The sequence below is a fragment of the Pinus tabuliformis genome, chromosome 7 (genome assembly GCF_031772625.1).
Source record: "Pinus tabuliformis cultivar Carrire ecotype Pingquan chromosome 7, CPIR1, whole genome shotgun sequence".
In the NCBI taxonomy this organism is placed as follows: Eukaryota; Viridiplantae; Streptophyta; class Pinopsida; order Pinales; family Pinaceae; genus Pinus; species Pinus tabuliformis.
Window position 1 is genome coordinate 104,759,398 of NC_142293.1, and position 72,089 is coordinate 104,831,486.

Genomic DNA, 72,089 nt, shown 5'->3' on the forward strand with positions numbered 1-72,089 from the left:
ATTTAAAGGATTGGCAGGTTTTAACGGCCATTTAATGTAATAGTAAGTCCTAAAATATTCTCATAGATTGTATCCGCGGCCACTTTAAAGTTAATCCCTCATCACGCATTGATCAACATATCTCGCTCATATTTGGTTTTCACTACCAATTCTCTGTGTTACGCTTATTTTCACTCCTGTGCAGAATTCTTCCGAAGCAGAAAACTCAAGCAGAATGGGGAATAAGTCTAAGAAAAACACAGTCGCTTCCGTTGTGCCAGCCACAGGACAAGCCGTCGCTGATCCAACAAATAAAAAGAAAGGATTGATATCTGATACTACATGTTCTGGTCTCGGCAAAACTACTTGGCAAAGTACCTATAATTTATTGAGGTCGAAGAACCTGAAGTGACAACAGTACAAGCTATTGTAGATGCGACTCGGAAATCTGATGGTACTTTAAAGGACTTAGCCGACTCCTTCCTTCATCGGATAGCAGCTCGGGAACAAATTCTCCCATATACGGATGTAGTGAGGTGGGCAATTGAGGAAATCCCAATCACAGACAGAACTTTCTGCACCAGAGATGGGAGAATCTTCGATTCATTCAAGGCTAATGATTTAAGGCAAATGTATCATTTGCCTGAGCCAGAGAAGAAGTACAACAAGGCGTTTTTGGAGAAATTCTGAAAAGAAAACGAAATTGAATCCGAACCCATCCGGGATTGGAGACAAAATCCGGCAAAACACAAGCATGAATCTTCCGGTAAGTATTCTGTTGATTCCCTATGTTCTCCTTATTGTTATGCTGGGATAATGATGTGTAGATTGTGGGGGTTGAATGATTCCGCTAATTTCACTATAGAAATGGTTCCCTTGATGGAGGTGGCGTGTAACAGTGAAATAATGGATTGGGCAACTATACTGTCAGATAAACTAGCAACAACTGTTCTTGATTTTAGAAATAAGACCCGCGTTACTGAAAGGTTAATTCCCCCATTCTACTACAGTGCCTATATTCTAGATACCCTGTGTTTTAATTCTGAATTTCATGTGCTCGGCTGGAGGTGGACATCACAAGACCCCATGCCTATTCACATATACCATCAGAAATTGTGGAAAGCTTCCTATAAGCACCATTTATACCAAGTCTGCAATGGCTTTATGTTACCCATTCATTACTCTATTTTTGATAAACCTGCTCCCAAGATTTCCTACCAAGCCGGGATTGATTTAACATCAATAGGAAGATGGTTCGGGGAGGAAAAGTTCACTTATATAAGAGTTTTCGGTAGCCAAGCCGAACCTCATGTCCTTCCTTTGTACATACCTGATAAACTGCTGGCGAGGGAAATAGCTTATCAGATCATTGCCGAGGGAGTTACACAGACTCTCAAGAAAAATAAGAAGCAGGTCTGGCCCTCTTTTCCTTTGAGATGTGGTGTCTACACGTTGCATGATTTCAAACATGCAGAGAAAGAAGCTACAAAGATAAAATCATTAACTCTAGCAACTCTCCCTAATAGGCGATTTGATCCCAACAAAGTCGCCTATAATGCACTTGAACAGGCCAAATTGACAAAGTTTGATCATAAAGAAGATATGTTCGATGACCTGTTCTCCTAAGCTGAGTCAATATTGCAGGTTAAGGCACTAGCCAGAATGAAATATCAGGATGAAGGGTTGGTTGAATTCAACAGAATTAGAGAACAGAGGTTGCAAACTCTGCCTCTAGATCTGTTAGCAACAACCCCAACAAAAACATCAAGCGAGCCTGTACGGCAACATTCAAAGGAACCTCCGGTTACAACAAAAGAACAAGAGAAAGCACAGGAGGAAACTCAGACTAAAGAGCAAGAGAAAGTGCGGGAGGAGACCCAAACTAAAGAGCAGAAGCAAAGCAACATAGAAGTAAATGTGGATACTCATATTGATTCGAAACTGCTCCAGGAATGGCAACAATTTGATTCTATTGTCAGCAGTCTAGAATGTTCAAAGGACACCGAAACTTTGAAAGCAGCAGACACACAGGAAACCACTTCACAACAGGTTCCAAGTGGAACCAGCGGCCCAACCAATTCAAAAGAAGTAGAAATAATACCAAAGGACCCCTCCGATCAAATCATTTTGCAGGTAGAAGAGATTCCTCCCTTGGATGTCTTCTATAGCCCAAGGCATAAAGTTGTATTAAAACGACAGAGGAAGAGAAGAAGGACTGATCAACCTTCCCTTTTCCCAGAACAGACGGTCACGGGCAATGTGGTTTGGAAGGAGGAATTTGACCCCTCTGATGACCTAACAAAACTATCACAATATGCTGGAGCCTATTCGGCAGCAACAATAGACAAAGCATCAGAGGTGAGTCTTTTATTGAAAACAAAAGACCAGGAAATCTTTTTATTGCAGGTACAGCTAACAGAAGCATAGCAGAAAGCGGAGCAGGCAGAACAACAATTGTTGACACAACAGCAAGTAAATAATCAATTAACTCAACAATTGTAGGCAGAGAAACAAAGGATTGATCACAGCGCAATCCAGAAGCAGAAAGAGTTGTCTGAAGCCTTGGCACAACTGAGGGCAGCAAATGAACAAATGCTGAAAACAAAAGATGAGCAGATTGCTCAACTATCAGCACAGCTTGAGAAGACAAAGGGCGTTCCACAAATAACTGAATTCAGAGTAGAAGCACTACAGATAAATACGACATTAATAGCCCAAATCAAGCTTCTATGTCAACAAATCGCCCAGGCGGAACCACTATGCGAATTGACGGCATCAATAAGTGAAAAAACAGAAAAGGCTAGAGCGGAATTGGATCAAGCTGAAGAAACGATAGCTACATTTCTTAACTGGCAAGATACTGATCAGGGACAAGCGACAAATTTACCAAGAATTTTAGAGTCACATAAAGATATATTGTTTACAGAATGGCAGTCCCAGTTAATGAAAGCAGAGAGGGCAATTTCAAGGTGCAAATCAACTACAAGCAATTTGGTTGAATTGGTTAATAATACTCTCTACTTGTCAAACATGATTTCCTAATGCACTCCAGGAAAATTGACAGCGATGAAAACATTGGAGCAGTCATGTTATCCAGATCTAGAGGAAAAGGGGAGATTAATTGCTGGAATTAACAGTTTAACATGGGACACCTATTGGTTCTTCTTGGTAAAACCACACAGTCAAAGAGCCGCCCTCAAATGCCTTACAGATGCAATCGGGTATATTATCCCCGATATCCAGGATGCCACCTATGCCGCCCAGCTTAGCTCTCGCCTCAACAGACCGCCCGAAGTGGAGCCAATGCTTGCGATAAGTCAGCTCAGGTTTAAAGGCAAACAGCCTACTTGATGATTCATGCCGCCGACTGCCAGGTTGCTGAGAAGAATATGATCAAAATCAATTGATACCAATTAAATAGGATTTCAGTTTCATAGATAGTTAACTTAATTAAGTATTTATAGACCCTTTCATGTTTTTAGAAAGGGTCGTAAAGTTTTGTACCTGACTTTAAGACTGAAGTTGCACTACTGTACTTCAGCCATATTCTTTTATAAAACTGGACCAGTAATTCTAATTTTGACAAGGAAGCTTTTATGCAAATGTGCACTACTGTCTTTGTTTGAAAGTATTTCTGCATTGGAAGAAGAATCTCAAATAGCGATTGATATTGGGAGTGACTAGCAGCTCATATGGTACTATTATCTATGTCTGAATTCATTCTTTTCATATGAATTGTTATTTGATTGCCTTTGCTATTATCGAATATCTGTATGCGTTTTAACAGCATTTCTTTATTCCCTCCATTATTGGATGTTTATGGGATGCTTTTCTTTTAATCGTATATGTATCGATGATATATAAGTGTAGCAATATTGCGCTAATCCCTTTGTTTAACGATTTAAGCAAAGTAATCCTTGAATGAATAAAAGTCTATGTTTATTAAATAGAGTCATCTACATGCCTGTTTATAAACATAGATCATTAAGCGCTACACTTTAAAGTACAATAGTTCCCGGGATTAGTAGTAGTTCTTTTATTTCGCTGATAAATTAAGTTATTCGCCTATCATTAGATTAGTAAACCAATCATTCATTCATCTCGTTTATCCATTACTGGGAAATTGGTCCCATTATCCCTAGTCAGAGCCACCATTCCAAACGGAAAAGGAGTTGTATTAAGGTCTGGACCGAGTGGTTATCCCCCAATGTTGATATAACGATTTTCGGGGCATCAACAGAATGTATAACAAGCCCCTGTTCTGCACTATCGATTGGTCCACTGCCTTATTAAGTTTTGCTTGTAAAAGCATTTATCTCCATGATCCTCCACCTTTGCCCTATGCGATGTGATTTCCTCAAATAGCCTTTTAGGCCACTTTTAATGGAACTTGACCCTTTTCAAAGGATAAATGGAAACTTCTTCCTGTGATAACTTCTTCGTCTAAAGTCTGTTTTCACCCATTCAAGTTGTGTTGGATTCAGAATGAAGGGGTCTCCGCAATGAGACTATTTTTGAGAGCAGCCTGCGACTTTCATTTTCCTTTGATTTACAAAGGATGTGTGCCATTTGGCACCTTTTACCTCTTATATGAAGTCTTTTAGACTTAGAGGTTTATCCAGGATCCATTTTTGGATTAGACAAAGATTTCTTTCTTCCTAGATGTGCCCAATTTGCTTCTTTTCTCTTTCGGCAAATGAAAATATAAGAAACTTCCAAAAATTATAAAGTGAGCGACATCAGGTTTCTTATGAGTGAAATTTTGTTCGAGAGTCTTGGAGTCCAATGCTTGATGAGGGCATTGGTTTTGAACATACACAATGGTATTTGCAGCTTCAACACATAGGAACTTCGGAAGGCCTTAATCGAATCATAGCATGAACTGCTTCTACAGTAGAGCGATTCTTCCTTTTTGCCACACCATTCTGCTCAAGAGTGTATGGCATTGTAGTCTCCCTCTTAATGCCAGCTTCTCTGCAATAATATTGGAATTCATTAGATCCGTACTCGGCCCCATTATCTGTCGTCAATATCTTGATTTTATTATTGCATTGGTTTTTTATCAAGGCTTTGAAGTGTTAGAACCAGGTGAACACTTCATCCTTCTTCTCCAAGAAGTAGATCTAGGCCTTGCTAGAATAATTATTAGTAAAGGTGAGATAATATAAGTATCCTCCTAAAGAGTTTATGGGCATCATACCAGATATGTAGGAGTGGATCAATTGCAATATATCTGTGGTTTTGCTATTACTTGAGGGGAATGGTCCCCTTGTAAGTTTTCCTTTGGCACATCCCAAACATACACCTTCATGCTCTACATTGAACTCAGGCATAATTTTAACCATCTGTCTCACATCGGGTAGGGTCTTATAATGAAGATGGGAAAACCTCTGGTGTCATAGTTCATATTGTAGAGATGTGTCACAAGACATGGCTCCCATTGGACTTCCTCCAAATTGATACAAAGTGTCAACCCTAAACCCAAGAGTAAAATCATCTTTAAAATTTATTTTCGAAACATGTACCTTTCCATCGATCAATGCCACCTTGAATCCTTTTTCCTCCATTGCTGAAATGGACACCAGGTTCTTCTTGAGATTAGGTACATATAATACTTCTTGCAAATGAATAGTGTTATCTTGATTCAATTGAATAGTGTTACCTTAATTCAAGCATGATCTCCAAGTTTGCCTCCTTTTCTATCAGATTAGAGATTGCTTCCTTGTATCCGTTGAAGTTCCTTGAGGCACCACTATCAATCAGCCAATTTCCCAAAGTTTCCAGAGGAGAGGCAGTGGAGAGGGCCGATATAACATAATACTCTTTTTTCTTATTGTTAACAACATTTGATTCTTCATACCTGGAGTTCCTTGATTTCTTTGAGGGTTCACTACAACAAAACCAGCGATTTGCGCCAGATTTAGCGCAAGATTTTAGTGCATTTTTTTTGTAATTGTGATGAGCAACCTGGCGCTAAATCTGGCTCTATTGTACAATTTTTAAAGCGTCCTTTTTTGCACCTGATTTTGCATCCTTTTTGACGCTAGATTTTACATCATTTTTTACACCAAACTATGCATTATTTTTTGCGTCAAATTTTGAACCAAGGTTTGCATCTTATTTTATGACAGGTTTTGCTTCTAGTTTTGTGTCATTTTTTGCATCTATTTTTCATTCTCTTTTGCTTCCTATTTTGTGTCATTCTTTGCTTCCATTTTTGCACCATCATTTGCATCAAGTTTACACTGTATTTTGAATCCAATTTAACGTCTTTTTATGCATCCATTTTGTGTCAGTTTTTGCATCTAGTCTTACGCCAGGTTTTGTATCTAGTCTTACACTAGTTTTTGCTTCTATTTTTGCACCAGCTTTGGTGCCTATCTTTGCACCATGTGTTGAATTTGATTTAGCACCAAATTTTGCATCCATTTTTGTGCCCATTTTTGCATCTTTTTTTGGACCATTTTTTACATCCACATTTACGTTTGATTTGTCTCCATTTTTCCCATCTCATTTTGCACCATATTTTGCATCATTTGTTTCATCCAATTTTGCATCATTTTTAACACCATCTCTTGCATCTAATGTTACATCATTTTGAGCATCCAAATTTGCATTTATATTTGCATCTTATGTTGAGTCATGTGTTGTGTCCACCTTTGCATCTTATTTTGTGTCTAATGGTACATTCAATTTAGAGCCATTTTTTACGTCTACTTTTGTATTTGTTTTTGCACCAAGTTTTGCATCCAATTTTAAGCTATTTTATGCCCATTTTTGCACCATTTTTTTGTGTCTACTTGTGTCGAATGTTGCACCATTATTTACATCGACTTTTTCATCCAATTTTGCATTTTTTTGGTGTCTAGTTTTACATCGTTTTCACCATCCAAATTTGCATCTTTTTTTGCCTCATTTTGTGTCCACATTTGCATATAATTTTGTGTCTGAGTTCGAGCCTAAATTTTCATGTGATTAGGAATCATTTTTTACATCCAATATGACATCCTTGGTTTCACCTTTTTTCAGCCCCATTTTGCATCTTGTTTTATGTCTTTTCTTACATCTTTTTTTTTTTCCTTTTTTGCACCCAAGTTTGCATCCCAAATTTACGCCATTATTTGCATCATCATTTGGCATATTAATTTGTAACGTTTTTTGCTTCTTTTTAACGCTCAACTTTGCATCTTATTTTACATGTAGTTGTTGTCTTTTTTTGCATCTAATTTGGTGCCCATTTATGTGTCCTTGTTTTTGCCCAATTTGATATCCTTTTGTATGCCATGTTTTGTTCCCTTCTTTGTGTCAACTATTGCACAATTTCTCACTTCTAATTTAAAACACTTTGTATGTCAATTGTTTGCATTTTGTATTAATTCCTAGTTTAACATCCAATTTTACTTTCAATTTTGCATCCATGGTTACATCCGCATTTGACTTCTTATATAGAGTATATTTTTCTTTACATATATGACCCCCTTTATAGATTCATAGTGAAATATATGATAGTTTCTAAATATCATTAAAGCAGATATCACAATTCAAAATCATTTGTAAAGAAATTTAAGAGAAATTGACAACATCCATCCAAAAAAATAACAATGTGTCATTAACAATTTTCAAAACATGTATAAAATAGCAACATAATACTAATAAAATCAGTATTATTTTTAATCAAAACAAGTAAAATTCAAATATGATCAACAAATCAAAATATTTCATGAATATCGTTATTCTACGATAAATTAACAACATACATAAATCAAACTCATCGTATGATTACAAAATCAAAATGTCTTATTGATATAGGGTAAATTCACAACACCCATCTAAACATAGCAATGTCATTCTACACAATAATTTCTCATAAAAAACAATGCATGTGCATGCCTAGCTACCACCACCAAGATCATCCTCATGATCATCTTGACCATCCTCATTACTCTGATCCACATCATCACCAACACCGCAAGTATCATCATCATCTCCTCCTTCACCACCATCATCCTCATCCTCATCCTCATCATCTCCTGATATATGTTGAACATAATTTGGATCATCGTCTTGGCAATCATTACCTATAGCATTCTGACAAAAAAAATCAATATTACATGTTAGTATTAATTACATAACACAACGCATGTTTTTGTTATACAATGTTAACCATAAAATGAGGTAAGATATAATATCTAATAGTACTAAAAAATAAAATGAAAATATGGTTTAAAAGTATATTGGAAATCCAACTAAGATTACATACCATAGAGTCCATCCAAACAACAAATTCAAACCATCTCTTTTGCTGCAGCACCTCCTTTTCCAAATGATTTGGAGGTCTTCCATATTTTAGTTCCTATCAATCAATAAATAGGGAGAAATTAGATAACAATGACTTTCTTCTAGTACAAAATTTATTAAAAAAATATCACATGTTTAATATACTTACAAAGGTTGTTATCAGTGCTTTTAAACCTTTCTGGCCACTACGATGAGTGACTTTTGTCTTGGTTAACCTCGCCTTGGATGCCTTGTCCTTAAACATAAACCAATTCAATTTATTTTCACACAAATACATGTCTAAGATACTTATAAGTATTAATACATTCTAAATAATGTTTAATGAAAAATTCAATACCTGAATGCTCTCATTGTCGGCTTTTCTTTGTGCATCCAACTTCTCATATGATTTTACAAGTTCTTTCCATACTTTAAAAGGTATGTCAATAGGTCTTTGTTTCAGTCTTTGATCTTGAGGCATTTTTTTAATTTTTCTTGTTTGGTTAAAAATTTTGGTTAAAAAAAACCGAACAAGTAATTCACATCAATGGCATGGGGACTCTATGGATATGTGTAAAAAAATGGCTATAAAGAAAACATCCAAAAAACATATGAGCTCTCCCTTTGATGGTCACTTGGGGCATATGGCTGGAAAGGAACAACTCCATTTTCGAAAATCAAGGACAATCCTTTCTCAAAGTCCTTCCTAATATTTGCTCCAAATGTCTTAAAATGAAAAACAAAATTCAAACATCATCCTTAAACATCTCCCTTAAATATAACGTTGGACCATAAATTCTTCACTTTTATTGTTATCGGCTCTGGAATGATTTTTCTATATGCAATTATATAATGAAATATGTGTGCACTAATGAAAAAACATTGAGTTTCATTTTTCATAATCACAAATAATGAAAAAAGAATCACACGTAACTAGCATCATTTTGGAAATTTTATATTTATTAAAAATCTTTAACATGTTTTCCTCCCATATCTCATAAAAAGGTGTGAAATTTTTTATATACTCTCCAATAAGCACTACAACAAAACCAGCGATTTGGAGGTTTTACACTAAGTTTTTCAACATCGAGCTTACTAGGGCTTGCACCACCGGGGTTATTAGTAAGAATCTCATGAGGTTTGCATAGCCATGATTATTAGAATCAAAATAGTATGATTTGCACTAAAAAACAGTTCATAGAGCTTTCCTGCTGGGGAGAAAATCACAAGTTCAACTTCTGCAGTGCAGAGCACCGAGAGCTCGTAAGCTTTCTTCAGCAATCCACCTACGTTTGGAAAATGTAGCCTGCCTGCTGGCGATGTTCTCAATCCTCTTCCTCTGCATCTTTCCCCTCACTATTCTTGTATGTCCTCTTTCGTTTTTCCCTCCAAACAAACCCTCTCAAATTGAGAAAGCAGAACAACTCACTCGATGAGAATCCGAATCCAATTATCGCTTCTAACAATAACCCAATACGATACCAGAAGTGATTACACAAAACCTCATTGACTCTTCATTTGTTTGGAAAAGAGCCAAGCATATACTTCTGACGAGGGTTTCCGTCTCAAGTCTGGCTCGCAGGACGTCGCTTAGTCAATTGCGAGAAAAGTTTTCCACCTGCCTGTCACATACGGTTTGTCACACTATATATTAAAATAAGGTTGATCATACTAACAATAAGGTTGTATAGTTTAAAGGAGGGCTCTCCTGACTGCATTTGGTTGGTTTATAGAAAATATTGCTGGAATGTGTAATGTGAATGCTCTGCTAACTGTTTTTAAGCATTTGGAAGTATTAAAACCCCCTAGGATAATTAATGTAAGACCTGTTAATTAATGTGTAAAGATGGCTATTGTCCTTGGGCTACCTTAGCTGTTCATGTTTAGTGATCTGTGGTATTATGACTCCTCAAGTCACTATTAAACCATGAGAACCATGCCCAGGCAGACTAGTGTGACATTGTGGATGAGAACCAAAACTAGACTCCTATAACCTCCTTTTTCATCCTTTAAATTGCAGAATTAACTGACTGTTCTAGTAATCGTTCTTGAGCACCTGAAGATGTGCACCCTAAATAATAAGAATAATACCCTGTAACATATTAATAGTCCATCCTGTGCATGTAGGATATGCACATGAGGTCCAATAAAATCACTAACCAGAATACCAGGTGTTATTAAAGCCTCTACAGGTTGATATATATGAATGTTACAGTGTGCAGGAGTATGATTCAATTCCATACGAAAATACAAAACATCTGATAGGATTTCCTTATACCTCATAGGCAAACAACCATTGTCCCTTCTATAGATGAGCAGAATAAGTGCTTGGTTCTCTACACTAAATAAAGACAAAGTATAGTACTTATTGCTGACAAAATAGGATTTAAATCGCGGTTCAATTGCTTGACATTCAGCTGGTCACAGAATTGTAGAGTGCATAATCATAAGTGATGTTGCGAGCCTCATTGCTCAAAGTCTAAGGGTCTTGCGAGCCATAATCACAGCCATGTATGGCATATCTTGTGATTATGGCATTTTATGAGGTCAATTCTTGTGAAGACATTTTGGTTTATAATAAATTTTGAACCTCAACAGAGTTTTGGCAAGACTTGGCTGAGCTAGGACATCAACAACACAGCTGATATGAATGACATAATCTAGCCTCAAGAGGGAACCTCTTTTGTTTCATCACTCTAACAATCTATGAAGTGGTGGAAAGCATAACAACTTCCCCTTGAATATGACACCTAAACTGAGTACAAATCCTAAATGATGCAGCCCTTGGTGCATGTCTCTCAAAGTATCGATATTTCAAATGTTGAAAGCTCTTGTGCCCATTTGATATGCATTTGATTGCAGTTCCCCTGAAGAAAGAATCTTATAAAGGTGAGGCCATGGCCAATATGTTAGCCATATCCATTGGAGTTGCCATTGCTTGACAACTTTAGTGTGATCAGTCCCACCATGATTCACATGGGCTTCTACTCAACACTGGCTGTTGCTATTGTAAGAGTCCTCAAGCTCATTGAACCCATAGTATTGATAAGTGTATTCTTTGGGTCTCTGGTTTTCAAATTCTGCCTATGTTTTCCTCTCAGTATCATTATTTCAAATGCTGAAAGCTCTAATTCCCATTGCTGTGTATTTGATTGTGGTTTCCCTGAAGAAAGAAGCTTATAAAGGTGAGCCCGAGGCCAATATGTTGGCCATATCCATTGGAGTTACTATTTCAGCTTATGGGGAGGCCAAGATGAATGCATGGGAGGTGATTCTCCAGTTAAGTGCAGTTGCATGTGAGACTACCCAATTGGTTCTCACACAAATTCCACGAACATCAAAAGGGATTAAGTTGAATCCCATCACATCTTTGTTGCTCCTTGTTGCCTTGTTTTTCTCAGCACCCCCTGGGCCTTAGTAGAATACCCATTTCTGATAATCAGGGTCTCTTCCTTTGATTTGGATTACATGACATTTCTGCTTGTGCCTTGGTTCTTAATCTTGCAGTGTTTCTTCTGATAGGAAAGACTTCAGCCTTGACTATGAATGTTGCTGGTCTTGTCAAGGACTGGCTGCTCATAACATAATCTTTGTCTGTAATAAATGAAAAGGTTACAGTCATAAACTTGAGTGGGTGTGGACTGGCTTTTCTGGCTGTCTGTTACTATAATCATTTGAAACTTCAAGCTCTCAAGTCCAATGACAACCAACCAAAGTACCTCAGCAGTGCAGCTGATGCCAATGATGAAGGAGAAGGTTTGATAATGACGAGTGGGAGATTCTCAATCAGAGATTCAGAATCAGTAGAGAAAAATCAAACTCAAGCTTTCGAGAATTTCTCGGGTTGACAGGGTATTATTGCAGGTTTGTTAAGAATTATGGGAGAATAGAAGCACTTGTAACAACATTATTGAAGAAAGATGCATTTTCATGGACTCCAGAAGCAATGAAGTCCTTTGAACATCTTAAAGAGGTAATGTGCCAAGCACTGGCCTTAGCTATGCCAAAATTCACAAAAACCTTTATTTTGGAATGTGATGCCTCAGGAAATGGAATTGGTGCTATTTGCAGTTGGGAACATCTACCTAGGACAATATCAACCAAGCACCTCTACTCAAATATGACAAACATATGTTGCTTACACATGCATGTAGCATTTGCCAAAAATTCCATGGCTACCTTACAACATGATGTTGGGTAAAAAGGCCAGTGATACAGGTCATAAATGCAGAAATAGACACTGAAACATAGTAAAATGCTGAAAATTCAAAATAGACTTTCCTCCCTCCCTCACTCTACAATCTTGAGGACAAACCATTGTATATGGGCTCTCATCACCAGTAGGCAGCCACGTATCACATAGATTTGTGAAAAAATTGCCCTCAAACAAGAACAAAACACAAACATTTCCAAAAATCTGCTCTTAAACAGTCAAAAATCCCACAGATTTTGATAAATCTACACAAAATCAACAGTGAAACACATGAATATGGATTTCTGATTAATCTACCCAATCTCTGTGGCAAAACACTCAGAAATCTATCAATTTCTTCTTGAATCACCAAATCAGCAACCACTTCTCCCAGATATACAAATCTCACCAACAATACAAGGAAAAACAGATCCAGTCCACTGCCGAATCATCTAATCGGCCAATAAAACTAAGAAATTTCAATGATTAACTATCTACACAGGCCTCTATTTCAATTTTTTCAAGCTTTGTCTCCAAGGGCTCTGCAACTGCTCCCGCACTTCAAAAAATCGAATCTTGTCTTCCTCGCTTTGTACGAGATACGCAATCGAATAACCCAACAACGTTAGAAGAAATATCATCGGGTTCTGGAGGTTTCCAAGCAGACTCAGCTTTCAGCACCTTAATTAGTGGTTGGGGTAAAAAGTCAAAACCAGTTCCTCCCTCTCCTCAAAATTTGTAAAGAAAGCTGATAATGCTCCTACCACGGAGCTTCCTTCAGAAAAAATTCGAGTCACAACCCTTACCCTATCTGGGTCTGACTTCCTTGTCTTCCTCTTCCTTGCTGGGAGACTGACAGCCCCATCTACATAGGAAACTCTCTTGGAAAGTTTCTAGATAGTTCTGAACTGAAGCATAAACAATATGTTTGTCCTTGTATTTGTGTTGAAGTTGATCTAGAACAAGCTCTTCCAGAGAAAATAATCCTCAAAAATGGAGACTGAATCCATGAGCAGACTCTGGATTATCAACAGATCCATTACAAGTGCAAGCTTTGTCACGAATATGGTCGCTTTGCCAATGATTGCAAGTCCAAAACCTCTGTTGTAAGTCCCTCGGGAGAATGTCATGTCCCTAAGAAAACATGTGCAAGGCATGTCAAAGCTGGATCTTCGTTCAGGAAAGAGGTTGTAACTACCACTCCTTCTAACCCTTTTGACCCTTTCACTACCCTTCCTGACATGGTAACCAAACAACAGAATCTGTTTGCCCTGAAGCAGATGACCCTCCTGCTGATTTAGTTAGTCTTTACACCTCTCCTGTCATATCTTCCTCTCCAATAAAAAAGAAAAACCTTCAGTGGACAACACAGCCCCCTCACCCCATGACCCTGCTAACTCATCTCTCATTGAGAAGACCTCGCTAGTTGAACCTCTTAACAACGAAGGGTCTCCTGTTCCTCATCCTAATAGGAACATCAACGCCTCCTGCAAGTAGAAGAAATCAGACTCCTGGGCTGATGGGGAACATCTTGAGCATGTTGAAAAGGGATTCAAAAAAATGGGAAGAAAACCTCACAAGGGAAAAGAGATGACGCCACTACCATTGAGAAAATATTAGGCAAGCAGAAAACATTATAACAGCAACACAAAAAACCAGCAGAATGCCAGAAAGGAATCAATGAAATACAGGGACAAGGAGAAGGAAGCATCTCTGTGCACCTCTCAATGAAAATAATTTCTTCGAATATAAGAGGTTTGGGGAACACCATCAAAACCCTGGCAGTAAAGGATATAATAAGGACTGAGAAAGCAGGCATTTTATTCCTTCATGAAACAAAGATGGATGCAAATGAATTTGAAAAAGCCAAGCAAATTTGTTGGGCCAGCAGCAAAGGTGCAATAGTCAGTGCGAGAGGGGACTCAAGAGGCCTTGCCACCCTATGGAACCCATACAAATATCAAGAACTAGAAAAAAAGACAACCAGTTCTGGATTAAAACTGTTTTGAAAGACTGTGACAAACAAAACTGTGGCAGTAAAGAAAATCCATCTGAGTAAAGCCAAAGAAAGTGTTAATGTAACTGCTTTAAGAGAAATCAAATTATTGAAGGAGCTTTTGCATCCAAGTATAATTCAACTAATAGATGCATATCCACACAAACATAATTTACATATTGTCTTTGAATTCATGGAGAGTGATCTTGAGATTGTTATAAAAGACAAAAACATAGTTCTCTCCCCAGCTGATATAAAATCCTATATGCAAATGACGTTGAAGGGGTTTGTTGTTTGTTATAAAAAATGGGTTTTGCACAGGGATATGAGCAAAAAGTGCAGTATGTTGAAGCATGAGCAACTGGGGAAGTTGGTCTTCATCAACTACAACATTTGGATGCTCACAAAACAATTGCAGGCAAAGGATCTAGATCCAATTTTATTTGATAAGGTTGATCTAGTCTTTCATTGGGTCTTGGAGGATGAATCTCCTACTAATGATTTGAGTTGGCTTGATTGAAAACTCTTGGGATTCTCTAGTGTTTTGTTATCTCAAATAGAAACACCACATACATTTGTATTACAATTGTTGCTTTTGTCTAGCGATGTGGTCTCTACCCATAGCTATGGGTAGAGAGTGAATTTGATATTGTCCTAGGTAGATGTTCCCAACTACAAGCTATGGGTAGAGAGTGAATTGGTGCTATTTGCAGGGAACAGGCCAGTCATTCATAGTGAAGAAGATAATGACAAGATTAGTGTATAATGATGGACAGGATGGTGCCATGGTGCCAACCTAAATCTAGAGTAAGGAGACATCTGTTCATCAATTTGTCAAGAAGCATGGCCTACAATTCAATTGCTCTAAGCCTATCACTTCTTCCACCTGTCAAATAAATTGTTTCATGTTTGTTTAGTTGACTATGGTTCTAATAAATATACTATTGTTTGATGTAAATAGACAAAACAAAACATAAAATATGTAAAGTTGTGACCCCATTTTCTAACTACAAATTGAAATCGGATTACCATAGTGACCACCTCTGCTTATTGGAATAAAAAAGGGGGTGGGTTAACCCAATACGATACCAGAAGTGATTACACAAAACCTCATTGACTCTTCATTTGTTTGGAAAAGAGCCAAGCATATACTTCTGACGAGGGTTTCCGTCTCAAGTCTGGCTCGCAGGACGTCGCTTAGTCAATTGCGAGAAAAGTTTTCCACCTGCCTGTCACATACGGTTTGTCACACTATATTTAAAATAAGGTTGATCATACTAACAATAAGGTTGTATAGTTTAAAAGGAGGGCTCTCCTGACTGCATTTGGTTGGTTTATAGAAAAGATTGCTGGAATGTGTAATGTGAATGCTCTGCTAACTGTTTTTTAAGCATTTGGAAGTATTAAAACCCCCTAGGATAATTAATGTAAGACCTGTTAATTAATGTGTAAAGATGGCTATTGTCCTTGGGCTACCTTAGTTGTTCGTGTTTAGTGATCTGTGGTATTATGACTCCTCAAGTCACTATTAAACCATGAGAACCATGCCCAGGCAGACTAGTGTGACATTGTGGATGAGAACCAAAACTAGACTCCTATAACCTCCTTTTTCATCCTTTAAATTGCAGAATTAACTGACTGTTCTAGTAATCGTTCTTGAGCACCTGAAGATGTGCACCCTAAATAATAAGAATAATACCCTGTAACATATGAATAGTCCATCCTGTGCATGTAGGATATGCACATGAGGTCCAATAAAATCACTAACCAGAATACCAGGTGTTATTAAAGCCTCTACAGGTTGATATATATGAATGTTACAGTGTGCAGGAGTATGATTCAATTCCATACGAAAATACAAAACATCTGATAGGATTTCCTTATACCTCATAGGCAAACAACCATTGTCCCTTCTATAGATGAGCAGAATAAGTGCTTGGTTCTCTACACTAAATAAAGACAAAGTATAGTACTTATTGCTGACAAAATAGGATTTAAATCGCGGTTCAATTGCTTGACATTCAGCTGGTCACAGAATTGTAGAGTGCATAATCATAAGTGATGTTGTGAGCCTCATTGCTCAAAGTCTAAGGGTCTTGCGAGCCATAATCACAGCCATGTATGGCATATCTTGTGATTATGGCATTTTATGAGGTCAATTCTTGTGAAGACATTTCAGTTTATAATAAATTTTGAACCTCAACAGAGTTTTGGCAAGACTTGGCTGAGCTAGGACATCAACAACACAGCTGATATGAATGACATAATCTAGCCTCAAGAGGGAGCCTCTTTTGTTTCATCACTCTAACAATCTATGAAGTGGTGGAAAGCATAACAACTTCCCCTTGAATATGACACCTAAACTGAGTACAAATCCTAAATGATGCAGCCCTTGGTGCATGTCTCTCAAAGTATCGATATTCAAATGTTGAAAGCTCTTGTGCCCATTTGATATGCATTCGATTGCAGTTCCCCTGAAGAAAGAATCTTATAAAGGTGAGGCCATGGCCAATATGTTAGCCATATCCATTGGAGTTGCCATTGCTTGAAAACTTTAGTGTGATCAATCCCACCATGATTCACATGGGCTTCTACTCAACACTGGCTGTTGCTATTGTAAGAGTCTTCAAGCTCGTTGAACCCATAGTATTGATAAGTGTATTCTTTGGGTCTCTGGTTTTCAAATTCTGCCTATGTTTTCCTCTCAGTATCATTATTTCAAATGCTGAAAGCTCTAATTCCCATTGCTGTGTATTTGATTGTGGTTTCCCTGAAGAAAGAAGCTTATAATGGTGAGCCCGAGGCCAATATGTTGGCCATATCCATTGGAGTTACTATTTCAGCTTATGGGGAGGCCAAGATGAATGCATGGGAGGTGATTCTACAGTTAAGTGCAGTTGCATGTGAGACTACCCAATTGGTTCTCATACAAATTCCACGAACATCAAAAGGGATTAAGTTGAATCCCATCACATCTTTGTTGCTCCTTGTTGCCTTGTTTTTCTCAGCACCCCCTGGGCCTTAGTAGAATACCCATTTCTGATAATCAGGGTCTCTTCCTTTGATTTGGATTACATGACATTTCTGCTTGTGCCTTGGCTCTTAATCTTGCAGTGTTTCTTCTGATAGGAAAGACTTCAGCCTTGACTATGAATGTTGCTGGTCTTGTCAAGGACTGGCTGCTCATAACATAATCTTTGTCTGTAATAAATGAAAAGGTTACAGTCATAAACTTGAGTGGGTGTGGACTGGCTTTTCTGGCTGTCTGTTACTATAATCATTTGAAACTTCAAGCTCTCAAGTCCAATGACAACCAACCAAAGTACCTCAGCAGTGCAGCTGATGCCAATGATGAAGGAGAAGGTTTGATAATGACGAGTGGGAGATTCTCAATCAGAGATTCAGAACCAGTAGAGAAAAATCAAACTCAAGCTTCAGGACTAGGTATTTAGATCATTAATATTGTCTTGTGCTAGAGATTACTGTTCTTGGATTGGCTCCTCTATGCCCAGATCTATTTGCAGGGAACAGGCCAGTCATTCACAGTGAAGAAGATAATGACAAGATTAGTGTATAATGATGGACAGGATGGTGCCATGGTGCCAACCTAAATCTCAAGTAAGGAGACATCTTTTCATCAATTTGTCAAGAAGCATGGCCTACAATTCAATTGCTCTAAGCCTATCACTTCTTCCACCTGTCAAATAAATTGTTTCCTGTTTGTTTAGTTGACTATGGTTCTAATAAATATACTATTGTTTGATGTAAAAAGACAAAACAAAACAAAAAATATGGAAAGTTGTGACCCCATTTTCTAACTACAAATTGAAATCGGATTACCATAGTGACCACCTCTGCTTATTGGAATCAAAAAGGGGGTGGGTTATGCACAATCCTCCGTATCATTTGCTATTACCAGAGATAATTAAAGCCACCCTAAACTCAAGTCTTAACTATGCTGATAGGGTGTTTGGGGAGGGGGATCCCTTACCAACCCACTATAATCTGCACAAAAGCATCCTAAGAACATATGCAAAATCAACCCTTCAATGAAATGATCCAAGAATATAGGTACTCAAACATTGATTTTATCAAAGAAAAATACAAGACAGAAAGAAAAGATCATAACAAGGATTAGAAGAGTCTAAGAACAGTGCTCACTGTCTACAGAGCCAAGACGAATGCAGAAGAGTTCTTCCTTCAGTTCCCCATCTGAGAAATCAGTTGCATGCCAGACCCAAGTTTTATCACTACCTGCGTGCTCCTGAAGTGACATTGGGGAATGAACTGCAAGGCAAAAAAAAAAAACAATATAATCCAGATAATAAGGATCAACACAAATTCTCGGCACAGAAAGCCTCTTAAAACTTGGACGTAAGATAAGCTATTACAATCTCAGGGGGGAAATTTCACAAAAAAAAAACAAACAAACAAATTTACATACTTAAATGGTTTGCACATATTTTCAATGTCTTGGATTGCCTCATGACCAGCCGAACCTTTGTAGTATCCTTGTGCTTAAGAAACTTTACTGTTCCTACACCACGCTCCTTCCATTGATTCCCATCCTTGTCAAACCTGTACAGCTTCGCCTTCCTGCAGGGTCAAACATATAAAAAAGAATGGGAATATTAATAAACAATGAAACTGCATTAGGATCATTTTAAGAGCCCATGGCATCCATTAGAAGTAACGTCCGCAATATCCCACCATATCAAATGCATTCAAAGATAAATTACCAACGACCTATTAAAAACACAGGAGATATTCCTTAACATTACCGAAAAGGATCCCACAAAAAAGCTCAATAATAACATCAAACATGTAAGAATACAAATCATCAACTATTTAATAACAAAAGAATGCTAATCCCATACATCCCCATAAAGTACAGAAATGATCAACAGCCTGTTCAAAACATCATAGAAAGTCAACGAAAACAGTTGACAGAAGACCAAAACAGACATATGCCTGAATCATACCACCTCACAACATAAAAAGACAAATCACCCTAATGCCAATAACCAAAAGACAGATTATCAAATAGGCCCAATTCAGTATTCAATGGCTAATCCAAAAACCAAAAAATACGAAACCCCGTATGCTTAACAATAACAAATGACCATCACACCCCCCACTAAACCAGAATAATAGAGAAACCATCATAGATTCTTCAAAGACATTGAAAAAAGGATGGCCTATAGTTCAACAAAATATAAAAAGACTCGTCAAAATACAAAACCCCCAATGATAACAAATAAACCATCAAATGCATCCCCGAAAAAATCTTCATCGGCAGCCTATCAACATAGGAAAACAATTATTACAGACCATAATGAGATCAAAAAATGCTGATCAAAATATCAATGGGACATCAAAACAACAAGAAACTCACAAAATACACAGAAAAGAAAAACCCTAATTACCCGATAAAACAAACCATAGCCCGCTAAATGCATCTACCATAGAGTTTCTTCAGCACCCCGTTGAAATGACAAATCTGATCATCATCAACAGGCAAACAAAACATCGAGAACCCGATAAAAACAGATCTTACTAAAAAGGAGAAAAATTAGAAGTAAATAACTGCCCAAATGCATCTTCCTTATAGTCAAGGTCCCATTTATGTGCACAGGAAAAGGGCCACCGAAGAGGCCATGAAAACAACTTTCAACTGAGAAAACAAAATCATGAAATAGCCATGGATTAAGAAATTTACATGTCAAGAAGGACATCCTCCTCTTCTTCGCCCGTGGTGACAGTAACCTCCTCAAGCTTAACAATGGGTGCAACCTGAGCTCCAGTGTCCTCTTCCTTTCCGGCATCATCCTCGTTCTCTCTCGAATCGTCATCTACTGCCCGTGTAAGAACAGGAACCTCCTGAGTTCCAGCCATCCCAATACCAGATAGTGCACAGAGGGAGGGCTCGAATGAAATCGATGGATCCAAAATATGCCAGAAACTCGCCCAATATCAGACACGAATGCGAAACCCCGAGGATTTTGGACAAAGGATTTAACTGTGCAAAAATGCTTCGAAGGCAAAGGGCAAAGAGGTTGACGGAGAGAAAACTCCTATATAAGGGTTTTTGAGGTCGATGGAGAGAAAACACTCTATATAAGGGTTTTGAAGAGGGAAGGCCGGTAGCTGTTAAAGATTGAGAGTAAAAGTAGCATCGTTAAAGATAATATAATAAATTATTACAGGGATGGTTGGGGGCTTTCAAAGGGAGAGAAGGCCATGGAATAACCCCTAAATCATCTCCAACATGAGAGGCCTACTTCATTCATGTTGTCATGTTGGGACCAGAGGTTGTTGTGCATTTTTTGTTTTCGCAATTTTGAACTCTTTCCTCGGTGATATATTATTGTGTTTATTGTAATAATAATGGGATGGGGTTGAGGGGTTTGTAAATGAGATAAATATGGAAAAGTAATTAGAAATATTGGTTTTAAATTATTATAATAAGTATTGTTGTGGTTGATCCATGATAAGTTGTAGGGTAGTTGGTTTGTATGGGGTTTAGTTGTTACGAGGTCTTAAGTTCAAATGTCATGGGGAGGGGTTGAGAATGGAAGTCATTTTGGGGGCATCAAAACTATTCTAAGGGGCATCTTCCACTGAGCTTTACACAATCCTCGATGTTGAGGATGAAAATAATATGAATATGCCAAGCTCACTCTACAGCCTAGTATGGTTACGGCCATGTTTGTCCATCATTCCAAGGGGCATCTTCCACTGAGCTTTACACAATCCTCAATGTTGAGGATGAAAATAATATGAATATGCCAAGCTCACTCTACAGCCTAGTATGGTTACAGCGATGTTTTTCCATCATCAAAGTTGAAATTTTGCTAGTGTCGGCCAAAATAAATTTAAAAAAAAAAAAAAAAAAAAAAAATACAAAACATTTAAATAATGTTTGCTCATAAAAAATAATTGCCAATGAAGAAATTGGATCCCTCTCCGCTCATATTATATCTATATTTAAGATGGGTCTATGCTAGTGGATAACACAAAAATCACAAAGTGAAGAAGAGTTTAATTTCAAGTCAAAGCAAAACTTTGGGACTAGCGCAATTCATCTAACTTCTATTGAAATGCGGTATTTATACGTGTAATGTGATCTATATATATATATATATATAGTGTAATTGCTATTATGTTGTTAAATGGTTGTTTAATTAATGTTGGTTATTCAATGGCAAGATGGTTTTGTAACTCTTAATGATGTAATTGTTCATCTTCTTGGTTGTAGTGTGCCATGTTGTTGACATACAAATATTGTAATGGAGCCAAAAAAAAATGACAGTAAAGCATAGTTGGAAGTTATAAGTTTATCCTCCTGGAAAAGCAAAATTGTGGAGTTAAAGAACCACTTCTAGGAAATCAATTTCCATCACATCCATAGGGAGCTAAATACAACTGTAGATTCTCTCTAAAAAAGAATAATTTGTCTGGAGACAGGTTACATATATTATGATGAATTAGTTGGCAACCCAGTTCAAATTTCTCATTCTATGCCCATATACTAATATGGATCAGCTTTAAGTCAAATTTTCAATTAGTTATCAACTAGCTTACTATAAATTTCAAGTGAGTCTACATTTAGCTTTCAATTAGCCTCAAATACAATGTCTTTCTTTTTCTCTTGACAGGGGCCTCTTCATGGTTGTATAATACACTTTCGGGAATTTTTTGTTACAGGCTAATGTCATTTCTAGTCACTGTCTTCGTTTTTCTCATAGTAGGGCCCTCTTCGTGGTTGTATAATACACTTTCTACAATTTTTGGTTGCATGCTATTGTCATTTCTAGTCAGTCTTATAATTTGCAGAAGAAAAAAAATTGTAAAACCCTGGTTTTACAACAACTTCTTTTTCTCTTCTTCTGGGTCGTGATGCCTTGTCTTCTGGCAACCCATTGTAATGACAGAAGTTACAATCTTTTTGTCAATGTTTGTGCTTTTTTTCTTCCTCGTGAATAACAAAAGGGTCCTTTTTTTCTATAGTAATAAGAAGAAGAAGAATAAGAAAAAAGATATTGTAATGGTTATGTCATGGTTGGCATTCCTAAATATAAGCAGATATAGGATAAGCATGCATGCATATTAGAACTTGGTGCGCATGGATGGAATTCAATGTGCCAAATGATGTAGATGTTTCACAAGCATGGGGTGTGACATTTCAACCCTAGTTATCAATAGTGATGAGAGGCCACCAAGGACAATACCCCTTGGACCCTATGATAAGTGTTGCACATTTTGGTGTTAGGAGTGGAAGGGTAAGCTTGGTTCAAGGAGGTTGGTTATGGGATGTTTTTTGGTGCACATGAGGTTGTGCATCAACTACCATGGCTACACTTGAATTAGTGGGTATTTACAAAAATAAAGTGGGAGAGTTAAGTTTTGTGAACAAAAGTAGCCTATGGGTGATATTTGCATTGATCACTTGTGTTAGGAACCTTTTTAGGCAAGTTAACTAATACTTGGAAGGTGTGAACCATGTAATTGAAATAATTCAATAGTGTCCTCCTTCCTTCAAATGAAGCAACAAAGCCAAGAACGTGACTATCAAATAAATATTAGCCCCCTATTGAGCCCTTGTTGCACATTTACAAACTGCTCAGACATTGATGTCATGGTGTTTCACACTAAGTATATCTAAGATTACATGTGATAGTATATGCCTCATTTTAGTACTAACAACTTCATTAGTTTTGTTCTTATATATTACATACTTTTTTTATTTGTGGTTGTTATGTATGTGATGTTTATAATAATTACAAAACTAACTATGTGAAAGCATCCCTAACATAAATTTTCATTTGGCACTAATAATATTTTCCTTACAACCCCCTTCCTTCATTGGCGGTGGGAAGGAAGCTGATCCTTCCTTCCCCCCACACCCCCCTTCCTTCCTTTGGAAAGAGAGGTAAGAGCAAGAGTTGGAAAGATGTCGGAAAGAATGCCTACCTTTGGCAGTTGTGTTGTCGTATCGAGAGAAAGAAAGTCAGTTACCTGTCGTCCTCCCTTCGGTAGATGAATGCCTACCTTTGGTAGTTACCTTCGGTAGGAGAGAAAGAAAGTCGGTTACCTACGCTTCGCTTCGGTTGCCGTATCGAGAGAAAGAAAGTCGGTTACCTACGCTTTGCTTCGGTTCGGTAGGAGAGAAAGTCAGTATGAGTACTTTGGGTGTTGTTGGTTGTTCTTTTTTTTCGAACAACTGTTACTTGTTTGAAGAAAGAAGTCTATCTTACTCTGAAAGAGGTAAGGGGCGGCACCGCAGGAGAATGGAACGCTCTCCGGAGGAGCCATCAAAGGTACGAGTTCAAGAAAAAAGATAAGCGGTAAGCGATCATAGGGCGAGGATAGGGGAAGGCACGCTTGAGGGCCGTCCGGGTGAGGGTGGGGTACAGGTAGGGAGAGGGGGGAAAGGACAGGGGAATAAGAGAAAGGAGAAAAGAAAAAAGAATAAGAGAGAGGAAATAAGGGAAAGGAGAAAGCAATCGACATTAAATTCAACAACTAAAAAGAGGCTCTTTGAGCTATGGCTAGCTCTCAGAGAATTTCATTCTCTTCGAGCTCTATACATATTATACTCGTCTAGACATATGATACTCGCATCTCTATGTTTCACTTCTTTACTCTCTTCTCTACCGAGATAAAGATCTAGATCTAGTATAACTTAGCCATTCCAATAGCCAATAGTCTTTAGTCCTATTTAGTACCCTTCTAATATTCCCCTTGGCATAGTAGGTAGATATTGATTCCTTTTCCATGCATGAAGTTCCATAGCAAGAGATTAGACCCACTTCACCATTGACCTTAGCATATGGAAGGATATGGTTTCCATTAGCGGTGTCTCGCTTTTATGGATCTTTTTATCCATTTGCGTAGGCTTATCTCATAAAAGCTCACCTTTCTCTCCCATGAGGATTTTCCTCATAGAAGATTTCCTTTCTCTCCCGCACAACTTTTATGTTTTTCTCAATGGATATTTATCTCCAATCCATCCAACTTATCTAGAATTAAATCGAGAAGCTTTACCATGAAAGGATTATCCTTTCCCATTCACCAATGTGATTTGGCAAGAATCTCATCTCTTGGTGTCTCGCTTTTCCAAGTGATTAATTTATTAATAATGTATTTACTTTTTATATTACACATCATACCTAACTTTTCTCAGCTTAGGTTTGCAAAGTTTGACACACAAGGGAGGGGTGTTACATTTTGGATCCCTCTCTTTCCTTAAGATCCCTCCAACTGTAGCTAGAGTTCTTAGATGACTGTAAGGAGGAAGCCCCTATTGGAAAGGGACACACAGTTTGAAGGTGTCTATCTTGTTGGTAATTCCTATATCGCAAAGTTGTATTTTCATAGTCCAGGGGTTGGGAATACACAATTCCCATCCACTTTTATCTCGCAAAACTTCATTGGGATCTACCTAAACACATATGCAAACATAGGTGAAAATGCCTTTCAAAAGTCTTTCCCTGTCTACTTTGACGAATCTTCCAATAAAATTGCCCACTTTTTCTAAGAGATCTAGATGGGTAAATTGAATGGGAAAACTGGGAATCTTACCCATACTAGAGTAGTCATCGGCAACATAGTGAGAGGATTGAAGTTGGGAAACCATGGCTTCACTAGAAGACCAACTCATCCCCAAAACCACGGACCTTGGTCAAGGATTTTTTTCTTATCCTCAAGACATTTGAAGATCACCACAAAAAAACATGGGTCTACATCCACCCAAACCGGCGTTCATCCAATCCTATCATAATCGAACAGAAAAACGCTACTTTTTCAATAGAAAATGGGGAATAAAAGTATCACCCAAGGATAATGACCATCGCATCAAGCGCTCAATCATAAGGGAGGAGCAATAATTTGACAATCACACGTCCTTGATTTCTGTTGATTTAACTCTGAACACTCACGTAATATTCTCTTGCTTGGCGAATTAAACACCACTGCATGGAATGGACGAGGATTGAGCCAAACCCTGGATGAAGCCCACTTCATTCTCATCTAAACACAAAACTATATATACGTCAAAGTTATTACAATAGATTCTGACTGTCAACACCTCGAGGTTCTGTTTATATGTGGCTACCTTTTATGGTTACTATTGAATGTGTGATTGGCAATAGTAATGAAAACTTAGGGCTGCCAAATTTCCTTCGATTCCCTCACTACATCCTAACGCAAATAGTTGTTCAATGCCTTGGTTGTCTTTCAAAACTGGTAGGCAGCGTCTTCTTTGATATTTCTCGATGGTTTTAATTCCACTACAATCACAACTTTCATTTACATAAACTTCGTGTTTTCGCACGAGCGACGATTGTTCCAAGGTGAAATGTCACTTGGATGGTTTCAACGTTGTTGACCCATCATAACTAACTAACGGATATGCCCATTACAATTTTATACCACCCCATTATCAATATCAATTATGCATGGGAACCAATTAAAGCAACTTTTCACATTAATTTTATATGAGCATGAGAACATGTGTTAACAAGCAGCCCATAAAGCCTCATTTTGAATGCCATAGTCACTTAGAAGGAATTCCTCTTGTAGTAGCATCCTCCCTTCTAAACTTTGCTAGTGCTAACATTAGAACCACCATTACAACAAGATATCTTTCTAGTGTTGACAACACCATTATAGTAAGATACCTCAAGAGAGACAGAAAATTTAAAAAGTATGATAGTAATACGTATCCAGAAGATGGTATTGAAACTAGTAATTGTTCACGAATCCATAAGATTGTAAGGTCATTCTCATTATCATAATCATTGTCATCATCATCACCATCATCCTTGTCATTGTTATTGCCATCATTACATTATCATCATAATCACCATTCATGCCATCATCATCATCATTATGGACATTGTTTGCAATTGTTCATAATTGTAGATGTTGTAAGAAATATCATCAACCCAAAAAATGTGATCAGTGCTAGAAAAGGGTTGTTTAGGACACATTGATATACGTAAGAGAAATAACAACTCTATTTTTGACAGATGATCGATGATGATCATCATCACCACCATTATCATCGTCATTGTCATTTTTATCATCCCCATCATCATCATTAATGTAATTTCTATCGACATTGTTGTAATCATGCATCATCATCATTCATGCCATTATTGTTTTTGATGATGACCTAGATGAAAATGATGATCATGACACCAAAGATAATGCTTATGATTATGACAATGACAACATCTAAAATTGGGAAGATTCGCCAACGTCATTAGCATCGTCATCATCATAATCATTGCCATCATCATCATTGTCATTGTAACCACTATCGTCTTTATCATCATAATCACAATTCATGTCATCGCCATCATCTTCATTTTCATCATTGTCAATATTATTGACATTGTCATCAATTGTTCATAATTGTCAATGCCATAAGGAATATCATCAATGCAGAAAATATGATGAGTGTTGGAAAAGGGATGCAAAAGCGAACATAGAAATGGGGGCAACAATAGAAATAAAATTGGATGAAAAGTGGATACAACATAAGTAGATGCACAACAACATGAAAAACCTGACACAAAAGTGGATGCAAAAGTAGACGCAGTTGTCAATGCAAACTTGGATGCAAACATGAAGGCAAAAGTGGAATCAAACATGGGTCCAATGGTAGGTGTAAAACTTGGCACAAATTGTGGTGAAACAAATGTGGATGCAACAACGGAAACAAAAGTATATGCAAAAATGGATGAAACAAAAGTGGATGCAATAGGAGATGCAAACGTGGAAGCAAATGTGGTTGCAATGGTAGGCGCAAGATATGGTGCAACAAAAGTGGATGTAACAATAGACAAAAAATATGCAAAATAAGATGCAACAATGGATGTAAAAGTGGAAGCAAACATTGATGCAACAGGCAAAACAAAATTGGATGCAAAAAATGGATATAATGTAAATAGATGCAAAAGTAGATACAAAACGAGATGCAAAACCCAATGCATAAACCTAACATAAAAGTGGATGCAAAAATAGATGCAATATTTGATGCAAAAGAGGATGTGAACATGGATGCAAAATTGGAAGCAAACGTGGATACAACAGTGAGTGCAAAACATGGTGCAAATTGTGGCATAACAAAAGTGGATGTAATGATAGATGCAAAAAAAGAATCAAAGTATGATGCAAATGAAGATGTAAAAAGGGATGCAAAAAGTGAAATTTAAAATGGGTGCAACAGTGGATGCAAAATTGTGTGCAAAAGTGGATGCAATAGAAGTCGATGCAAAAGTAGATGCAAAACGAGACACAAAACCCGATGCAAATCCTAGTCCAAAATTGGATACAAAAAGGGATGCAAAAATAGATGTAGTAGTTGATGAAAACCTAGACGCAAATGAGGATGCAAACGTGGATGCAAAATTATAATCAAAAGTGGGTGCAAAAGGAGGTGCCAAACTAGGCGCTAATTGTGGCACAAAAATATTAGATGCAATAGTGGGTACAATAATAGATGCAAAAGAGGATGTAAATATGGATGCCAAACAAGAGGGCAAAGTGGATGCAACAAAAGTAGATGCAAAATTTTATGCAAAACTAGACACAAAACACGATGTAAAACTTGGCGCAAAAGGGATGCACAAATGGATGAAAAAATGGATGCAAAAAATGATTTAAAAAATGATGCAAAAAAGGATGCGAAAGTCGATGCAAAAGTTGATGCAAGTGTAGGTGCAAAAAGTGGATGCAAATGAGGATGCAAAAGAATGTCAAACAAAATTAGGTGCCAAACTTGATGCAAAACCTGGAACAAAACCTGGTGTAAAGGATGACACAAAACTTGGCATAAAATTTGGTGCAAAACGTGGTGCAAAACCTATTGCAATACCTGGTGCTAAACTTGGTGTAAGATTTGGTGCAAAACTTGATGCAAATTTTGTGTCAAGTTTTGCACCATATTTGATAAATGGATGCAAATAGCACCAAAAATGGGCTCTAGATGCAAAAAAAGAAGTAAAAAGGGACGCTAATCGCTGGTTTTGTTGTAGTGGTTGACCAATTCCTTGATGTCCTGCATTCCTTTTTCCTTTGCCATTGGACCTGTCATTCCTTTGATTGTTGTTTTTGAAGTTGCCTCTAGAATTATTGTGATCATCATCATGCGATGTATCCCTTCTATTTGGACACTCCCTTGCACAATGGCCAAATTTATTGCAAACAACGCACTTGCCCTTCCTTGCCCCCTTAGATCCAGGATTTCCATGGAAATGACCTTTAGACCCTGGATTATTTCTCCTTTTGACATGAACGAAGATTGCAGTGGGGTTACTTCCATTAGAATGCATTTATTTCTTCACCATTCTTGTTTCTTCTTGAATGCATATGGACATCAATTCTTCAAACCCTGTAATTCGATCATTGTTGAGGACGGTGGTTCTAAATACATACCTCTAAGGTGGGAGTCCTCCAAGGGTGGTGAGAGTAAGTTCCCTATCAGGAATGACTTCCCTAATCGAGAGTAGATCATTCTTGATCTTAGTAATCCTCAAGAATTAGGATTGAATATCCTCGTCCTTTCCCTTCTTAATATCCCTCAACTTATTCTTGAGAAATAGAATTTGATTAGCATTACTAACCTTGAACATGCTGGCCAACCTATCATAGATCTCCTTGGAGGTCTTCAATTCAGAGATGTAGGCCACTAGATGCTTGTCAATGGAATCCCTGATAATATTCTTTGCTTTGAATTTAGCCCTATTTTACTTGGTCTTTGGAGTAGCCAATGCATTTTAAGGAGGTTCGGGAATTTTACCTTGCATATATTCCATCACTTATTTTTCTTCCAAGGTCAAATCAAGAGACATCTTCCATCCATGATAGTCATATTTATCATGGAGCTTCTCTTCAGCTGAGAAGTATGATGAGGAACCCATTGAACCTTTTGTCCTTATCCAACTATCTTTTTTGATTTCTCTTTCACTCTTTCTTGGGCTTTGTCTTCACCTCACCTCTGATACCATGTTAATTTTAGGCAACAATGGTATGTTCTATGCTTTAGAGCAATTTTACTTCAATTTATTTATTAGCCCAGTATTAATATTCATATTAGCAATCACATCAACATGATAATAAAATGAAGATAAAACATAAATACAAACAGTAGAAGACAATTCAAGACAAGAGGACACAAGATGTGGCACCAGCCAGGGACAAACCCCAATGTGGGGAAACCCTTGATCAAATCTTATTTTAGTCTTCAATAGTTCAACAGAGCGAGATAGTACAATTTACAAATATGATCATTTATAACAGCAGCAAAAGAATCCTAACCATAAAAGTCAACGCTAGTCCACAAGGCATATTTGACCCTCAACAAATTGGTCAACTTCTGTCAACTTCAGCCTTCAAACAATAAGATAAAGCAACCCTCAAAAAATTCAAATTCAGCCCAATCAAAACCTAGTCAAACAACCTACTTGCGGTCAGCCCTAGCTGCAGTCAACACATGTTGATCAATGCTTGGTCAAACTGCCCAGAAATTAGGTCTCTTGAAATTTTGGCCTCCCGAAATTTCACTCTCCTCAAATTTCAACCTCCTCAAATTTTGTTCTCCTGAAATTTCGAGCTCTTGAAAGTTCAAACGTGTGGATAGAGAGAGGCCTAGAAATCTGTACCCAATCAATGAGGACAAAGAGAGAGAGAAGTGTGAAGATGAGTGTGCCCAAATGAGGCTAAGTCACCTTCTATTTATATGCACCTCCACCAATTTTTCATATTTTTAGACCCAATGCTTCAAAGTCAAAATTTTCATCTCCAATTTAGCATGCAACAACAGACTTGGAGAGTTTTTCTCCACAAGAGAAAAATGACAAGCAATAGGAGTTAATGTGCTAGGAAAAAAAGTACCCCTCCATACATGGTTGGAAGTGATTCTAGAATAACCCATTGATCAACGAGTACAAAAGCAACAAACAAATCTAACAATGAGAAAGGAAACACTAAATCAAGATCGACAAGAAAATCAATCAATACTAGAGCCAATGAATATTAGTCATGTTTGAAAGAAAGCGACAATACTATTTTGGCATCTCAGTCTTTGAATCACTATTTCTCATAAATAAAAAATGTTTTGCAATAATGTTTTTTAAATATTTTGTAAACATATGTCCATATCTACAGCTTTCTTAGGATGAGAAAGGAATTGAAGTCGCGGATCTGTTGGAAGGGCTAGTCAACTATATCAACTAGACATAATAATAAACCAAGATTAAAGTCAAGTTGTTTGTTTAGTGAGAATTGCAAGTCAATCAACCTCGTAGTCAGGCTGATTGACAAAGGTATTTGTTGTTGTAACTAAATAAAAGTGTAAATATGTAATAAAGAAGAAGGATTAGAACTGATATTGTGGTAATATATCAATAAAGAGCATATTTTTTTTCTCCCATTATTATGTTATTTTCCATGTCTTATTCAAGTGTGTGTGTGTGTTTATTTATTTTTGGTTCTCCCATTACTTTGTGTTTTTTTCCATGTCTTATTCATGTGTGTGTGTGCTTATTTAAGGATACCAGAGGTAATTCTTCTCTACAATATCCTAGATTACAACATGCAAGCCCATACTTGTGCTACATGAGATCCATTCCATTCGCTACCACTATATCCTCCAACCATACTCATATGGCCCAACACATAGCACAAAAACCTAATTATAATATGAACCAATAACATTATAAAGAGTGCCTTAACACTTCATTATATCACCGACTAAACTACACCTAAAAAGCACAACAATTTAAATATTAATATTATTTATCAAAACTAATTATACCTTATACTATAACAATATTATACTTATTTTTTATTATATATTAATAATATTAATAGTTTAATAAAATTATTGGAGTGAACAATGATGTATTACACATGTTTTCTAACCTCCATATTGCAAAATTATTTTATGCTCAATACATTGTACGCATAATATGTGGATAAGTAATTTATGAAAATAATATAAATGAATTAGATAAGTGATTTATGAAAATAATATAAACGAATTAAGTTTAAGGATATAATTTCATATTTTATTTTTTATTTTCTTTCAATAAATTAATAAATACATCTACACTATATTAATAACTAGAAATATAATTTTCACCCTTTAAAAAATAATAAATAAAATGTTATTAATTTATATAGAATATAGGAGAAACGTAAACAAAATTGCAACCTTCATTTAAAACAAATATATAATAACAAAGATTTATAAAAATTACAAGTGGACGTGATTTTAAATAACAAACTATTTTGTTATAATTAAATATAAATAAACATTAACAACCCCAAATAATAAGTTAATAATTGATTAGCCCTTTTTTATTATTTCAGAAATTTAAATCAGAATTATGTAAAATTTCCAGAAATTTCTAAAATTATTGAGCAGATATTTTAGAAATATCAAAAATTAATAGATTAGTTACGTAAAAATAACTGTGATTCATAACTAAATGTCCAATTAGCTACTCACTTCACATGCAATAGGAGATTAATTTACTTCAACAAAAATCCAATCGCGAGTGAACCTTCAAATGGTCCAAAATGTTAAAAAATTAAAAAAGAGGAGATTAATTTACTTAGACAAAAATCGAATCGCGAGTGAACCTTCACATGGTCCAAAATGTTAAAAAATGAAAAATAGGAACCTTCACATGCAACTGGAGTTTTTTCTAGTTAACAAATTCTTCTAAATATTTATGTTGTCCGTCAAATTCAAAGCGAAGACTATTCAGGCCTTTCGTGGATGTTTCTATCTCAACTGTTATCATGTCCATACACTGTTGGTGGAGGCGGACTTATAAATATATCAGTAGTAACTGAATTGCTGTTTACAGTGCTCCAGACGGGTTTGAATCTCGATCTAGTTATGGAGGTAAACGGAATCGAGGTCGATCTCCCTCAAATCGTGGTGGTCCTCTTGTTCTATCACCACCTGGTGGCCCAGAGGTTTGGCAGATTTCATTCCTGTTGCTGGAACAATTTCTGATGGCAGATATAGAGATGTGTGAAGGCACTCAATGCCATCATTTGTGAGATACCATGCAAATGACTTCAAGCTTTGCATCAATTTAATAACATGCAAGTTGGGCACATCAATCTCAGGGTTCTTGGGCAAATTTTAATCTTTCTTGGCATAAAGTACACCCTGTTTGCAGAGGAACTTCTAGACCTCATTGCGGTTTTTCTTTGGAATCAACTTTTTTCCGAAATCAGAAACCCTCGCCTTCCTTTCGCTCTCTTCAATGAATTCCTCCACTCTTCCTCTAATCTATGCTCACGAATCACAAGACAAAAACTCAAACTGGAAATTAATTTAACTAGTTGGGAAGTCCCAAGAAAAATGATGAGCAATGGAATAATAGCAGCCATGATGAGTACCGTGCAGTTTCTCTTGGACTTCTTGGTAAATGAGGTAATTGGTGTCACGATGGAGCAGAAGTCTAGAGCAGAATTTCAGGATAAAGTCCCGCGGAGTTACTTTATTTTATTCACAGGACATCTATTTTGGATTGCAGAAAGAAGAACGATCTCCATGTTGATGGACTCTGTGGGAATGGGGGACCATGAGCACACATCATCTATCAAGATCCCTGTAGTTTACCAATGATGAAACTCTCTATCCAAATTGCGTTGAATCCTCAGAACCAAGCAGATCAACCCTTTCGTGTTGCTCCTCCAATCCAAAATAGCGATTACCACGCGCTCAGCTGTTTTGATTTCAAAAGTTTGCGCGCGAGACTAGTAAGTTTGAACTTTCATTTCAAAAAACTTCCCGCGAACTGCACAGTTTGAATTCCTCCCAACGGAGGTGACACTGAATGCACGTCCGTATATGTCATGTCATGTCATTAATACATCGGAGAGGAGGAAGTCTGCGCAGTGAGCCATGCAGGAGCATGTGCGGTGTAGTCGCCGGAAAATCGCGTTGAGTCGATGGTACGTATGAAGCTATGGCATCCGCAGGAGTATCATGTCACATGTACTTATTTAGCGGTGCAGTAATGGATCTATAGAGTTGGAAATAGGTTTTATGGTCATTTATTTACATCATAAACTTCCAAAAAATTAAAATTTGACATGAGAGCGCAGGAAAAAATTAATAAAATTTTAATTACCTTAACCGTCCATAAATGTCACTGCTAAGGTAGTGACATAAATTTTTTGATTATTCTCTCCACATGAATACCTGAGGGATTTTTCGCGTCCCCCTCATGTACTAACTTAGGGGATGATCATCATAAGAATTGGGATAAAATCGTACCCTCAAGGAATGGTCACAGCTAGCTGTGGAGATAAAGCATATGAGAATTACACCATGACCCATGGGCTTTCTAGGAGGCCAAACTGATCTCTTTCCAGAGATTTGACTTTCATCCAGGAATGTCGTCTCCCGATCATATTGAAGAAATTTCATCGCAAACCTTCCTTTTTAATCTGTATGGAGTGAGTCCAAGTGATTCTGCATACAATTACCAAGTGCAGACGCCATTGTAACTTCGAGATAAATATCGATGCAAATGAGAGACCTCCTTGACTTGAACTTCTGGTCATGAAGATCTCTATTGATAAGAAAGAATTTGAAATGTAGTAGTCTAGCGAGGAAGGCCACAATTTCAAATTTCAAACCAGCTGGCAATATGAATGTTGCTTCTTCAATTTTAAATTTCATACTAGCTTGCAATACGAATGGAGGGATTCAAGCTCTTGTTTGGGTAAGTTTGCAAATGCAAATGAGCATACGGTACATTGCATATTTAGTACCATCATTGCATATTCAGTACCATCACGGTTAGAGTTTGGATTCCTCGTTATTTGTAAAACAATTTGTTTGTTTGTTTGTTTTTTTTTTTTTCTCTATTGAGGTATTTTTATTAAGGAATATTATGTTTAAAATTTTTCTTTTTAATTATCATGTTTAGATAATAAATTGACTTTCCAATAACTGTTTAATTTTTTTTACATATTTATCATAAAAAAAAACAACATGACACACAAATGACTATTGAATCATGAAGTCTATTTACTCATTGATGGGATCCACATCTCCCAAACCATCAAGATTCCACTTATCAATTCTTCTTCAAAACACACGGTACAAAAATTATGCACAAATTTAGAAGCCATCGTCCTCTCCATCATCATAATTGCATGAAATCGATCTGGGGTCAGAGTTTGTAATAATTTCCATCTAGAGTTGATCAGGCTATCCTCTAGGCTCATCATCCTCTTCATCATCATAATTGCATTGATTTGGGGTCAGCGTTTGTAGTAATTTCCATCTAGATTTGATTAGGCTATCCTAGAGTTTGTAATAATTTCCATATAGAGTTGATCAGGCTATCCTCTAGGCTCATCTTACTCTCCATCATCATAATTGCATGGAATAGATGTGGGGTCACAATTTGTAGTAAGGTAATTTCAATCTTAAGGACTCTGGAGTTTATCATAGGCTATCCTCTAGGCTCACTGTCCTTTCCATCATCATAATTGCATGGAATCAATGTGGAGTCAGAGTTTGTAGTAAAACCAATACGATGTATTAAAAGTGTTTTAATATTTCGTAAAGTTTTCACATGGGAGTGTTGGTTGGTAATTTATTATCAACAGATGAAATATTGAAGTTAGACACAGAATCCGTACATATGACATGTATAACCAATTCAACTATAATCTGCCATATCATTACTGTAAAAACAATTACTACGTCTCACATGTATAACCAACTCACCTATAATCCACCCTTATTAAGGAGAATTCCTTCTCCTTAGGAGACAAAATCAGTACTATAAAAACAATTACTACATCTGATATGTATAACCAACTCACTTATAAAATCAGTACTATAAAAACAATTATTACATCTTACATGTATGACCAACTCACTTATAATCCACCCTTTTTATTTTCCTTTTCTTTAGTGAGAAACAATGAGACAATATATGGCTAGCTTACATCATTCACATGGCAATTTTTAATTTCTAGAATGTAGTAGGTGGTCAGTCATAAATAAACAACTATCGTTTTTAACTGTGTTCTTTCTACTATTAGTTGAAAGACGTCCTCAAAATTTTAAAAATATCTATTTGACAGATGTTACATATGTTAGATCTTGGATATATTTTATGGATGGTGGTGAGTTCACACGACTTTTGGAGGCATTTTCAATTGTAAAAATTTTGGCTTTGTTGTTAAGTGAACAATTTCTGAGGTGTACTCCTGTAGACAATGGAATAGAGGTTCCTTGTGTGGATATTCTGTGAAAAATGTAAATCTAATGTTGAATTTGTGGAATTTGAGAAAATAAATGAAATCTAAAGGTTGAAAATATATCTGGTTGGACGATTGTTCTCACTACTACTCAAATTATAAATTATTAGAAATGTTAAAAAAAAATTGTCCTTGGTTGATGATGAGAAATTTGTAGCATAGGCTTCTTGAGAAAAACAAGGAAACAAGAAGAACTTATAAAAATAAGTTGTAGTTGTTTGGGTAAGAGGAAAGTGACTTTCCAAAGTTTGCAACTTAAAGAGAGTTCCCTACAATACTAAATTACCAGGGAGAATTTGGAAGTTTGACATGGAACTAGAATTTGGTAGTTGAGTGATTACTGAAGCATGGTAATAGTGTAATAGTTTTAGAAAGTATGTTGCTTCCATAATATAAAAGTTCCGAAAAATTCATGATCCATGCTTTTCCTAATAGGGACTCCACAATGTCAATTTTATGGTAAACTTCCACCACATGCATATTTGCTTCTATGTGTACTTTTAAAATAGTTTGGGCATGTGGCTTGGATGAAAATGCAGTTGATTCTATCTTAAATTTTTAGTGTCTTTTGCATACCCCTCCCTTTCTAATAATTTTATCCAATAATTTATGCATTTACTCTACTAACTACCCATGTCACTTGCTCCATATCTTATAGTCACCTCCCATTTTCACTTCCAATTTCAAACTTTAATGTCAGCCAATTTTGTCATTATAGATATCTACAATAATATTACAGTTATATTCCTTCAATAACCTACATTGATTTTGGATTGATAAGATACACTTGTTAATTTGGCGCTAGAATCTGAAAAAGTGATACCACTTACTCGCAACGACATCCAATTTGATTTGTTTCACTTTGTTTTAGATAAGAATTAAGCAACTTTGAGTTGGTTCAGAAACCTTTATATATTTACTAGTTAGTTTTATTTATTTTGGTTTCTATAACTACAAAATTTTATTAAAAAAATAAACATAACCATAACATAAAACCATGCTAAATAAAATTTTAATAGAAAAAATTACATATAATTTTTACACCTTAACTTAAGTTTTTTTTTTTTTTTTTTTTCTCCGAAGGTGGCAAAACCTATCAAACTCAGGTGTCAAACCAACATTGAGGACAACCATCTCTGGCTGCTATCCGCGAATGTCAGTTTGACTCATCACTGTTATCAAGGAAAACCACGCCACCTGTAATAACCCGCTGGTGGTCCGTAAGGGAGCAGGCTTTCACTCCTGCCAGATGCCTCTGGGTCTTGGGCCGTTAACCTGTTTCCTTACGTCCGAGGAAGACGAGCTCTTAGCCAAGCAGAAGCAGTTTTACGACATACTCCAGGCCGGACCTGAACTTAAGTTATTTAAATAAAAACAATATTTTCATTTATTTTTTGGATTGCAGGTTTCTATGGAGAGGTTTTTGAGAGATTGTATTCGGATAATCCACAGTATTCATCATTTTCTTTTTGTCGACGTTTCGAGCCTAGAGCAAGGCTCATCATCAGGACTTTGATGTACAGAGAAGAGAGAAAAAGATCTGAGATAAATAAGGAAAAGGTTGATCGTTTAGGGTATTTTTAGGCCGACCTAGAGATTATATTAGTAAACTAAAATTTTTATTTATTATTTTAATAATTCAATTAACCCTAAAAACCTAGCCTAAAATTTTTAATGTATTAATTATAAATATATTATTTTTAAATGTATTAGTTTTTATTCTTTAATGTATTAATATTAAATGTATTATTTTTAATTGTATTATTTATAATGTATTTTTAATGCATTAATTTTAAATGTATTATTTTTAAAAATTTTAATGTATTATTTATTTATTTATTTTATTTTATTTTTTTATGTATTAATTTTAAATGTATTATTTTTTATTCAATTAATAATAAAATTTTAAGGTATTATTTTTAATGTATTAATATTAAATGTATTATTTTTAAATGTATTATTTTTAATTGTATTATTATTGATTCAATTTTTAATGTATTAATTTTCAATATATTATTTTTATTTTTAATGTAATTCTTTAATGTATTATTATTAAATGTATTATTTCTAATTGTATTATTTTTAATGTATTCTTAATGCATTAATTTTATATGTATTATTTTTAAAAATTTTAATGTATTATTTTTAATGTATTAATTTTAATTTTAAATGTATTATTTTTGATTCAATTAATAATAATGTATTATTTTTAATGTATTAATTTTAATTGTATTATTTTTAAATGTATTATTTTTTTATTCTTTTTAAATTAATGTATTAGTTTTATGTGGATTTCAATTGTTAAACTGATTAGTTATATTTCTCTTTAAATTTTTTATTGATAAGAATTAGGTTTATTTATGAGCTTTATTTTTTATTTTATATATACTCAGATTCATGTATTGTTAATTTTTAACTTATTATTTTTATTTTTAAGCAGGCAGTTCCAGTTTTTACTAATGTCCCATCCCCCATCCCTATTAAGGTTCCCAGGATGTTTTATGATTTCAATTGCTTCACGAATTTTACGCTTGAAATGGTGTTCTTCTCTGGCAACGATTCTGGTTTCTTCAAGGCATATGTGATGGTTTGTTTTACCTACATGCTCAGCAAGAGCTGAAGAGCGAGTTCTTTCTTTACGGATGTCAGCGCTATGCTCTTTGAGTCTTATTCTTACAGACCTGCCAGTTTCCCCTATATAATGTTTTCCACAAGAGCAGTTTATGATATAAACTCCTTTCTGCTGAAGTTGATCCTGGCTGTCTTTAACAGACCTCATACCTTGCTTGATAGTTGACAAGGGTTTGAATGAAGTTTTGATGTCTTTTTTCCTGAGAATTTTGGCAATTTTGTCAGTGATACCTTGAATGTATGGAAGGTATGCATTAGAAGTTGAGGGGTCTTTTGTTTTGTTTATATTGTTTCCAGATTTTGCCTTTTTAATGGATTTGAGGATGTCATTTATTTTTGTTTATATAACTCCACAATTTTATTAAAAAAATTAAACATAACCGTAACATAAAACCATGCTAAATAAGTAACCTGAACTTAAGTTATGTAAATAAAAACAAATATTGTGTCACCAATTCTAAATATTAGAGCTCTTAATTATTTCCGTGTCGATATAATACATCACGAGTAAAGACGTGCCATCAAATTCCAGGCCTCCTGCCCAGGTGCAAGTGATTTGCAGCGATTTGGAAGAGGGCAGTAATGACGTTTTCGGTAATACATCACAAGAAACAGTTTTTCAAAATATTTAAACTTAAAATACTATCAAAATGCTCGTAAAATTCCAACCCTATATACCGCCGCACTTTGACGGTCTGGTGGTGATCAAGGCGGATGCGGCTTACTGGAAATCTCTCAGGCATAGTCATCAAGAGAAGCTGCCAGAAACGCCATGCTATGACCATCCATGCAATGCCACATCAGCATCCAAAAAGTCTATCTCTCAGGCATAGTCATCGAGAGAAGCTGCCAGAAACGCCATGCTATGACCATCAATGCAATGCCACATCAGCATCCAAAAAGTCTAAGTAGACGACGCCCTTTTACATTGTTACAGAGCGCGTCTCTCAAACAACTCTACAATGGACCATTCATGACGGTTATACAGCAACTGTAAGTAACCCGCAAAGAACCAATGCAGAAACAACTAGGAAAGGAACAAACTCTTTCGTTAGCCGCCACCGTTCAACGGCTGATCAGTCTCTCTGACCACGGACACGCTATCTACGATCCACGAAACGATCATGAGAGTTGTAGAAAATTCATTATTCAACAAATCCGGGTGACGGAAACGATTAAGAGACTTGCAAGAAGCAAATAGACGAATTCATTGTTCAATCGCCAACCAATCACTGTGACCGAATCATGTTCCAGAATAACCCAGAAGGGCCATCATTACGCGACACAGCATGAAAGGGGCGCAGCATTATTTTGATTTTCTAATGAAATTTCTTAATAGGTTTCTTTTGCAGGGTAAGATTGGGATTTTTTATTATTTAAATTATACATTAAAAAAAAATTAAATTAATATTTAAAATTTTGAAATAATAAACGTCTGAAACATGGTAAACTAAAATTTTATAATAAATTTAAACAAAATAAAAAAATAATAATCTATCCTGAAAATGGCCTCATTAGCCGTGTGGAATCATCTGGTGAGCAGTTTGAATTTAAAACATACACAGATCCAACCAAGTCATAGATGGCGTTCTATGGGCAACCGCGGGGTCGTTATTGAGTTAAGTCATTGCTTACCTGCAAACATGTCGGTTGACTTGCCGGCCACGCACTCGGTTTTTTTCATTTATAAGGCATTCCAAAAGGTAATGTGCTCCATGTTATAAATTCTCGAACCTCTAAACATCACCACAAAAAGGCCATTTCCATACACCATAGATACCCATATATCGGAGATATTCTTTTGTTTTGTAATTCTATTTTCTTCCCAATCTCCATTGAACGAGACGACACCCCTTACAGGATGATGACATTAAATTACAAGGGACTATGCCGTACATTAGAATCGCTGCTGGCAGGCCTTATTCAAACGGTTGGGCACCTCCGTTCGCTGAACATACAAAATAATGAACCGAATCCCCTCTACGAGAAGTCCCTGAGCATCCTCAATAGAGGCGTTCAATTGGTGAAAATGTGCGAGAAAACCAGCCCTCTTAATACTTTCCAGAGCCTCAGATATGCTTCTGAAATCCACCAGCTGGAAAAGGAAATCCGTGACTTCGTTCAATACCAGATACCTGACCAATTATCTCTTGAGTTGGCCAATATCATCTCGGAGTTCAAGAGTCTTCGCCATCTGTACGAGTTGGAGGCAGTGGATGAGAGAAACGTGAATGAAACAATCGTTCCCAGGCTCACCAATGATCCCGATGAGAATGCAATGATGTTACAACAAATGGGTCCACATGGTATGTTTGATGGAGCTTTTGACGAAGCTTCTAATTCTAATTGTAGTGGCTCAGTGAAATCTGATTTTGTAGTGGGACTGGAGAAAAATATTGTTAATGTTAAGAAGATTCTACTCCAGAGAGAGGTGTCCGTAGTAGCGGTGCAAGGTATGGGGGGCGTTGGCAAAACAACTATGGCATTGTCCCTCTGCAATGATCAAGAAATTAAAGGTAATTGAGGATTTTAATTATTCAAACCATTTTCATTTCCTAAAAGGCTATCTTTTTCCATTTAATAAATTTATATTTCTGTTCAATTTATGGAATTTCCATCCTAACAAATTGATCTTTTATGTATGGCAGGTGCTTTTCAAAACAATATCATTTTTATCACGGTCTCACAATCCCCGAACCTGAAGGAAATTCTAGAGACCATGTGGGAGAAGATTGTTCGGAGGAAGAAACCTGATTTTCAGAATATCGAGGATGCACATAGACAGATGCAGCAGCAGCTGCTCAGGCGAGGCAAGCGAACCCTTGTGGTGTTAGATGATGTCTGGTCTAAGGCAATTTTAGAGAAATTGTTATTTGAAGGTGAAGGTTATAAAACCCTTGTCACAACACGAGATCGTTCTATCATCCGCACAACAACCTCTACCAGGCTTTATGAATTGCCATTGCTGGATGATGCTGATGCTCTGCCTCTTTTCTGCTTTTGGGCTTTTGGGCAGAAATCAATTCCAAGTAATGCGGACGAGCAGCTAATCAAGCAGGTATGTCTCTTAAGACTTACAGTACTGGAATGCTATTTTTATGCAATATATTGTTTTACTAAGTTTGGTTCAATTTAATGATTGTGAGACAGTGTTCTCCTAAATGTCCCTAATTACAAGCAATTACTACAGTGGCATATCATATCAAGATATCGTTATAGTTTCACATAATTCCATATTAATAGTTACTCTGCCATTAACAATGATATCGGTAATCCAGTGAACAAGATTCTAGTCAGAGACTTAATTGTATATTCATCTTCATAAACAATCTAACAAAAACCTGTGAATAAACTTTAAGCTTATGAGGCAAAATATTCATGCTTTCAACAACTTTTGTTTTCGGTATTTGATTGGTTTCCACCTATAGAAGTTTCAATTAGTGTTGCTGGTGTATGAATCACAGGTGCAAGCGGAATGTAAAGGCCTGCCACTTGCTCTGAAGGTGATCGGAAGCTCTTTGTATGCTCAGCCTCATCCAGCCTGGGAGGCTGCCAAGAACAAGCTCTTAAATGGGGAATCGATATCAGATTATCACAAAGAAGGGCTTCTTAGATGCTTGGAGACCAGTATTGATGCCCTGGACGAGGAAGCACGGGAGTGCTTCTTAGACTTGGGGTCATTTCCGGAGGATAGAAAAATATCAGTGGATGCATTATTGGATATTTGGGTTTATGTGCGAAAGATGGAGTGGCAAGATGCTTTTGTCATCTTGTTAGAGCTTGCAAGCAGAAATCTGTTGAATTTAACAAGCAATCTCAGGTAAGCGCCTTAATTTCTAATTGTTATGTGCTCAAGCTCATTTAATCTTGGCTTCCTCTGTCTTAAACATTGTGTTGTTGTCTTGGTAATTGGATGTAGTAGGAGCCAAGCAATCAATTATGGCAGTGCCTCTGAGCTGTACTTTTCTCAACATGATGTAATGCGGGATTTGGCCCTATATTTGGCATCCCGAGGCAGCATAGCTCGCAGGAAGAGGTTGCTTATGCCCAAAAAGGAGGACAGTTTGCCAGCAAAATGGGAACTGCTCAAGGATCAAGCGTTTGATGCTCAAGTTGTTTCCATTCACACAGGTGGGTGATTTTAACAGCTTTGTTTGAAGTATACATAATTTTTTCGTAAACATGGGAGTCAAAAAAATTGTCACATGCCAACCTTATCCTACACCAAATAGGCGTTTCACTCTGTGATCTGCAAGAAAAGATATGTAATGATATCTAGGTGTTGATCATTGATTCAAAAGTTCTTAGAAAAGATATGCAATGATTTCATAGGGTGTGCAATAACCTATAATGTTCTAATCTAACTTTGCATCTGTGGTTATCTCTGCAGGTGCAATGGAAGACGATCAGTGGTGTGAGATGAATTTTGGTGAGGCTGAGGCTTTGGTTTTACTCTTTTCTGCGAGCAAATACTTTGTTCCATCATTTTTGAGTTCCATGAGGAAACTGAAAGTCCTCATAGTGTTTAATTATGGGTACAAGAAAGCCACAGTGAACGGTCTACCAGCTTTATCTTCACTTACTCAGCTTAAGACTATTCACTTGGAGAAGTTGAATGTGCCCCCACTTCAACAACACAGTAAAGTCTTGCAGAACTTGGAGAAGCTATCTCTGAGATTATGTGAAGGGCATGGAAATATGTCCAAGTTCAACAGCTCCCAGTCAAGCCTAAAGCTTCCCATAATGCAAGATTTTAACTTGGACCACTGTTGTGATTTAGAGGAGTTACCGCCTGGTATCTGTGACATGTCATCAGTTGAGAAGTGGTCTATCACTAGCTGTCACCTTCTACAGAAGTTGCCTGATGACTTGGGGAAGCTTGGCTCTTTAAGAATGTTAAGCGTATCTGCATGTCTAGGTTTAAAAGAGCTTCCAACATCTATTGGAAAACTTGCGAAGCTGGAATATCTGGACATTTCGCTATGTGAATGCCTAAAAGAACTTCCCGAAGAGATAGGACAACTAAAGAAACTCGAGGAGCTTGACATGAGAGAGTGCTCCCGATTGAGGAAGCTGCCTAAATCAGTTGGAACGCTGAAACATCTAAAGCATGTTATCTGTGATGAGAAGATTGGACAGCAATGGATGCGTTTCAAGAGCTCTGCTATTCCAGAGCTTAGAGTTGAAGTGGTAGAGGCACACTTCAGTCTGGATTGGCTGGATGCTTGATATCTTACCTACACAGCAAGAAGTTAAATCATAAACTTCTTCTTCTTCTTCCAATAATCTTGATGTGAAGTCCATTCTTCTTCTTCTTCCAATAATCTTGAAGTGAAGTCCCTCCTCCTCCTCCTTCTAAGGGTGTCTGTAAGTGAAGTCCCTCCTCCTCCTCCTTATGTCCCATTTCCATTATTACCATCTCTAAAATCTAGTTATCCACATATTCTAAGGGTGTCTGTAAGTGAAGTCCATGCTTCTTCTTCTTCTAAGGGTGTCTGTAAGTGAAGTCCCTCCTCCTCCTCCTCTTCCTTCTTCTTCTTCTTCCATGAATATCTTGAAGTAATGGCCACTTCTGTTGTCCTTGTTCCAAACAAGGATCTTTGTAATGTTTTGCTTTATTTTATGATAATAAAAGACATGTTATTCATGTCCCATTTCCATTATTACCATTTCTAAAATCTAGTTATCCACATATTCTAAGGGTATCTGTAAATTCCTTGGAGTCTATCACTGGGATATGCAACAGTGTTGGTTAGATTGATTGCAGGTTTGATAAGTTCCTAATTGGGTGTCTTCCCCACTACAAATATATGTATATATGTTTCTGTGTATTCCTGTTATCTGCGGTTTAGAGTGGGCATTTAATCTGCAAGTTTTATCTGTTTTAATAAAACAGGAACGTTTGCCTCTTGGGAAATTTTAAGAGATCATATATATCTTTTAAGCGAAAGTTAAAATTTAATCTTTAAAACGCTGGTTGCACTACTATCCAGTTGCAAAAATCATTTCCTGGTTAAGGTTAAAAATACCAAATTTAATGCATTCCTGTTATGCTATGCACCAATAACAACAGCCAGCAGGGCTGTCAAAACCGAATTCAAACAGAGCACACAGGTAAGAATTGGAATCACTCACACGCGATTTAAGATTGCGGGAATTTCAGATTTACAGAACCAACACTTAACATTTCAGTTAAAACTCTGGTCGTAGTGTCAATCAGGCTTATAATGATTCAAGAAGAAAACAAAACAATAAGTCTTGAATTTCCTATGTCTTACTGGTGCAAAGTTCGTTTTTTGATGCGTTTCTTTTTTTTCTTTGCTCTTTTCTTCGTTGGCTTTCTGCTCCCTGTTCTGTTCTCTCCTTCACTCTTGTGTTCACTTTTACAAAGAGGTTGAAGAAGTGCCCTGCTCATAAGGGGTTCTTCTTAATGTCATTCTGAATTATATTTGAAACAACAACTATCCAAATTTTGGTTAAGCAATTAATACTATGAAGTGTTAAAAATGTTGTGAGATTTATAATGCTAAATGTTTTTAATTTACATGCATAATGAAATGCTATTTAATCCAGGTTTAACCCATTTTTATTAGGAGTAAATTGTAATGAGTAAACATGAAATTAGTTACACTCTCTATTATTTCTAAAATATAAAATCATTGGAAAAAATGTTGTGAGATGTGTACTGCTAAAAAAACATGTATAATGCAATCCTATTTAACCCATTTTTATTAGGAGTAAATTTTAATTAGTAAATATGAAATTAGTTAAATTGCTTTATTATTTATAAAATATAAAATTATTGAAAAAAAATGTTGTGAGCTGTATAATGTTAAATGTTTTTAATTTACATGCATAATACAATGCTATTTAATCTATTTTTATTAGAAGAAAATTTTAATTAGTAAACATGAAATTAGTTACACTGCTTTATTATTTCTAAAATATAAAATTATTGAAAAAATCATAAACATGAATGAAAATAAAGATAAATAAATCTATAGCTAGATTGTTATTCACAATCTTACTTTTACCACAAAGCAATTAAAAAAAAAATTTATACTATTCATTTAAGAAAATATATCTATAAAACAATACACACAATACACACTTATAGTGATAAGAATAACAACATAAGGCAGAAAGAGTTCCAAACATACACTTTTGAAGACCTATGTTTCTCCTCAAAATTGGTCCAAGTGTTTCTTCTCATTCTCAAAATTGGTAAGTGTTTCTTTCTCATTAAGATTTTCAAAAAGCCCATCAGCCTTCAAAGCTTTTATTCCATCACTGTTTGGTGCATTTTCTTGCCTTCTTTAATGTAGTTATAATTTTTTAATTTCTCTTTTTAATATTTTTGGAGAATATTTTAATTACCATAATATTTTATAATATGATGCAATTTATTATGTAAGTGATATACATTATAATACTTTGTATTATCAAATAATGATAATGAATAAAATAATAATTAATAATAATAAACAAAATATTTCATTAAAAAAATTAAAAAACAAAAGTAAATTCATATAAAATAAAATCAAAATTAGTAAAAGTAAATGAATAAAATAAGTAAAAATAAATTATAGAAAAAATTAAGACAAAAAAATAGAAATTGTATAATAAGATATAATTATCTATATGAAGAACTTTTTTCTATTTTTGGAATAAGTTGCTTTGTTTAATGGATGAGAAGGAGGATGTGGGACATTTTTTTCTTAGAAGAATTTTAGGATATGAGAGATTCATTAGTAGATGTAGTTGATTGAGGACTCAAGGGTGATCAATTTTAGAAAGACATAGTGTAGCTAAATCTATAGCTAAGTGGAGAGTCATCCCCAACATGGTTGGGAAGCAAAATGGTTTTGAAAGAGACATTGGGAGATGAAACCAAATAGTTTCCCTCTTGTTAATTTTAAGCAACAATGGTATGTTCTATGCTTTAGAGCAATTTTACTTCAATTTCTTTATTAGCCTAGTATCATTATTCAGATTAGCAATCAGATGAACATGATAGTAAAATGCAGATAGAACATAAACATAAACAGTAGAAGACAAGCCAAGACAGAGGACATAGGATGTGGCACCATCCAGGGACAAACCCCAATGTGGGGAAACCCTTGATCAAATCTTCTTTTAGTCATCAATAGTTCAGCAGAGAAAGATAGTACAATTTACAAATCTTATAACTTACAACAGTAGAAAAAGATCCCTAACTAGAAAAGTCAATGTTAGTCAACATGGAAGATTTGACCCTCAGCAAATAAGTCAACTTCAGTCAACTTCAGCCCCCAAACATTAAGATAAAATAGCCATCAAAACATTCAAATTCAGCCTAGTCAAAGTCTGGTCAAACAAACCACCTGCGGTCAGCCATAGCTATAGTCAATGCTAGTCAAAACATGCTGGTCAACGCTTGGTCAAATTGTCCAGAAATTTAGTCTCCTGAAATTTCGCTCTCTCGAAATTTTGTGAAATTTCGGACGTGTAGATAGAGAGAGGCCTAGAAATTCGTACCCAATCAATGAGGAGAGAGATAGAGAAGTGTGAATAAGAGTGTGTCCAAATGAGGCTAAGTTACCTTCTATTTATATGTAACGTTGAGGATGAATAGATGTGACTGTTGGGCTTCTGAGCTTACCTAATATTTTTGGCTGACCTTTACAATTTGACCATAATCAAAATAAATTCATAACTTCATTTGTACATGTCAGAATCAGATGATCTTTAGATAAATCCTACACCTCTCGGAGAGAGGAATCTAAGAAAAATACAAGTTGTCATAAATAAGATGATCCGTATGGATTTGGCCCTGGATACCAATTTTAACACTCCCTCTCAACTAGGGAGAACTCCATCTATTAATCCATCTGCCAATCTGTACTATCTCTTCCATCAATGTATTGCTCTGTTGAACTATGAAGAAGAAGAAATGATCGAGAATGTATCATACCATTCTCTACTGACCCAAAGTCAATCCTAATCAAAGGAGAGTGTGTCATACCACTCTTACTAGCCCGAAATTAGTTCCAATCAAAAGAGAGTGTCTCATACCACTATTACTGCCCAAATTCAGTTCCAATTGATCCCAGATCAATATCGGTCATCCTAGCATAGGAAGCACGGTAGTACACGATGCATTCATCGGTAGTACTATGGTCCCTATCCTTATTTCCCTACTCATTGGATAGATGAGAGGTATTTCCCATGAGTCGTAGACTGCATGGGTAGGATGTCTCAACAGGAAAAGGATGAACCACTCATCCTGCCTACACATCGCCAAGGGGTACCGCAGGGGAAGGCTGAACCACTCACCTTGTACACAACAAACCACTAGGGGAAGGATGAACCACTCACCCTATGGTTACTCATTTCTCCAAGAAGTACCCCAAGTCCTTCGGAGCTCCCAAAGCTCAATGTCCATCTCATACAAGACCCTCATAAGTGGGTCCCTCAACGACTCCAAGTCGTTCTCGAAAGGCAAAGAACTTGACCTTCCCTAGGGGCTTTGTTAGAATATCGACGACCTGCTCATCAGTCCAGTTGTGATGGAGCCTTATTGCTCCTCGTTGTACCATATCTCAGATAAAGTGGTACCTGATATTAATATGCTTGGAGCGATCATGAAACATGGGATTCTCTAATAATCAGATCCAACACTGGTTGTTGCAGAGGATCACAATAGTATCTAGGACATGTCCAAACATCTCACGAAAGAGCTTCCTCAACTAGACAACTTCACAGGAGGCCATACTAGCAGCTATGTATTCGGCCTCAACGATGCAAAAGGCAAAGGATTTCTGCTTCCTGCTCTGTTAACCACCTTATTTATTACTATGGCCCATACCATTATTACATTATTCGCTTGGGTACCTCCCTTTGTACCCCATATTATCCCCCCTAGGTATATAACACGCTCATCCAGGATATCGAAGCAGAACCCAAATAAAAACAACATTCATACGTTCTCTTGCGATCCACCACACTTCCAGCCCAATCAACATTAGAATAACCATGCAGCCTCACATCTCTGATAATGTATCTCAGTCCATGAGTGATTGTGCCCCGAAGATATCTCAGAAGATTCTTGGCACCAATCCAATGTATATGATGAGGCTTAACCATATATTGGCTCAATGTGTCAGTTGCAAAACATATGTCTGGACGGGAGTTCACCAAGAACATCATTGCTCCTATGAGTTGACGATACTCAAGCATTTCCCAATTCAGGTCCAACAGCACTACCACATAACTTCTTAAAGTTAAGTTCCATCGAAGTAGTTAGAGGCTTGCAGTCCACCATCCCAAATATTTCCAATATCTTCACAACATATTTTCCTTTGAGAGATGAAAATTTCACCTGGCTTTTGCGAGACCTCCAACACTAGAAAATAGTGCATCAGTCCTAGGTCCTTCATCTCAAATTCAGAAGCCAAATCCCTCTTACATTTTTGAATGAGAGGTTCTACACCTGTTAGAAAGAGGTTGTCCACACAAAGTACCAAAATGAGAGGTTTATCATTTTCAACCTTAAATTAAAGGTTTGGATCGACTTCACTTCTAGTGAATCCCAGCTTCATCAGATAGTTACTGATCCTCTCATACCAAGTTCGAGGTGCTTGCTTCAATCCATAGAGAGATTTCTTCAAACTGCATACATGAGATTCCTGATCATGAACCTCAAACCCCTGAGGTTGTTCCACATAAATTTCCGCATTGATTGAACCATGAAAGAAAGTGGTCTTGACATCCATCTAATGTAGGTTCTATCCTTGCGAGGAAGAAAGGGCTATGATCGAGCGGATGGTGGTGTATCGGGCAACAGGTGAAAATATTTCCTCATAATCTACACCTTCCTTTTGAGAGAAGCCTCGAGCAACAAAGTGAGCCTTGAACTTTTCTACACTTCCATCAGCCCCATGCTTGATTTTGTAGAGCCACTTAGAGGTGACAACCGATTTGTCCTAGTGTCTAGGGACCACACCCCAGATATCATTCTTCATAATTGACTCATATTCTTCATTCATAGCATCCTTCCATACTTGATGCTTCACAACTTCTTCGAATGATGAAGGCTCATTTTGAATGATAGTGCTCATGGTGGTCAAATATCCTTGATACCTGTTCGGCTTCTTACTTTCATGGAAAGTCCCCTTTGGTGCAATGTGTCTCTCGGCATCTTCGAGAGTCTCCCTAAGCCATGAGGGTCTCCTTTTGGAGGAGGAGGGGTCATGAGGAGGAGGATCAATAGGATCCCCAGGTTCATCAACATCATGCATCGTTTCATCTTCTTTTCACCCTAATTTCCAGTGTCAGCTTCTTTTTCCTTCCGTAGGATAGGAAGGTTGTTGATCTTCCTGAGGGACATATCTTCGTTGAAGGTGACATGATGACTTATCTCACCTTCCTTTTGACTAACCACATAAATTCTATATCCCTTAGAATTTTCACTATAGCCCACAATGATCTGAAAATGGGGAACTTAGGCTTCTTGTCTAACTTGCAAGAACCTCTCCCACTTTCAAAGCTTTAAATTTTCCCAATTCTTATTGATTAACCAATGCGGAATTAAAATATGCTTGAAATAGGTGTATTCTTGTTTATTTTTTACTATTAAGTGTTGTAATTATTGTTGCTTATGCTGATATTTTAAATACAAAGAACAGTAAATAATGCAGCAAGTAAAAACAAACACATAAGACAACACATTAATTAGGAGTTCACCCACAACTCTTGGGCTACATCTCTGTGAGCTCTAATCAACTCAACTAGGTTGTCTGGGATTATGGCAGTAGTTCTTTTACAAGTCTTTGACTCAACTCCATCAGTTTACACAGTACATGATGGGCTTACTTTGCCATCTCATCCCTTGCTCTGAAGCTCTCTGCCTTCTGGCTCTAGCTCTGGCTCTGGCTCTTGGCTCTGGCTCTGGCTCTCGGCTCTGAATCTGGCTCTAGCTCTTTGGCTTTGGCTCCGATTCTGGCTCTCGACTCTCGCTCTGGCTCTTCGGCTTTGGCTATGGCTCGTGGCTTTCTGCTCTAGCTTCTCTAAGCTCTTTCTCTCGGCCTCTACATGCCTCTGTGATTCACTCGACCTCCAAGCAACACCAACAACCTTCAGCAACAATACGCTACTGTCAATTGAGCTCTCTGGCTATTCTTTCGATGTCCAAGTGACTCCAAAGACTCTCTACGTGCTCAACTCTTGCTCGTTGTTTGCTCTACTTGCTCTCTCCCTGCCCATCAATTGAGCTCTCTGGCTTCTTTGAGGAAGTCTTTAGGCTCTGCAGCTACCACAGTTGTTTTCTCTACGCATAATCATTCTCTTTCGCCTCTATGGCTTTTTGAGCTTCATAACGCACAAGTGAGATGGCAGTTTCCAATGAAAAGGGACCGGCATACGGGAAAACTAGTCATTTTGCCTTCCTCTGCAGAAATGGACACATAATGAAATACACAGAGAAACTCGTGAAAAACACATCTTTGGCCATTTAGCCAGACTTCAAATGTTATGAAATCGTGTCCATCATCTTATCAAGTTCGCCCATAATCGTTATTGCAAGTCGCTTTGGCCCACGACCAGACCCGAACAAAACCCCAAATAATGGAATATATGGAAAATACAAATAAATCCTCCTGAAATGCTCAAGTCTAGATCTCAAATGGCATTTAACTGCATTAATAAATCCTTTTGGCTTCACGCATCCCCATCGCATATCGAAATCGCTTTGCACATTGGATACGAGTCATGGTCATCTCCCATGGCACACTGCGATGTGATAATATATCGTCAATCGCAATTGCATATCGCATATCGCTCACGTCGCATGTCACATATGTAAACGGCCCCAGGTCCATTCAATGTTCAATGGAATGTTGCGATGCGATATTGTGGCGATCGAATATCACAATCGCTTGAGGCCTAACGGTCCAGTCCACTCCACTAGCTTTTCATTGATGCGATAAAGTGGAGATCTCAATAGCATGTCACTTATGCTTCAGGCTTGTTGTCTGCCCTTTATATTATTGTGATTCGATGCAATGTGCTATATATATATATATATATATATATATATATATATATATACATACATACACATATATATATAGATATATATATATGCATATATATATATAGATATATATCTATCTATATATATATATATACATATATATATATCTATATATATATGTGTGTGTGTGTATATATATATATATATATATATATATATATATATATATATATATATATATACACACACACACATATATATATAAAGCCCCTATTCTGCACCGTCTATTGGTCCGCTGCCTTATTAAGGCTTGCTTGTAAAAGCGTTTATCTCCATGATCCTCCACCTTTGCCCTATACGATGCGATTTCCTCAAATAGCCTTTTAGGCCATTTTTAATGGAATTTGCCCCCTTTTCAAAGGATAAAGAGAAACTTCTTCCCGCGATAACTTCTTTGTCTGAAGTCCTTTTTTGCCCATTCAAGTTGTGTTAGACTCAGAATGAAGGGTTCTCTGCAATGAGACTATTTCTAGGAGCAGCCTGCGACTTTCATTTTCATTTGATTTACAAAGGATGTGTGCCATTTGACACCTTTTACCTCTTATATGAAGTATTTTAGACTTAGAGGTTTATCCAGGATCCATTTTTGGATCACGCCTTCCCACTAAGAGAAATTTTGGTCTCCAAAAGACTGATATACTGATCTGAACAGTAAACGAGAGTGACTCACCCTCTTCTTTCAGCCTTCCTACACTCGCCTTTGCATAGTGCCTCTGAACCAATAGTTTCTGACCACCTCCCTGCTTGGATGGGCAGGTCTTCCTGGGAAGAACTACCTTCCTCCTTTCCTGTCTGCAGAACTTTTGCTGAAATGGTCATAGAAGGTGGTATGAACTTCTTTGCCTTGATCATTGATCCAAGGTGGCTCAGACAAATGTGAAGTACATCTACTCCACAAGATTTTCATTTGTACCTATTTGAAAGGTTGCCAATAACAACTATTAACAACAATAGGCATACAAACAACAATTGGATGGACCAAATCCTGCTTCAACAAAAGAAATAGATTTCACATCTTGTGAACACCGCCATGTCTTATCTCTGCATACAAATGATGGACTAGACAACAAGCCCACAAAACATGCCTTTAAACAAATGATCCTTCAAGTTAAGCATGTAGAAAAGGACCATTAGGACTCTTTTTCAAAAGATGAAACACTTCATCATTATCTCCATTTAGAGACCAAGTTAACTTCTTCCAAGTTAACATGGCATCACATACATGTCAAAGAAATCAACCCTGCAAGTTAATTACACATACATGTTCAAAAACAAGGAAATCATTGACATCCTTGTGTTCATGCATCTCATTCTCATGCATGCATTTAATCCTTAAACTTTTACTTAAGCACACTGTACTTTAAAAGCTGAAATGAAATATAATGTAGATACATCAATAGACATGCAATCTCAATCGGATAGGAACTCTAACCATTTCTTACCAATCCCTTTCAAAGGTACTACCTTTGTCTGCACATCAACATCAACATGTGAATCATTTTGAGACACATCACTCATGGAATCTTCCTTTCCATGCCTGGCATCTTCTCTTTCCACTTTCATCAGCTTTTGTGGAAGAATTGCTAGATTCAAAGTCCAACATTTTGCAGCAAGATACCCTTGCTTATGGCAGTAAGTGCACTGCATGTGCATCCTCTTGACAGCATGATTTGCCTTGTCCAATGGACCTTTGGCTTCTTGCTTCTTTTCCTTCTTCTGCTTCATGTATGTGGCCATTTTCTTCCAACATATAGAAACATCATGGTTATCCAAACAACAAAAGGAACATGCAATTCTTTTCCCATACATATGTGGAAATTTATCATGCTTTGCACCATCAAAAGGAAAATGTTTAGAACCAGATTTATACCTGCCTCTTTCACCTTTATTGCCTCCATGAGGAGGTGAATTCAGTGAAGAGGTAGCTCTCGTTGGAACACCATCAATCTCTTCAAGGCTATCAGAGTCTCCCCAACTCTCTGGTTTAAGTGCGTGCTTCTGAACACCTACATCCTGCAAATGATGTTTCAAGCCATTGCATTCCTCTTGAATACAACCTTCATGCTTTTGAGGTAGAGGACATAAACTGAAACTTCTTCTTGGGATTGTTTCAATGGCCTTCATGGAAGCTTTGAAATTATCTCTAGAAGACTATCCATAGCCAAGACCCCAATACATATGCATTTCCTCAACCATTATTGGTTCAACAATACCTTGTGCATGCCTACCGAATCCCTTTCCTTCATAGACCATCTTGGAAATTAGCTTGGAACCTATGGCTTTAGTATGTTTTTCAAAAGAACCAATATAAGCATCCTTAGTGGAATTTGAAGAAAAACTGGAATGGTTTACCTCTTCTTCAAGATGATACTGGACTAAGGCTTCTTGGGAAACAAAGAGCCATGTATCCAACTCATGCATCCTTTTTAGGTTCATATTTGTGATATGAAGTTGCCTCTCCATTTCCTATAGTCTTTCAGCAAGAAATTACTTCTCTTCCTTCATGGAATTCAATTGCTTTCTAAGCATGTTGCTCTTCCTTCCATCCTCAAACATTTCTCTCACCATATCCATCATGGTGGACAATTCCTGCTTAAAGTCTCCATCAAAGAGTGTTGTGATGAAGAAGGAAGAATTCGAGTATACACTTGAAGAAGTTGTCATTATGCCAATGAACAAAAAAAACTTCAACAAGATAAGTAAAGAGCTTATTTCAGCAACCTCTTGCAACAAACCTCTTGTGCTTTAAGGACTGCCTTGAGGTCCTTGGGATAAAAGAATGCCTTTAGCCCTTCTTCCTATTTGTCCTTCCTGGACTGAGCTAGCAACAACTTTCCCTTTACCTCTACAAACTCACAAAATAGTCGGTCTACAAAACAAACATACAATAAGCCTCTTGCTATTCAAACACCTTTCAGACAAGCAGTCTTTGCTTTGTCAATCAAATATTCTGATATAACCTTCCTTGAAGGTGGGGTTAATCAAACTTAGTCTCTAATACCACCTGATCTGAAAATGGGGCACTTAGGCTTCTTGTTTAACTTACAAAAACCTCTCCCACTTTCAAAGCTTTCAATTTTCTCAAGTCTTATTGATTAACCAATGCGGAATTAAAATGTGCTTGAAATAGATGTATGCTTGTTTATTTTTTACTATTAAGTGTTGTAATTAATGTTGCTTATTCTAATATTTTAAATACAAAGAACAGTAAATAATGCAGCAAGTAAAAACAAACACATAAGACAACAAATTAATTAGGAGTTCACCCACAACTCTTGGGCTACATCTCTGTGAGCTCTAGTCAACTCAACTAGGCTCTTTGGTATTATGGCAGCAATTCTTTTACAAGTCTTTGACTCAACTCCATCAGTTTACGTAGGACACGATGGGCTTACTTTGCCATAGCATCCCTGGCTCTGAAGCTCTCGACTCTGACTCTGGCTCTGGCTCTTTGGCTCTGGCTCTCAACTCTCACTCTGGCTCTTGCTCTGGCTCTTTGGCTCTAGCCGTGGCTCGTGGCTCTCTGCTCTGGCTTCTTTGAGCTCTTTCTCTCGGCCTCTACATGCCTCTGTGAGTTGTTCTACCTCCAAGCAACTTTAGCAACTTTCAGCAACAATACGTTGCTGTCAATTGAGCTCTCTAAATTTTTACTCAACCTCTGAGTGACTCCAAAGACTCTCTACGCGCTCATCTCTTGCTTACTATTCACTCAGCCTACTCTCTCCCTTCTCATCAATTGAGCTCTCTGGCTTCTTTGAGGCAATCTTCTGGCTCTGTGGCTACCACAACCATTTTCTCTATGCATAATCATTCTCTTTTGCCTCTGTGGCTTTCTAAGCTTCATAACGCATAGGTGTGATGGCGGTTTCCAATGAAAAGGGACTGACGTATAGGAAAACTGGTTGTTTGCCTTCCTCTGCAGAAATGGACACATAATGCAATACACAGAGAAACTCATGAAAAACACATCTTTGGCCATTTAACTGGACTTCAAATTTTATGAAATCGCATCCATAATCTTATGGGTTTTGTCCATAATCACTATCGCAAGTCGCTTTGGCCCACAGCCAAAATCGAACAAAACCCCAAATAACGGAATATATGGGAAATACAAAGAAATCCGCCCGAAACGCTTAAGACCAGATCTCAAATGGCATTTAACTGCATTCATAAATCCTTTCGGGTTTGCGCATCCCCATCGCATATCGCAATCGCTTTGCGCATTGGATACAAGTCATGGCCATCTCCCATGGCACACTATGATGCGATAACATATTGTCGATCGCAATCGCATATCGCATATCGCCCACGTCGCATGTCGCATATGTAAACGGCCCGGGGTCCATTCAACGTTCAATGGAACGTTGCGATGCGATATCACGGCAATCGCATATCGCAATCACATGTCGCTTGTGCTTCAAGCTTGCTATGTGCCCTTGTGATGCGATATATATATATATATATATATATATATATATATATATATATATATATATATATATATATATATATATATATATATATATATATATATATATATATGAATGTGTTGTGCTCTAACACAACCCCCCATTTCATATCATGGTTATTTACATATAAAAGCTATCATATGAAATGGGTCCCTTTTAGTTTTGATTGGTATCAACGTTGTATTATTCAAAAAGGTCCGAAAACAAAATGAAGACATTATAAAAAAACCTTTTGGACAAACCAATTTTGGTCTTATAATATAAATAAGCAATCTTTTATCATTGCGATAAAGCGATCGCAAGATCGCATATCGCAATAACATAGGAGGCATACTTTAAAGGCCCATTGGTTTTCTCCGATGCAATAAAAGTTCCTTTCGCTCCGATGCGATGCGATATCGCTATCGACGATCAGCGATATACTATGCATGTTTTTAAAGCACCCCATGTAATACACCTGATGCGATGCGATATTGCTATCGGCGATCGGCGATACACTATCCATGCTTTCTTAAAGTACCCATACTCCCGATGCGATGCGATATCGCTATCGGCGATCGGGGATTTCAAAAGGTGTCAATATAAGGATTTAAGTTTTCCCCGACGCCCGATTGCGATAAAGCCAGAAGCGCAGACTTCAAAAAAGTCGTTAAAACAAAGGGATATTACGATCAATTCATATTAAAAGCCTTATCTGTCGAACAGTGTTTTACCTGCGCTCAACCGCCAAAACATCCAAGGCACGCTTAAACGAATCATTCGTCCGATTAATGATATGATGGGCATTTAAAGGATTGGCAGGTTTTAATGGCCATTTAATGTAATAGTAAGTCCTAAAATCTTCTCATAGATTGTATCCGCGGCCACTTTAAAGTTAATCCCTCATCACGCATTGATCAACATATCTCGCTCATATTTGGTTTTCACTACCAATTCTCTGTGTTACACTTAATTCACTCCTGTGCAGAATTATTCCGAAGCAGAAAACTCAAGCAGAATGGGGAAGAAGTCTAAGAAAACCACAGTCGCTTACGTTGTGCCAGCCACAGGACAAGCCGTCGCTGATCCAACAAATAAAAAGAAAGGATTGATATCTGATACTACATGTTCTGGTCTTGGAAAAACTACTTGGCAAAGTACCTATAATTTGATTGAGGCCGAAGAACCTGAAGTGAAAACAGTACAAGCTACTGTAGATGCGACTCAAAAATCTGATGGTACTTTAAAGGACTTAGCCGACTCCTTCCTTCATCGGATAGCAGCTCGGGAACAAATTCTCCCATATACAGATGTAGTGAGGTGGGCAATTGAGGAAATCCCAATCATAGACAGAACTTTCTGCACTAGAGATGGGAGAATCTTCGGTTCATTCAAGGCTGATGATTTAAGGCAAATGTATCATTTGCCTGAGCCAGAAAAGAAGTACAACAAGGCGTTTTTCGAGAAATTCTGAAAAGAAAACGAAATTGAATCCGAACCCATCCAGGATTGGAGACAAAATCCGGCAAAACACAAGCATGAATCTTCCGGTAAGTATTCTGTTGATTCCCTATGTTCTCCTTATTGTTATGTTGGGATAATGATGTGTAGATTGTGGGGGTTGCATGATTCTGCTAATTTCACTATAGAAATGGTTCCCTTGATGGAGGCGGCGTGTAACAGTGAAATAATGGATTGGGCAACTATACTGTCAGATAAACTAGCAACAACTGTTCTTGATTTTAGAAATAAGACCCGCGTTACTGAAAGGTTAATTCCCCCATTCTACTACAGTGCCTATATTCTAGATACCCTGTGTTTTAATTCTGAATTTCCTGTGCTCGGCTGGAGGTGGACATCACAAGACCCCATGCCTATTCACATATACCATCAGAAATTGTGGAAAGCTTCCTATAAGCACCATTTATACCAAGTCTGCAATGGCTTTATGTTACCCATTCATTACTCTATTTTTGATAAACCTGCTCCCAAGATTTCCTACCAAGCCGGGATTGATTTAACATCAATAGGAAGATGGTTCAGGGAGGAAAAGTTCACTTATATAAGAGTTTTCAGTAGCCAAGCCGAACCTCATGTCCTTCCTTTGTACATACCTGATAAACTGCTGGCGAGGGAAATAGCTTATCAGATCATTGCCGAGGGAGTTACACAGACTCTCAAGAAAAATAAGAAGCAGGTCTAGCCCTCTTTTCCTTTGAGATGTGGTGTCTACACGTTGCATGATTTCAAACATGCAGAGAAAGAAGCTACAAAGATAAAATCATTAAATCTAGCAACTCTCCCTAATAGGCGATTTGATCCCAACAAAGTCGCCTATAATGCACTTGAACAGGCCAAATTGACAAAGTTTGATCATAAAGAAGATATGTTCGATGACCTGTTCTCCTCAGCTGAGTCAATATTGCAGGTTAAGGCACTAGCCAGAATGAAATATCAGGATGAAGGGTTGGTTGAATTCAATAGACTTAGAGAACAGAGGTTGCAAACTCTGCCTCTAGATCTGTTAGCAACAACCCCAACAACAACATCAAGCGAGCCTGTATGGAAACATTCAAAGGAACCTCCGGTTACAACAAAAGAACAAGAGAAAGCACAGGAGGAAACTCAGACTAAAGAGCAGGAGAAAGTGCGGGAGGAGACCCAAACTAAAGAGCAGAAGCAGAGCAACATAGAAGTAAATGTGGATACTCATATTGATCCAAAACTGCTCCAGGAATGGCAACAATTTGATTCTATTATCAGCAGTCTAGAATGTTCAAAGGACACCGAAACTTCGAAAGCAGCAGACACACAGGAAACCACTTCACAACAGGTTCCAAGTGGAACCAGCGGCCCACCCAGTTCAAAAGAAGTAGAAATAATACCAAAGGACCCCTCCGATCAAATCATTTTGCAGGTAGAAGAGATTCCTCCCTTGGATGTCTTCTATAGCCCAAGGCATAAAGCTGTAGTAAAACGACAGAGGAAGAGAAGAAGGACTGATCAACCTTCCCTTTTCCCAGAACAGATGGTCACGGGCAATGTGGTTTGGAAGGAGGAATTTGACCCCTCTGATGACCTAACAAAACTATCACAATATGCTGGAGCCTATTCGGCAGCAACAATAGACAAAGCATCAAGGTGAGTCTTTTATTGAAAACAAAAGACAAGGAAATCTTTTTATTGCAGGCACAGCTAACAGAAGCACAGCAGAAAGCGAAGCAGGCAGAACAGCAATTGTTGACACAACAGCAAGTAAATAATCAATTAACTCAACAATTGCAGGCAGAGAAACAAAGGATTGATCACAGCGCAATCCAGAAGCAGAAAGAGTTGTCTGAAGCCTTGGCACAACTGAGGGCAGCAAATGAACAAATGCTGAAAACAAAAGATGAGCAGATTGCTCAACTATCAGCACAGCTTGAGAAGACAAAGGGCGTTCCACAAATAACTGAATTCAGAGTAGAAGCACTACAGATAAATATGGAATTAATAGCCCAAATCAAGCTTCTATGTCAACAAATCGCCCAGGCGGAACCACTATGCGAATTGACGGCATCAATAAGTGAAAAAACAGAAAAGGCTAGAGCGGAATTGGATCAAGCTGAAGAAACGATAGCTGCATTTCTTGACTGGCAAGATACTGATCAGGGACAAGCGGCAAATTTACCAAGAATTTTAGAGTCACATAAAGATATATTGTTTACAGAATGGCAGTCCCAGTTAATGAAAGCAGAGAGGGCAATTTCAAGGTGCAAATCAACTACAAGCAATTTGGTTGAATTGGTTAATAATACTCTCTACTTGTCAAACATGATTTCCCAATGCACTCTAGGAAAATTGATAGCGATGAAAACATTGGAGCAGTCATGTTATCCAGATCTAGAGGAAAAGGGGAGATTAATTGCTGGAATTAACAGTTTAACATGGGACACCTATTGGTTCTTCTTGGTAAAACCACACAGTCAAAGAGCCGCCCTCAAATGCCTTACAGATGCAATCGGGTATATTATCCCTGATATTCAGGATGCCACCTATGCTGCCCAGCTTAGCTCTCGCCTCAACAGACCGCCCGAAGTGGAGCCAATGCTTGCGATAAGTCAGCTCAGGTTTAAAGGCAAACAGCCTACTTGATGATTCATGCCGCCGACTGCCAGGTTGCTGAGAAGAATATGATCAAAATCAATTGATACCAATTAAATAGGATTTCAGTTTCATAGATAGTTAGCTTAATTAAGTATTTATAGACCCTTTCATGTTTTTAGAAAGGGTCGTAAAGTTTTGTAGCTGACTTTAAGACTGAAGTTGCACTACTGTACTTCAGCCATATTCTTTTATAAAACTGGACCAGTTATTCTAATTTTGACAAGGAAGCTTTTATGCAAATGTGCACTACTGTCTTTGTTTGAAAGTATTTCTGCGTTGGAAGAAGAATCTCAAATAGCGATTGATATTGGGAGTGACTAGCAGCTCATATGGTACTATTATCTATGTCTGAATTCATTCTTTTCATATGAATTGTTATTTGATTGCCTTTGCTATTATCGAATATCTGTATGCATTTTAACAACATTTCTTTATTCCCTCCATTATTGGATGTTTATGGGATGCTTTTCTTTTAATCGTATATGTATCGATGATATATAAGTGTAGCAATATTGTGCTAATCCCTTTGTTTAACGATTTAAGCAAAGTAATCCTTGAATGAATAAAAGTCTATGTTTATTAAATAGAGTCATCTACATGCCTATTTATAAACATAGATCATTAAGCGCTACACTTTAAAGTACAATAGTTCCCGGGATTAGTAGTAGTTCTTTTATTTCGCTGATAAATTAAGTTATTCGCCTATCATTAGATTAGTAAACCAATCATTCATTCATCCCGTTTATCCATTACTGGGAAACTGGTCCCATTATCCCTAGTCGGAGCCACCATTCCAAACGAAAAAGGAGCTGTATTAAGGTTCGGACCGGGTGGTTATCCCCCAATGTTGATACAACGATTTTCGGGGCATCAACATTTTTGGCGCTAGAAAGAGGGCCCAACTGTGAATGGCAAGCAAACCCAAATCTGCAGGCCATTCTAAGAGTAATTCTCCCTCCGTATCACCTCGTACTTCCCAATTGCATGCTGGTTCTCCAGTATCCAAACAAGAAGAAGAGGAATCAACTACCACTGCTCAAACCCATCATACTCTAGAACAATTAAGTCTTGAATCCCCTGAAGTCCAGTCTCTTATCCACAAACTTCAGAGCTTCTTGATTTCACCACAGAAATCTGAGGTATCACAAAGCAGTGCGACTTCGCAGTTCAATTTACCTCACCCTCTCACCAGACTTCAGAGCGGAAAGCTCGGTATTGAACCCACTGAGTTCCCTTTACCCAAAAGGAAAAAGGTGAAGAAATATACTGAGGGATCTGACAGTGAAGAGCTTTCATCCACATCCTCCATCTCACCTTCCCCTGTGCGAAGTCAACCATCCACTCCCCCATTACATATTGTTGTTCATCAGGGATTAGGAACTTTAACATCCCAACCTGCTCACTCCGCAACATCATTTCCTTTCCAGACATTTGGAATTTCAACAGTAGTATCATCTACTACTACTGTTATAATGGCAGATCCATGGACCAGGCCTGGTGCAGTCAACATGCCTGCACCATTGCATGCATTACCTGATGCTCTTGAAAAATGGCTACCCAAGTTTAACCCAGATGATGGAACGCAAGCTGAGGAACATATTAATAACTTCATGTTGGCAGTCAACTTGAAGGGAGTAACAGAGCAAGATATTGTTGTTAGACTTTTCCCTTAAACTTTGCAAGGATCAGCACGATCCTGGTATTTTTCTTTACCTTCTGGTTCCATTACCAGTTGGAACACTTGCCAAGAACAATTTCTTACTAAGTATGGAGATGACAGGTCTTTGGCTACACTAATAAAAGATCTCTCCAACCTTAGGATAGAGCATAGGGAACCAATTAAGGAATTTAACGCCCGATTCAATAAACTCTTGAATAAAATCCCAACGGCCTCCAAACCAAGTGAGCAAATCCGAAGCGAATGGTATATAACTGCCCTACCTGCCAATATAGCTATTTTTGTAGACAGGGCTGGGAAACCTACTTTAGCTGAAAATATGAAAGAAGTACTTGCTGTGGAGAAACGCATTAATGCTCTAGAAAAGAAAGCTGCTCTAGAAGACAGAAAAGCCAAAAAAGTTTCTTCTAAAGATGATTCAAAGAATAAAACCCTAAAAAGATCCATATGACATGGAGGGTCTGCAAAAGGTCCTCAAGACTATGTCAAACGAAATGGTTGAAATCAAAAAACAAGTAGCCGAAACCTTGACCAAAAGACCCTTTAGAAATTATAAGAAAACTGAATCAAAACCACCAAATGTTATATCAAATGCAGATTCAGATCTTGAAGAAGGAGAAGAAGAAACAACCACACCTACTGATGAAGAAGAGGAAGTTGTTGACTGTCATGGAATGTGGGATTTCATACTGCCTAATTCCAATACAGATAATGAAGAAGAAGTGTTTCCTGTCACTACTAGGAGTAAAAGTACCTCCGAACTTGTTCAGGCAACTTCAAAGAAAAGGAGTGCAGGTGCTGCTACAACAAAGGAAAAAGTATCTACAAAGAAGCCACCTACAACAGTTCCTCAAAACCAACCTTCAACCTCAAATACTCCTTCAACATCTAAAACTTTGGTAGTATCCGATTCAATGGATTACAATATTGTTGATGATATGAAGAAAACTAAGGCAAACATTACCATGTTTGAACTTAGCAAATTAAAACATCAGCAAAAATTACTTCTCAAAGAATTAAATGTTGTTCCTACTTCACCTCTTCCTAGTGCTAAAGCTGTAAACGATACAGGTCAACCAGCTTCTGGTATAGTCGAAGCTACTGATGCAGTCCTAATAGGAGATAGATCAAACTCTCATACTCCACCTTTTCTTCTAAGTTATGAGATCTACAATAGAAACTGCACAACTGTTTGATTGACTCAGGGGCATGTTCTAACATAATGCCAGCTTCAGTTTGTTCCAAACTGAACATTGAACCCCATAAGTCTGCTATTCATATTGTACAATTGGACAGGACTAAAGTACAGGTTTTGGGAGATATTAATTCCGTAACTACCAGGTTATCTGCTGATCCCAGAATAGTACAAAGGATTGATATCCTAATAGCCGTTATACCTTAATTTTATGGTTTAATCTTGAGTAGGGATTGGTCTGAGAAACTACATGGGTATATTTCTACTGATTGGTCACATATGTGGCTTCCCTATAAGGGAAAGACAAATCAAATAAGGATCGATTGGGAAAAGCATATGACCCATACAGTTACTGAATTTGAACAAAAAAACCAACCAATAGCATTTAATAACAACATTTTGGGGAATTATTCATCAGAGTCATTCTTTGGCAACTTCGCTGCCCAGCCATCTCCTTTCTCAGTAAACCATTTTACATCTCAGATTGAAATTTTTTCACAAACAGATAGGTCAAGATGTTTCAATGGTACTGAGAAAACTGTAAATAAAATTGTTAATACTTCTTTATTTTGGTCGTTATATTTCGATGGGTCCAAATCTAGTGAGGGCTCAGGAGCAGGATGTATTTTGATTAGCCCACAAGGGGAAAAAACAATGCTGTCCTGTAGGTTAGTATTTGAATGCACAAACAACACAGCAGAGTATGAAGCCTTAGTCCAAGGACTATATAAAGCTATTGGCCTTAAGGTCCAATATTTGAAAGTGTTTGGAGATTCTGAAATTATTATCAAACAGGTAAGGAATACAATTCATTGTCTTTCCACCCATCTCAAGCATTATCAATCGCTGATACAGGAACTCACCTCCCACTTTTTGGCATTCAATATTTCTTCTATTCCCAGGTCTCAAAATTCGGCAGCTGACCTGCTAGCCAATGTTGCTTCCAAGCTCCTACCTTCTGAAGACTACAGCCCAGATAGATTTTCAGTAGAATTGCTTTTTAGGCCATCAATTCCTGACAATGTCACTAATTGGAGAGTATTCAACCATGATGAAGACATTTTACAGTTCTTAACTTCCGAAAAGTCCTATGATGATCAAATCATCGAGGAAAACGAGCATGACCTTCAAATAATAGGTAAACCTGAGGAAAATTCAATCCCTAAGCCTGTGGTGAAGCTTGAAGATCTTTATGATATTAAAGACAGGTTTAAACCTGTGACTAATGCAAAGCTCCAAAGTTCTACCCTAAGGTTTGAATTGATAAACCTTGGCACTGAGCAAACTCCTCAAAACATTAATTTAGGATTAGGACTTTCCTTCGAAGAAAAGGAAGCATTCATTAGACTGTTAAGGAAAAATAAACAGGTTTTTGCTTGGAAATATGATGATTTAAAGACCTATGATACATCCATCATCCAGCATACCATTCCAATGCTTCCCAAACAGAAACCAATTCAGCAGAAGTTGAGGAAAATACATCCGAACTTAGAGAGTCAAATAAAATCTGAGCTTAATAAACTCTTGAAAGCTAAGATTATTTTTCCCGTTCGGCACTCAAACTGGGTCTCCAATATGGTGCCAGTCAGAAAGAAAAATGGCGACATTAGGATTTTTATTGATTTCAGAAATTTGAACAAAGCAAGCTTAAAAGATAATTTCCCATTACCTACTATGGAGCAGATACTCCAATCAGTAGCAGGCTCTGAGTTAATGTCCTTTCTAGACGGTTTCTCAGGATATAACCAAGTTTTGGTCCATCCTGATGACCAGCTCAAAACCACATTCAGAACAAAATGGGGAACATATGCGTATCAGAAAATGCCTTTCGGACTTATTAATGCAGGAGCGACGTTCCAAAGAGCGATGGATATAGCTTTTAAAGGGTTGATTAATAGAACAGTAGTCGTCTACCTAGACGATATTACTGTATTTTCTAAGGAGAAGTCCAATCATTTGCATGATTTAAATCAAATCTTTCAACGCTGCAAAAGATACGGTATTTCTCTTAACCCTAAAAAATCTTTCTTCGCTCTTGACCAAGGAAAGCTCTTAGGCTTTATTGTGTCTAAAGATGGCATTTATATTGATCCTGACAGGATCAAAGAAATCTCTGAAATCCCTTTCCCTCATAATAAAAAATCCATGCAGTCATTTTTAGGCCAAATCAATTTTGTCAAAAGATTTGTTCCAGACTTTTCTCAAATCATTTTGCCACTTCAAACTATGATTAAGAAAAATTTAGTCTTTAAGTGGGGATGAGCAGAAAAGGAAGCGTTTGATTTAATCAAACAATCAATAATCAATGCCCCAGCGTTAAATACTCCTAATTTTTCTAATCATTTTACATTGTATACTATCGCATCCACCTTGTCTTATGCAGCAGTACTCACACAGCTTAATGATCACAATTTGGAAGAACCCATTTCATTCTATAGTTCAAATCTTCAGGGTGCTGAATTGAATTACTCCGAAGTAGAAAAACAAGCCTTTGCTGTATATAAAGCTTTCAAACATTACAGACCCTTCCTTTTAAAAGCCCACAAAAAAGTTATAGTTCCTTTCCCTGCAGTAAGGTAACTATTGATCCAAAGGGAACTAGGTGAAAAAAGGGCAAATTGGGTTACAACACTTCAAGAATATGACTTATAAATTAAACCAGCAAAGATTGTTAGACGCCAAGGTTTTTGCAGGTTATTGGCATGAGAATCCAACATTCCAGAATCAGATGATACAGATCAAACCGAAGAAATCAACCAGATAAGTATTACTGATTCTGAATCACAATATGCTGACTTACTCTTTTATTTGAAAAATGGATATGCACCTCCTAACCTATCTTACAAAAACAAAAGGGCCATTAGATTGAAAGCAAAAAATTTCACAATTATTGATGATGTGCTTTTTAAGCAAAATTATGATTCAATCTTATTAAGATGCCTAGAAAAACCTGAAGCACAAAAGGTTTTGCAGGAATTACATGATGGACCAACAGGAGGACATTTTGGAGCTGACACAACAACCCACAAAATCATTCATGCTGGATATTATTGGCCCACCCTGTTTCGAGATGCTCATGAATATGTAAGGAAATGCCGAAATTGTCAAACTTCTAGTGGAAGACAAAGAAAATCAGCTTTTCCTTTGCAACCGGTCAACATTGAACAGCCATTTGAGCAATGGGGATTGGACATCATTGGGGAAATTACTCCACATTCTTCCAAACAGCATAAGTATATCCTTACTGCTACTGATTATTTTACTAAGTGGGTTGAAGCAATTCCTTTGAAGACAACAAATTCTGAGGCAATCATTGAATTCATAGATCAATTCATCATTACCAGGTTTGGTGTCCCAAATGCTCTTGTTTTTTATAATGCATCTTACTTTTCAGGCAATGCTATGTTTGATTTCGCTATTAAAAGAGGATTTAAATTAAAATATTCTGCTAATTACTATCCCCAGGGTAATGGTTTAGCAGAATCTACAAATAAAAATCTGATTAAAATTATTAAGCGAACTATCGAACAGAACCATAAAACATGGCACAAATCCTTAATATTCGCACTATGGGCTGATAGGATAACACAGAAGGCTTCCATAGGATCTTCTCCGTTCAACCTTGTGTATGGAAAAGAAGCAGTCTTACCAACAAATCTTGTCCTTCCTTCCCTAGCCCTAATTCAATTTATTGAGGAAAGCCCTTCTTCTTCTATTCAACTTAGACATGACCAAATTCTAAGATTAGAAGAGGAAAGGGAAAAATCCAAAGCTATTCATGCAAAACATCAGCAAATCATCAAGTCATCCTTTGATTCAGTCTCATCCGGTTCAAAACAATTTCAAGTCGGTGATTTAGTTCTGAAATGAGACAAAGCCCATGAGGACAAGAGAAAACACACCAAGTTCCAAAAGATGTGGCTTGGGCCATTTCAAATCTGTGAGAAGATAGGCCATTCAACCTTCATATTACAAGATTTATCAGGTTTGAGAGATTCTCTCCCTGTTAATGGCCTTATCTTAAAGAAATTCTTTAATTGACGAGGTAACCCCTTCTCCTTTTTTTAGTTTAATAAAGTTTTGTAGTTTGTAGGACCATTAGAAAATAAAGTTGTATGGTATCTTCCATTGACCTTTGCTGTAATTAAAAGTTGCTCAACAGAAGTAGTGAGGATATTTACTTTTAAAATAATAGAAGTCTTACACAAGAGGGATAATTTCTAGGAAACTAGGTATAATTGCATTCCAAAACCATACTTCAATTTTTGTGAACCCTTCTCAAAGTTTAGAAGTATTGTAAATCATTTTATGTTTTTAGATTGGTCACAAAAAGGTTATCAATATCAAAACAGAAACTAATCCAACTTCAGCATCTTTAACTCTTACCTTGTCATCCATTTACTCTTAAGGAGAAAATTGTCCATCCCATTCACCAAAGTTTATGGTTACTCAGAATGTAATATTAAAATATCTTATATTAAAGATAAGAGGTCTTATTACAAGCCTGCTTACCATGTTCATAGGGAAATAGTTTAACCAACATTACCAATACTGCATACCAAAACAGGGTAATGGCTTAGAATTATAAGACAAGGGGTCTCATCGCGAGCCAGCTTGTTCGGTTAGATTACTACTAGTGAATGGCATTGTCAATAGATGGTCACCAAACCAGGACAATGGCTTTTTATCTTAGCAAAAAAAAAAAAAAGGAAATACAAAATATGAAAACATTTTTTGAATTCATTCTGTTAATCACACTCTTAAATGGATGGGACAATGGACAATAATATGGTTTAAAGGTAACCCTGTCGAAACTATGAACGTTTGCTGGCAGCAGAGGCTCTACCTATGAAAAAGGAGTCAATTCTAAAAGCTGATTTGGAAAGGTTCTCTGTTTTATCATTATAAACCAATAAAGGCCAATTTAAAACTTAGAATGTATCTAATTTTAAACAAGAGAGGAAATTAACAAAGATAGATTCATTTTATTTTAGAATGCATATATACCTAGTTATATTAGAATTTTCCCCTTTAATGAGAACTCTATTTTGAAAAAAGTTTAAGTATTTCCATACTTTTAAGAGATAATTGTTTCTTCCAGTGAATCGCCAATTGTTGTGCTCTACAACAACCCCCCATTTCATATCATGGTTATTTACATATAAAAACTATCATATGAAATGGGTCCCTTTTAGTTTTGATTGGTATCAACGTTGTATTATTCAAAAAGGTCCGAAAACAAAATGAAGACATTATAAAAAAACCTTTTGGACAAACCAATTTTGGTCTTATAATATAAATAAGCAATCTTTTATCATTGCGATAAAGCGATCACAAGATCGCATATCGCAATAACATAGGAGGCATACTTTAAAGGCCCATTGGTTTTCTCCGATGCGATAAAAGTTCCTTTCGCTCCGATGCGATGCGATATCGCTATCGGCGATCGGCGATATACTATGCATGTTTTTAAAGCACCCCAGGTAATACACTCGATGCGATGCGATATCGCTATCGGCGATCGGCGATAAACTATCCATGCTTTCTTAAAGTGCCCATATTCTCGATGCGATGTGATATCGCTATCGGCGATCGGGGATTTCAAAAGGTGTCAATATAAGGATTTAAGTTTTCCCTGACGCCCGATTGCGATAAAGCCAGAAGCGCAGACTTCAAAAAAGCCGTTAAAATAGAGGGATATTACGATCAATTCATATTAAAAGCCTTATCTGTCGAACAGTGATTTACCTGCGCTCAACCACCAAAACATCCAAGGCACGGTTAAACGAATCATTCGGCCGATTAATGATATGATGGGCATTTAAAGGATTGGCAGGTTTTAACGACCATTTAATGTAATAGTAAGTCCTAAAATCTTCTCATAGATTGTATCCATGGCCACTTTAAAGTTAATCCCTCATCACGCATTGAGCAACATATCTCGCTCATATTTGGTTTTCACTACCAATTCTCTGTGTTACGCTTATTTTCACTCCTGTGCAGAATTCTTCCGAAGCAGAAAACTCAAGCAGAATGGGGAAGAAGTCTAAGAAAACCACAGTCGCTTCCGCTGTGCCAGCCACAGGACAAGCCGTCGCTGATCCAACAAATAAAAAGAAAGGATTGATATCTGATACTACATGTTCTGGTCTCGGCAAAACTACTTGGCAAAGTACCTATAATTTGATTGAGGCCGAAGAACCTGAAGTGACAACAGTACAAGCCATTGTAGATGCGACTCGGAAATCTGATGGTACTTTAAAGGACTTAGCCGACTCCTTCCTTCATCGGATAGCAGCTCGGGAACAAATTCTCCCATATACGGATGTAGTGAGGTGGGCAATTGAGGAAATCCCAATCACAGACAGAACTTTCTGCACCAAAGATGGGAGAATCTTCGGTTCATTCAAGGCTAATGATTTAAGGCAAATGTATCATTTGCCTGAGCCAGAGAAGAAGTACAACAAGGCATTTTTGGAGAAATTTTGAAAAGAAAATGAAATTGAATCCGAACCCATCCGGGATTGGAGACAAAATCCGGCAAAACACAAGCATGAATCTTTCGGTAAGTATTCTGTTGATTCCCTATGTTCTCCTTATTGTTATGCTAGGATAATGATGTGTAGATTGTGGGGGTTGCATGATTCTGCTAATTTCACTATAGAAATGGTTCCCTTGACGGAGGCGGCGTGTAACAGTGAAATAATGGATTGGGCAACTATACTGTCAGATAAACTAGCAAGAGCTGTTCTTGATTTTAGAAATAAGACCTGCGTTACTGAAAGGTTAATTCCCCCATTCTACTACAGTGCCTATATTCTAGATACCCTGTGTTTTAATTCTGAATTTCCTGTGCTCGGCTGGAGGTGGACATCACAAGACCCCATGCCTATTCACATATACCATCAGAAATTGTGGAAATCTTCCTATAAGCACCATTTATACCAAGTCTGCAATGGCTTTATGTTACCCATTCACTACTCTATTTTTGATAAACCTGCTCCCAAGATTTCCTACCAAGCCGGGATTGATTTAACATCAATAGGAAGATGGTTCGAGGAGGAAAAGTTAAATTATATAAGAGTTTTCTGTAGCCAAGCCGAACCTCATGTCCTTCCTTTGTACATACCTGATAAACTGCTGGCGAGGGAAATAGCTTATCAGATCATTGCCGAGGGAGTTACACAGACTCTTAAGAAAAATAAGAAGCAGGTCTGGCCCTCTTTTCCTTTGAGATGTGGTGTCTACACGTTGCATGATTTCAAACATGCAGAGAAAGAAGCTACAAAGATAAAATCATTAACTCTAGCAACTCTCCCTAATAGGCGATTTGATCCCAACAAAGTCGCCTATAATGCACTTGAACAGGCTAAATTGACAAAGTTTGATCATAAAGAAGATATGTTCGATGACCTGTTCTCCTCAACTGAGTCAATATTGCAGGTTAAGGCACTAGCCAGAATGAAATATCAGGATGAAGGGTTGGTTGAATTCAACATACTTACATAACAGAGGTTGCAAACTCTGCCTCTAGATCTGTTAGCAACAACCCCAACAACAACATCAAGCGAGCCTGTACGGCAACATTCAAAGGAACCTCTGGTTACAACAAAAGAACAAGAGAAAGCACAGGAGGAAACTCAGACTAAAGAGCAGGAGAAAGTGCGGGAGGAGACCCAAACTAAAGAGCAGAAGTAGAGCAACATAGAAGTAAATGTGGATACTCATATTGATCCGAAACTGCTCCAGGAATGGCAACAATTTGATTCTATTATCAGCAGTCTAGAATGTTCAAACGACACTGAAACTTCAAAAGCAGCAGACTCACAGGAAACCACTTCACAACAGGTTCCAAGTGGAACCAGCGGCCCAACCAGTTCAAAAGAAGTAGAAATAATACCAAAGGACCCCTCCGATCAAATCATTTTGCAGGTAGAAGAGATTCCTCCCTTGGATGTCTTCTATAGCCCAAGGCATAAAGTTGTAGTAAAATGACAGTGGAAGAGAAGAAGGACTGATCAACCTTCCCTTTTCCCAGAACAGACGGTCACGGGCAATTTGGTTTGGAAGGAGGAATTTGACCCCTCTGATGACCTAACAAAACTATCACAATATGCTGGAGCCTATTCGGCAGCAACAATAGACAAATCATCAGAGGTGAGTCTTTTATTGAAAACAAAAGACCAGGAAATCTTTTTATTGCAGGCACAGCTAACAGAAGCAGAGCAGAAAGCGGAGCAGGCAGAACAGCAATTGTTGACACAACAGCAAGTAAATAATCAATTAACTCAACAATTGCAGGTAGAGAAACAAAGGATTGATCACAGTGCAATCCAGAAGCAGAAATAGTTGTCTGAAGCCTTGGCACAACTGAGGGCAGCAAATGAACAAATGCTGAAAACAAAAGATGAGCAGATTGCTCAACTATCAGCACAGCTTGAGAAGACAAAGGGCATTCCACAAATAACTGAATTCAGAGTAGAAGCACTACAGATAAATACGGCATTAATAGCCCAAATCAAGCTTCTATGTCAACAAATCGCCCAGGCGGAACCACTATGCGAATTGATGGCATCAATAAGTGAAAGAACAGAAAAGGCTACAGCGGAATTGGATCAAGCTGAAGAAATGATAGCTGTATTTCTTAACTGGCAAGATACTGATCAGGGACAAGCGGCAAATTTACCAAGAATTTTAGAGTCACATAAAGATATATTGTTTACACAATGGCAGTCCCAGTTAATGAAAGCAGAGAGGGCAATTTCAAGGTGCAAATCAACTACAAGCAATTTGGTTGAATTGGTTAATAATACTCTCTACTTGTCAAACATGATTTCCCAATGCACTCCAGGAAAATTGACAGCGATGAAAACATTGGAGCATTCATGTTATCCAGATCTAGAGGAAAAGGGGAGATTAATTGCTGGAATTAACAGTTTAACATGGGACACCTATTGGTTCTTCTTGGTAAAACCACACAGTCAAAGAGCCGCCCTCAAATACCTTACAGATGCAATCGGGTATATTATCCCCGATATTTAGGATGCCACCTATGCCGCCCAGCTTAGCTCTCGCCTCAACAGACCACCCGAAGTGGAGCCAATGCTTGCGATAAGTCAGCTCAAGTTTAAAGGCAAACAACCTACTTGATGATTCA

At 37.2% G+C, this 72,089-nt stretch overlaps 2 protein-coding genes across 5 annotated transcripts; one reads left to right on the forward strand and one right to left on the reverse strand.

Annotated features, from left to right (window-relative positions):
• Window positions 1-7,842: 7,842 nt before the first annotated feature.
• On the reverse strand, window positions 7,843-20,510 carry LOC149245505 (ran-binding protein 1 homolog c-like). Of its 3 annotated transcripts, XM_089457784.1 has the most exons (5): window positions 20,164-20,510; window positions 18,889-19,040; window positions 18,606-18,731; window positions 8,240-8,332; window positions 7,843-8,067 (listed from the first exon to the last, which is right to left on the reverse strand). In XM_089457784.1, exons 1-4 carry the CDS (start codon window positions 20,337-20,339, stop codon window positions 8,265-8,267), a joined length of 522 nt encoding a protein of 173 aa, XP_089313910.1. In that variant the 5' UTR covers window positions 20,340-20,510; the 3' UTR covers window positions 7,843-8,067; window positions 8,240-8,264. The 3 variants fall into 3 exon arrangements, with proteins under 3 accessions (XP_089313910.1, XP_089313912.1, XP_089313911.1); XM_089457786.1 differs by lacking the exon at window positions 8,240-8,332 and having other exon boundaries at window positions 7,845-8,067; XM_089457785.1 differs by lacking the exons at window positions 7,843-8,067; window positions 8,240-8,332 and adding an exon at window positions 8,431-8,512.
• Window positions 20,511-40,216: 19,706 nt separating this feature from the next.
• Window positions 40,217-44,062, forward strand: LOC149245506 (putative disease resistance protein At5g47280). 2 transcript variants are annotated; one of them, XM_089457787.1, is made up of 5 exons: window positions 40,217-40,909; window positions 41,042-41,451; window positions 41,858-42,213; window positions 42,313-42,524; window positions 42,784-44,062. In XM_089457787.1, the coding sequence occupies exons 1-5, from the start codon at window positions 40,255-40,257 to the stop codon at window positions 43,620-43,622; spliced, it is 2,472 nt and encodes an 823-aa protein (XP_089313913.1). In that variant the 5' UTR covers window positions 40,217-40,254; the 3' UTR covers window positions 43,623-44,062. The 2 variants fall into 2 exon arrangements, with proteins under 2 accessions (XP_089313913.1, XP_089313914.1); XM_089457788.1 differs by having other exon boundaries at window positions 42,316-42,524.
• Window positions 44,063-72,089: the final 28,027 nt, after the last annotated feature.

Coding starts and splice junctions, on each gene's coding strand:
- LOC149245505 (XM_089457784.1), bottom strand. CDS start 20,339: ATGGCTGGAACTCAGGAGGTTCCTGTTCTTACACGGGCAGTAGATGAC. Junction 19,041..20,163: donor GAGGATGTCCTTCTTGACAT/GTAAATTTCTTA, acceptor TTGACCCTGCAG/GAAGGCGAAGCTGTACAGGT. Junction 18,732..18,888: donor AATATGTGCAAACCATTTAA/GTATGTAAATTT, acceptor TTTGCCTTGCAG/TTCATTCCCCAATGTCACTT.
- LOC149245506 (XM_089457787.1), top strand. CDS start 40,255: ATGATGACATTAAATTACAAGGGACTATGCCGTACATTAGAATCGCTG. Junction 41,452..41,857: donor ACGAGCAGCTAATCAAGCAG/GTATGTCTCTTA, acceptor TATGAATCACAG/GTGCAAGCGGAATGTAAAGG. Junction 42,214..42,312: donor AATTTAACAAGCAATCTCAG/GTAAGCGCCTTA, acceptor AATTGGATGTAG/TAGGAGCCAAGCAATCAATT.